Source organism: Leucopleurus acutus (assembly GCF_964270905.1).
Source record: "Leucopleurus acutus genome assembly, chromosome: 1".
In the NCBI taxonomy this organism is placed as follows: domain Eukaryota; kingdom Metazoa; phylum Chordata; class Mammalia; order Artiodactyla; family Delphinidae; genus Leucopleurus; species Leucopleurus acutus.
The window spans coordinates 104661842-104733930 of record NC_139142.1 but is presented as its reverse complement, the minus strand read 5'-3'; positions in this window follow the sequence as shown (position 1 = coordinate 104733930).

The following is a 72089-nucleotide window of genomic DNA, read 5'->3' as shown; positions in this document are numbered from 1 at the left end:
TGGTGTTTCTTTTTCTGTGTGACTTATTTCACTTAGAATCATCGTACCTGAATCCACTCATTATGCTGCTACGGGCCTGATGACATAGATCTCATTGCTGAGTGATATTGCATTGTACGTAAGTACCACAACTTCTTTATCCATTTTTCGCTTTCTCTGATATTGAACTTGTACCGTAAACGAGGTTCTTGTAAACAGAGCCGTCCCAAACTTTGGGGTGGCTGTGTCTTTTTGATTTTAATTTCCATAAGCTATAGGACCATAAGTGGAAGTGCCCTAGGCTCTGTTGCTTTGTTTTTTAGATGTTTCAGGAAACACCATACACTTCTCCAGAGTGGCTGCTGGCAATTTACATCCCGCCCATCAGCATAACAAGGCTCCCAGTTCTCCATGGCCTGTCCTGCCTTTCTGGATTTTACACTTTTTTCAGATGGCCCTTTGACCGGGGTGAAGTGAGACTTCATTGTAGTGCAGATTTCCTTTGAGAGCTTGCTTGGTTGGCCAGAAAGGGCGTATGCGTTTCTTCCTGAATATATTCAGGAAAAAACGCATACGCCCTTTTTGGCCAAGTGCATCATTGTCGACGTTCTGAGTGTTTTCATATGTTTTCAGTACAATTCCTGTCTACCTCCTGAAATCGGTTTCCTGCAGTTCTGCCTTGCTCTCAGTGCCTCTTCATAGCCTTACCTCAATATACTTTTGGAGAATAGTTGGCCTTTATAACTCTGCAGGTTTTTGAATTGCAGTGGCCCTTAGCTTCATTTTTCAGCTCTTATTTTTGTGATCTTGCCTCATATCCACAGGATTTCTTCAGGCCCTATTCTTCTTCTGGGGCGCCTTGCTCTGCCTTTGGTTAATTCTTCTTCCTGATGTGAAATTAGAGTGACATGTGCCCATTGAAACCGCTACAGCTATTTTCTCACTGGTTCCCCCTATTCCCATTCATCCTCCGCACTAACTGCAGACTGTGCGATACCGGAACTTAAAGGCATTGACTCTCCATGTGGAGATGTTGTTAGTAAAGTGGCTGGAATGTTGATCCGGAGCCCCAGGAGAGGAAAATGAGGTGCATTTTAGAAACCTTTCCCGATCATATGGTATACCATCCGCTGGATTTCCCATGCATGGTTTAGCTGTAGGAAGATTCCCTTCAACTTGGAGTGTTGGGACCCTTGGAATAAGTAGCATGAAGTATTGCATTAAACTTTCGGCAGTTGCTCACCAAAGCTCTCCAATCCTTTCAGCCCCAAGTGTCCAGCCTTATGTCTTATCCAGCTGTGGGTTTATATGTGGTCATTCCAGGTTGCATCACAGCCCCTGAGCGAATTTTGTAAGAATTTTTCTCTCTTTCATTGTTTCTGCGTTTTGGTTTTAAAATTTATTTCTATAATGGGGTTTAGCTCATTTTCACTGCTGTGTTTGTGCCGCTCTGCGCACACTTGATTCCCTTATGGAGATATATCAATACATGGGTTTTAAGATTCTTATTACTCAGATATATTTCTCTGCGGTGTATAGGGTGTGTTGAGGCCAGTTCATTGAGCGAGGTGTAGATCTTGTCTGATACCTATTTGGTTTATTGAACGGTATCTGTGCTAATTTCAAACTCTGGTTTTATGCATCACCCCACCTCTCCTTTCCCCTTAAGCTGACATAAGTGTGTTTTCTAAATGTGAGACACTGTTCTGTTTTGTAATTCATTTTTTGTGCAGCCATATTTATCCTCCCTCTATAAGTGATATCTTATGATATGTTTCTTTTTCTGTTTGACTTATTTCAAGTAGTATTATCGGACCTCAATCCACTCTTTATCCTTCTACTAGCCTTATTACATTGATTTCATGGTGAAGAGATATTCCATTGTACATAAGTACCACATTTTCTTTATCTATTGTTCTCTTTCCTGGGATATTTAAGGTGTACTGAAGTTGAGGTTCTTGTAAACAGAGTAGCCCTAAACTGTGGTGTGCTTGTGTCTTGTTGATTTTTAGACTTCCCTAGATATACTCCCGTGATTGGAAGTGCCCTATGCTCTGTCGCTCTGTTTTTTAGATGATTTAGGAACCACCATACACTTCTCCAGAGTGGCTCTCGGCAGTTCACACACTGTCCATCAGCGTATAAAGGCTCCCTGTTCTCCATGGCCTGTCCTGCATTTCTGGTGTTTACAATTTTTTCGGATGGCCCTTTTGACCGGTGGGAAATGAGACTTCTTTGTTGTGCACATTTGCATTGCTTGCTTGCTTGGTTGCCCATAAAGTGCATATGCGTTTTTTCCTGGATATATTCAGGAAATAACGCATACTCCCTTTTGGGCCAACTGCATCATTGTCGAAATTCTGCCGCTTTTCATGTGCTTTAAAGGCGAGTCCAATCTATCTCTTGAAATCTGTTTCTTGCAATTCTGTCTTGCATTCAGATCCTCTTCTTTGCCTTACCTCAACATATTTTTGGACGTTAGTTTTCATTTATAACTCTGCAGGTTTGTGAATTGCAGTGACCCTGAGCTCCATTTTTTAAGTTGCTCTTTTGTGAGCTGGCCTCAAAACCGCAGGATTGCTTCAGGCCCTATTTTGGCTCCGGCGAGGCGGGCTGAGCCTTTTTTTAATTCTTATTCTTAATGGGAAATTAGAGTGACATGTGCCCGTCCAAACCCCTACAACTATTCTCTCATTGTTTCCCCCTCTTCCCGTTCATCCTCCTCACAATTTGCAAAATGTGTGAAACAGAAGTTTAAATGTGCTGATTCTCTAAGTGGGGAGATTCTAAGTAACGTGGCTGGAATGATGAACAGGAGCACCAGGAGAGGATAAATGAGGTGCATTTTAGACACATCTCCCGATCACATGGTGTACAGTCCTCTGGGTTTTCCATGCATGTTTTAGCTGTAGGAAGATTCCTTGAACCTGCAGATTTGGGACCCATTGAATGGGTACCAGGTAGTATTACTTTAAAGGGTGTGCATTTCCTCACCCAACCTCACATTTCTCTTAGCGCGAACAGTTTCCAGCCTTATGTCTCATCCTGCTGTGGGTCTAGATGTGTTCAATCCATGTTGCATCACCGTCCCTGAGGAAAAGTTGTAAGAGGTTTTCTCTGTCTCTCTGTCGTTTATTTTTTTCAATTTATTACTATATTGGTTACAGCTGATTTTCAAAGCTCTGTTTCTTGCTGCTGTACATCCACTTGATTCACGTACAGAGAGACATCAATAAATTCTTTTTCAGATTCTTACCAGTCATAGATATTCTTTTCCGGTGACTTGAGTGTGCTGAGTGCAGTTCTTTTAGCTACCGTGTAGGCCTTGTTGATTATCAGTTTGGTATTTGGAATGGTATCTTTGCTAATTTCAACCTCCTGGATGATGCCTCACCCCTCCCCACCTTTCCCGTTTAGCAGCCTTACGCGTGTTTTCTACATATTTGACTATGTTTTTGTTTTGTAATTTATTTCATGTGTAGCCATTTTGGATTCCACCTTTAAGTGATATCTTATGATATGTGTCTTTTTCTTTTTGAATTATGTCACTTAGAATGATCATACGTAACTCCTCCGGAGTTGTTACAACTGGCCATATTTCATTGATTTCCAGGCTGAGTAATATTCCACTCTACATAAGTACCACATCTCTATCCATTTTTTCCCTCCAGAGACATTTAAGTTATATCCTAGTCGAGGATCTTTTAAACAGAGAGGCAGTAAACATTGGGGTGCCTGTGTCCTCTCGATTTTTGTTTTTCCCAAGATATACGCCCATGAGTGCAAGTGCCCTATGCTCTGTAGCTCATTTTTTAGATGCTTTAGTAAACACAATACACTTCTCCAGAATGGCCGTTGGCAATATACATTTCCACTATAAGCCTCACAGGGCTCCCTCTTCTCCTTGCCCTGTCCTGCATTTCTGGCGTTTACACTTTATGAGGATGGCTCTTCTGACTGATGCGAAGTGATATCTTTTGTAGTATTGATTTCCAGTGCCCACCTGTTTGGTTGGCTAAAAAAGTGTATGCCCTTTTCTTGAATATATACAGAAAAAAACGCATACAGCCTTTTTGGCCAACTGCAATGTCGGAAATGTTCAGCCCCTTTTCTTGTGCTTAATGGCGAATCCTTTCTACCTCCTCAAATCCCTTTCCTGCCATTCTCCCTTGCTTGCCAATCCTTTTCTTTGACTTTCCTCAAGACATTTTTCAGTGATAGATATTTTCAACTCTGCAGTTTCGTGAATTTTACTGCCCCTGAGTTCCATTGTTCAACTTGTGTTTATGGGAACTGGCCACAAAGCAGTGGGATTTCCTCAAGCCCTATACTGTTTCCATGGGCAACCCTAGCCTTTGGTCAATTCATCTTCCTGATTGGAAATTAGAGTGACATGTGCCTGTCTGAACACCTAGGACTTGTCTCTCATTGTTCCTCATCCTTCCGCTTCATCCTCTGGACAAATTCCAAACTGTACGCAACAGGATGTTGACAGTGTTGACATCTCCAAGTGGGGAGACTGTTAGTAAAGACGCTGGAGGGGTGAACCCGAGCACCAGGAGATGAGGAGATGAGATGCCTTTTCCAAACTCTTCCCGATCAGACGGTATACCATCCTCTGGGTGTGACAGACATGTTTTAGCAGTAGGAAGAGTCCCATTCATGTAAGGAGAACACCAGGGCTTTTTCAAAATCAGTGTCTCCCCGAAACCCAAACTGGGGAGTTTTTTAAGCTACGGCTACACATATGTTCATTAAGGGCCTTGGGAAGTAGGCAGAGTCCAAACTTTAGATGACTGAAGTCTTCAGGGTCAGAAGCACTCACCACCGGCTTCCCTTAGGTTACACTTTAACTGTCATTGATAGATGATGTCAATAAAAATATCTATTCTTTTTCCGATTATTTCCCCTTATAGGTTATTGCACAATATTGAGTGTAGTTCCCTGTGCTATACAGTAGTTCCTTGTTGATGATCTATTTTATACATAGCAGTGTGTATGTGTTAATTCCAAACTGTTAATTTATCCCTCCTCCCACCTTTCCCCTTTGGTAATAATAAATTATAAGATTTTATACTTCTCAGAAATGGGGGAGCTGAAAGAGAGGTATCATTTTCAATGGAAAAGCATTTAAAACAAGATTGAAGCTTTAACCAAGATTATTAGATGTACATCCTTGGAAAGAAATCACTTCATTTCTCTAATATTGACCTGACAAATAAGACAAACCTTTTCACTGAACTTGCTTATAATAAAGTGATGGAAATATCAAATGGAAGTGTTAGAAACATCTTATTTTACCCGAGCCTTATAAACTGTTCTATGTTAACTACAGTTTGGCTCACACATCTGTTCATTGAAGTTACAATAGTCTCAATTTCTGTTACTGATCCTCCAGAGTGGACCCCAACAAGGGTCCCCCTGCCCAGTGTCATTGGGGCCAACAGATCGAGACTGAGTTTGGTTCCCAAGCAAAGGAAACTTTATATTTTCATCAGAGAATGGAGAGGTGAGAGCATGCACTACCCCGTGGGCTGTGGGCTGGGCTGCTGTGTAGAGATCCTGTCAGAGTCAGTGAGAGGGAGGGGGCGGAGCTCTCAAGGGCCGGGTTGGCTGCAGCTCAGGCTCTATATCTCGGAGTCTGCACTGGGCCCCAGGAGCTGAGGTGTCGACCCAGCCATTCTGCACCAGGAAATCTGGTCTGAAGTGCCGGGTGTGGAACCTCTGCATGCGGGACCCTAGGAGCACGTGAAATTAGACAAAGCACAAAGGATAAAAAAGGTCAGACTTGACTTTATTGCCCACATTCTATTTTTATCTCCCAGGGATTTTTAATGGGCTTTGCTGGGGACAAACCCCTCCTCTGCCTTTTGTCCCGTTCCTCATTCTTGGAGTGCTGAGGGTGCAGACCCTTCTTCTGTAACTGCTGAGTGCTGAGTTGGGAGCCCTCATACCAGGGGACGAGGGTCAGAACTTCTCCCCAGCAGCCTCCAGGTGACGTTGATTGGCCCCAGGACCCCTGCCTCCCTGCTCGTCCGCCTGAGCACCAGCATTGGAAGTGTTATAGATTCTAATGACCTTTAAGGGTCCAGGAAAGAGATGTGCAGAGACGCTGTGGGGGCCGGTTTCACCCCACCCCACATTTGTTCGGCCACCTTAGGCTGACCGTTTCTGCCAGCCTAGATGCTCTGACCAGTAGTCTGCTCTTTCTTCAATTAGGCCCCTGAATTAACGTAAAAACAGCACCAGGTGTCAGAGCCCTGCCCGCTCAACTCCCAGACAGTCCAGGGTCAGTGGTGATCAAGGACCATGATGGCCACTGAGTCAACAGCCTTTTGAAGTAAACAGGAGTCCAGCCGGTCTTATTGGCCACCATCATCACGGTGTCTGTAGGCTTTTCTATGGTGACAGTGTGATATACGGTTCCCCCGCCAAGATTATTAGCTCCCCTCCGGGTGCAGGAAGTCCTGCAAGCAGTAGTCTACTCCTTCGGGACACACTATTGTTGTTTTATGAGAGAAACTCCAGGTCAAGTGATGTTCACACGAGTCGTCATGGTGCCCTGTTGCCCCCGGTTATCTCTCTGGATGTTGGAGTTGGAGGGCCTCCTCACTCGAGGTCGGTGTGCCCACGGAGCGAACCCTGCAACTTCAGGGCATGGTTGGTGATTAGGATCACCACGTGGGGTCCTTTTCCCTTAGGAGGGAGGTGGCCTTTTGGGCTGCTGATTTCCAGGTTTTTAGATACCGCCAGTATCTTGGCCAGATGTGGCAGTGGGCCAAGCCCCTTGGTGACTGTAGTTTATCCTACCTGGATGGCATTCTTGCGTTGTTCCATTTCAAGTGGTCCCAGTTTTTGCACTAATTCTCCAATGGCGATTCACCTTTCACCGGGAATGGAAAGGTCAAAGGGTTTAGCTCAATTAGGGAGTTCCAGGGCAAGGGTCTGAATTGACTGCTCTTTCCATTCTTGAAAGGCCACTTCTGGATTCTGTTCAAAAGGATCATCATCTTTTCCTTTCAGTGTTTCATATAGAGGCCCAGCTAGTAGACTGTAGTTAGGGATCCAGAAGCAGCAAACCCTGGCCTCCCCAGGAACCCCTAAGCTGTCTTCTAGTTTTATAAAGGGGTAAGGCTGCAAATGGTTTCTTCCCTTTCCTGGGATGGGCTTCTCTGACCTTGTGTGAGAATGAAGCCCAGGCAGGTCACTGCAGTCTGTGATATTTGAGCTTTTTCTTGGACAACTTCTATCCTTTATTGGCTTGGTAGTTCAGAGGCCTCCTTAGTAGGGCTGGCGATCAGAATGTCGTCTGCATATTGAAGGAGGGTTTCCTTTTCCAGAGGTAGAACTTTTCGGTCTTTAGCTAAGCTTTCCCCAAAGATGGTGTGGGAATTTTTGAACCCTTGGGGCAAGACGGCCCGGAAGTATTGTTTTAGTTGTATGTTGAGTCCTGCCACTCACAAGCCAAAATTTCTTGTGACTCTGGGACTAATGGAATACAAAAGAAGGCATCATTGAAGACTAATACAGAATACCATGTCCTGGTGGTTGGTAGAATGACCAGCAGGGTGTAGGAATCAGGAGCAACTGGAGGTATATCCTCGGTGGCTTCACTGACTGTCCTGACATCCTTTACCAGGTCCCCAGCAGCCCATGGGGCTCTCGTGGTCAGGCCAATCCCAGGATATGGAGCTCTCCTGGGCAGGTACCCCACCCCCAACCCAGCCCACGGGGCTCTCATGGTCAGGCCCCTCCCAGGATACAGAGCTACCCTTGCAGGTACCGTGGCAGGGCTGGGCACACAGGAACCGTGCACATAGCCCTCATTGAAGAGCACCCCCAGCTCACCTGTCGCTCAGAGCTGACACAGAGCACCTCAGAGCAGGACTTGAACTAACAAACAGCAGCTCCGACAGGTCTGTGACCCTGGGCATCACTCTGTGTGGCCTCCCTCCACCTGGTCTTCCAGAGACTTCCACTGCACCCAGGGCACCAGGCCTCTGTCTCCAACCACCACCCACCCCTCCTCTCCCTGACTCCTGGGTTCCTCTCATTAGGAGAGGGTTTTCTTGAAGTTGTCTCCCACTCATGGGCCAGATAAAATGATTAGAAAACAAGCCAAAGCTGCAGCCCCTTGTCTATCCTGACTCTCAGGAGCCCACACCTGTTCCTTGGACCTGGCCGGTTCAGCAAGTTCCATTTTCTGCAACTGTGAGCCCCTGAGGGGTGATGATTGGCTGACCTGGGCAACCTTACCATGCCGGCCAGCCCTCCCCAGGTGTGCCTGGGTTGAGATCAATATAAATACCACTCCAGGCAGCAAAAGCCCCTGCAGCTGTGCCTGACGCCATTTTCTCTGCCCTGTCAGCAGTCTCGGGGCTGGGCTGGTGGGAGGGAGTGAGAGGCCACGGCTTTGTGGGTGGCCCAGTGTGAGTGGGGCTCTGCTGGACTTTCTGCAGCAGTTGCCAGGCTGCCACCTGCTAAAGAAGAGGATGTGTCACCCATACCTGCTGCTGGAATTTCTCCCTGGGCAGAGGTGAGGAAGGAAAAAAGCAGTGGGGGCAGGGACAGGACGGGTATCTCAGGCAGGGAAATGGAAATCTTCCAGAAGAGCACCCAGGGCCAGGACCATCCTGGCTGGCCTGCAGGCACCAAGTCAGCTGGCATGCTGTCACTCGTGTGGCTCCATGGCCCTTCCTCTAGGCTTTCAAGTCCTTGTATATATTCAGGTGTTTTACCTGGGAAGGGCGGGAACAGTTCAGCAGCAACTGGCCTGGGGCTCAGCTCACGTTTACTCACAGATGCCTCGGCACGGTGCCCCAGCTTTGCAATGAGGACGCTTGTTGTGTGGGGGCTGCTGGCTGAATGGGAGACGATTCCCCACCACTGACCAACTTCAGAATTGTTTACAACTGGAGCAAGTGCCCTGATACGGTTTTCCTCTGAGTAACTGGTGGGTTCTGTTTTTTTTTTCTCTTTTTCGTTTTTGGTTCAAGGTAGATTTTATTCCTCTTTTTTGTATTTACAGATATAAGCATGGAAATAATTTATTCATATAAATACATGTATGTGAAGGGAATAATTGTTTTTTCTGTTTTATTTTTTAAATTTTATTTCTTTTTAATTTTGAATTTTATTTTATATTTTTATACAGCAGGTTCTCATTGGTTATCTATTTTATACATATAAATGTTTACATGCCAATCCCAATCTCTCAACTCCTCCCACCACCACCCCTCCAAGAGCTTTCCCCCCTTGTTGTCCATACGATTGTTGTCTACATCTGTTGCTCTATTTATGCCTTGCAAAACGGTTAATCTGTACAGTTTTTCTAGGTTCCACATATATGCATGAATATACAAGATTTGTTTTTCTCTTTCTGACTTACTTCACTCTGTATGACAGTCTCTAGATCCATCGACGTCTCTACAAATGACCCAATTTCATTCCTTTCATGGCTTAGTAATATTCCATTTTATATATGTACCACATCTTTATGCATTCGTCTGTCTGTGGGCATTTAGGTTGCTTCCATTACCTCGATATTGTAAATAGTGATGCAATGAACATTGCGGTGAATGTCTCTTTTTGATTTATGGTTTTGTCTGGGTATATGTCCAGTCCTGGGATCGCTGTATCATATGGTAATTCTATTATTAGTTTCTTAAGAAACTCCATATTGTTCTCCATAGTGACTGTATCAACTTATATTCCCAACAATAGTGGAAGAGGCTTCCTTTTCTCCACACCCTTTCCAGCATTTGTTGTTTGTAGATTTTCAGATGATGCCCATTCTAACAGGTGTGAGGTGATACCTCATTGTTGAGTCCATTTCGTTGAGCAGGGGGTAGGTCTTGTCTATTACATATTTGGCTTATGGAACGGTATCTGTGCTAATTTCAATCTCTGGTTTTATGCAGCACCCCCTTAACTCACCTTTCCCTTTAAGCAAGCATAAGTTGGTTTTCTAATCTTGAGACCCTGTTCTGTTTTGTAATTCAGTTCATGTGTAGCCAAGTTTACATTCCGTGCATTAGTGATACCTTATGATGTTTCTTTTTCTGTGTGACTTATTTCACTTAGAATCATCATGCCTCAATCCACTCATTATGCTGGTACAGGCCTGGTGACACAGATTTCATTGCTGAGTGGTATTCTGTTGTACATAAGTACTGCAACTTCTTTATCAATTATTTGTTCTCTGGGATATTTAACTCGTACTGTAGAAGAGGTTCCTGTAAACAGAGCCGTCCCAAATTTTGGGGTGGCTGTGTCTTTTTGATTTTAATTTCCCTAAGCTATAGGACCATAAGTGGAAATGCCCTAGACTCTGTTGCTTTGTTTTTCAGATGTATCAGGAAACACCATACACTTCTCCAGAGTGGCTGTTGGCAATTTACATCCCGCCCATCAGCATAACAAGGCTCCTTTTTCCCCATGGCCTGTCTTGCCTTTCTGGATTTTACACTTTTCTCAGATGGCCCTTTAGACCGGGGGGAAGTGACACTTCATAGTAGTTCGGATTTCCATTGCAAGCTTGCTTGGTTTGCCAAAAAGGGCATATGTGTTTTTTCCTGAATATATTCAGGAACAAACTCATACGCCCTTTGTTGCCAAGTGCATCATTGTCGATGTTCTGCCTCTTTTCCTATGCTTTAAATGCAATTCCAGTCTACCTCCTGAAATCGGTTTCCTGAAATTCTGCCCCGCTTTCAAGTCCTCTTCGCAGCCTTACTTCAATATATTTTTGGACGTTATCTGTTATTTATAACTCTCCAGGTTTGTGAATTACAGGGCCCCTGAGCTCCTTTCTTCAACTCGCTTTCTTGTGAGCTGGCCGCAAACCCGCAAGACTGCTTCAGGCCCTAATCTGCTTCTGGCAGGGCACGCTGAGCCTTTGGTTAATTTCTCTTCCTGGTGGGAAATGAGTGTTAAATATACCCGTCCAGACACCTACCTCACTCTCAACCCCTTGGTGATGTGGGTCCTCTGGTTTGTGGCCACCTTTGCTGGGTTCCTCACCTTTCGATGATGTGGCCCCACTAGTGTGAGGACACTCCTGCTTGGTTCTCATCCACGTGGTTATGTGGACCCCCTGGTGAGAGTCTGTTCCTGGCTTTGTTCCTCACCCACCTGTGAGGGAGACCCTCTGCTGATAGGTCACTCCTGCATGGCTGGCACACATTGCCTTGGTGAAGTCAGCCGTGTGGTGGCAGTTGGAGCGTGCTGGGAATCTCCTCCCCCCGGTGATGAGGACCCTCTTGCGTCAGGCCCTAACTGCTGGACTCACCAACTTTTCTTAGGGAGCCCGGTGATGCTTTGGCACTCCTCTTAGGATCCCATCTCCATGGGGTTGTGGGCCTTCTGCTCTGAGGTCCCAACGGCTGGGTTGTTCACATTTTCATGATGTGGGCTCTCTGGTGTTCACAGAAGCCTGGATCCCATAGCCTCTGTGCTCTTGGCCGCCTGCTGGGAGGTTCCAACTGCTGGATTCCTCACTTTTTTAATTTTTTGGGCCCTCTGTTGTGAGGATCCTCCTGCCTGCCTCACTCCCATCCCCTTCGTGATGTGTGTCGTCTGGTTTGAGGCCACATGTGCTGGGTTCCTCACCTTTCGATGATGTGGGACCAATGGTCTTAGGAGACTCCTGCCTGGTTCACATCCCCTTGGTGATGTGGGCCCTCTGTTGAGAGTCTGATCCTGGCTGGGTTCCTCACCCATCTGTGAGGTGGGCCGTCTGATGTGAGGTCACTCCTGCCTGGCTTGCTCACCTCGCCTTGTGGACATGAGCCCTCTGGTGGCACTTGGAGCCTGCTGGGAGCCTCCTCTCCTCGGTGATGAGGGCCCTCTGGCATCAGGCCTTAACTGCTGGGCTCCCCACATTTTGTGATGTGCGCCCAGTGGTGCGAGGACACTCCAGCCAGGTTCACATCCCCATTGGGATGTGGGCCTTCTGCTCTGAGGTCCCAAAGCCTGGGTTGCTCACAGTTTCATGATGTGGGCTCTCTGGTATTAGTTCACTCCTGCCTGCATCCCATAGCTTCTGTGCTCTGGGCCGCCTGCTGGGAGGTTCCAACTGCTGGATTCCTCACCTTTCTTATTCTTTGGGCCCTCTGATTTTAGGCTACTCCTGCCTGCCTCACTCCCATTCCCTTTGTGATATGTGTCCTCTGATTTGAGGCCACATGTGCTGGGTTCCGCACCTTTCGATGATGTGACCCCACTGGAGGGAAGACAGTCCTGACTGGTTCCCATCCCCTTGCTGATGTGGGCCCTCAGGTGAGAGTCTGATCCTGGCTGGGTTCCTCACCCTTCTGTGAGGTGGGCCCTCTGCTGTGAGGTCAATCATGCCTGTCTGGCACAGGTCACCTTGGCGACGTGGGCCCTCTGGTGGCAGTTGGAGTGTGCTGGGATCCTCCTTCCCTCAGTGATGAGGGCCCTCTTGCCTTAGGCCATAACTGCTGGGCTCCCCACATTTTCTGATGTGCACCAAGTGAGTGAGGAGACTCTTGCCAGGTTCCCATCCCCATGGCGATATGGGCCTTCTGCTCTGAGGTCAAAACGGCTGGCTTGCTCACAGTACCATGATGTGGGCCCTCTGCTGTGAGTTCACTCCGGCAAGGATCCCTTATCATCGGTGCTCTGAGCCGCCTGCTGGGAGGTTCCAACTGCTGGATTCCTCAACTTTTTTATTCTATGTGCCCTCTGTTGTGAGGCTCCTCCTGCCTGCCTCACTGCCAGCCCCTTGGTGATGACTGTCCTATGGCTTGAGGCCACATGTGCTGCGTTCCTCACCTTTCGATGATGTGACCCCACTCGTGTGAGGACACTCCTGCCTGGTTCCCATCCCCTTGGTGAGGTGGGCCCTCTGGCGAGAGTCTAATCCTGGCTGGGTTCCTCAACGTTCTGTGAGGTAGGCCCTCTTCTGTGAGGTCACTCCTGCCTGGCTGGCACACGTCACCTTGGAGACGTGAGCCCTCTGGTGGCAGTTGGAGCGTGCAGGGCACCTCCTCCTCTCGGTGATGACGGCCCTCTGGCGTCAGGCCCTAAATGGTGGGCTCCCCACATTTTCTGATGTGCGCCCAGTGGTGCGAGGACACTCCAGCCAGGTTCCCATTCCCATGGGGATGTGGGCCTTCTGCGCTGAGGTCTCAACTCCTGGGTTGCTCACAGTTTTGTGATGTGGGCCCTCTGCTGTGAGTTCACTGTGGCCTGGATCCCATAGCCTCGGTGTTCTGGGCCGCCTGCTGGAAGGTCTAAATGCTGGAATTCTCACGTTTTTTATATTATGTGCCCTGTGTTGTGAGGCTACTCCTGCCTGCCTCACTCCAAGGCCCTTGGTGATGTGGGTCCTCTGGTTTGAGGACACATGTGCTGGGTTCCTCACCTTAAGATGATGAGGCCCCACTGGTGTGAGGATAATCCTGACTGGGTCCCATCCCCTTTGTGATGTGGGCCCTCTGGTGAGAGTCTGATCCTGGCTGGGTTCCTCACCCATCTGTGAGGTGGGCCCTCTACTATCAGGTAACTCTTGCCTGGGTTGCTCACCTCGCCTTGTTGACATGGGCCCTCTGGTGGCAATTGGACCCTGCTGGGAGCCTCCTCAGCTCTGTGATGAGGGCCCTCTGACGTCAGGCCCTAACTGCTGGGCTCCCCAACTTTTCTTAGTGAGCCCAGTGTTGCTCAAGCACTCCTCTTAGGTTCCCATCCCCATGGGGATGTGGGCCTTCTGCTCTGAGGTTCCAACGGCTGGGTTGATCACAATTTCATGATGTGGGCTCTCTGGTGTTAGTTCACTGTGGCCTGGATCCCATAGCCTCTGTGGTCTTGGCTGCCTGCTGGGAGGTTCCAACTGCTCGATTCCTCAACTTTTGTATTCTATGGGTCCTGTGTTGTGATGCTCCTCCTGCCTGCCTCACTCGCAACCCCTTCGTGATGTGGGTCTTCTGGTTTGAGGCCACATGTGCTGGGTTAGGCAACTTTCAATGATGTGGCCCCACTGGTGTGAGGACACTCCTGCCTGGTTCCCATCCCCTTGGTGATGTGGGCCTTCTGGTGACAGTCTTATCCTGGCTGGGTTCCTCACTCTTCTGTGAGGTAGGCCCTCTGCTGTGAGGTCAATCCTGCCTGACTTGCACACATCACCTTGGCGACGTGGGCCCTCTGTTGGCACATGGAACCTGCTGGGAGCCTCCTGCCCTCGGTGATGATGGCCCTCTAGCATCAGGCTCTAACTGCTGGGCTCCCCACGTTTTCTGATGTGAGCCCAGTGATGCCAGGACACTCCTGTCAGGTTCCCATCCCCATGGGGATGTGGGCTTTCTGCTCTGAGGTCCCAATGCCTGGGTTGCTCACAGTTTCATGATGTGGGCTCTCTGGTGTTAGTTAACTCCTGCCTGCATCCCATAGCTTCTGTGCTCTCGGCCGCCTGCTGGGAGGTTCCAAATGCTGGATTCCTCACTTTTTTTATTCTTTGGGCCCTCTGTTTTTAGGCTACTCCTACCTGCCTCACTCCCATCCCCTTTGTGATGTATGTCCTCTGATATGAGGCCACATGTGCTGGGTTCCTCACCTTTCGATGATGTGGCCCCACTGGTGGGAGGACAGTCCTGACTGGTTCCCATCCCCTTGGTGTTGTGGGCCCTCTGGTGAGAGTCTCATCCTGCCTCGGTTCCTCACCCTTCTGTGAGATAGGCCCTCTGCTGTGAGGTCACTACTGCCTGGCTGGCGCATGCCACCTTGTAGATGTGGGCCCTCTGTTGGCAGTTGGAACCTGCTGGGAGTCTCCTCACCTCAGTTATGAGGGCCCCCTGGCGTCAGGCCCTAACTGCTGGGCTCCTAACTTTTTCTGATATGTGCTAAGTGGTGTAAAGCCACTCCTGCCAGGTTCCCATCCCAATGGGGATGTGGGCCTTCTGTTCTGAGGTCCCAACAGCTGGGCTGCTCACAGGTTCATGATGTGGGCCCTCTGCTGTGAGTTCACTGCGGCCTGGATCCCATAGCCTCGGTGCTCTGGGCCACTTGCTGGGAGGTTCCAACTGCTGGATTCCTCAACTTTTATATTCTATGGACCCTGTGTTGTGAGGCCAGTCCTGCCAGCCTCATTCCGAACCCCTTGGTGATGTGGTTCCTCTGGTTTGAGGACACATGTGCTGGGATCCTCACCTTTCGATGATGTTGTCCCACTGGTGTGGGGACACTCCTGCCTGGTTCCCATCCCCTTGGTGATGTGGGCCCTCTGGTGAGAGTCTGATCCTGGCTGTGTTCCTCACCCTTCTGTGAGGTGGGCCCTCTGCTGTGAGGTCACTCCTGCCAGACTGGCACACATCGCCTTGGCGACATTGGCCCTCTGGTGGCAGCTGGAGCCTGCTGGGAGCCTCCTCCTCTCGGTGATGAGTGCCCTCTAGCGTCAGGCCCTAACTTCTGAGCACCCCACGTTTTCTGATGTGAGCCCAGTGATGCCAGGACACTCCTGTCATGTTCCCATCACCATGGGGATGTGGGCCTTCTGCTCTGAGGTCCCAATGTCTGGGTTGCTCACAGTTTCATGATGTGGGCTGTCTGGTGTTAGTTCACTCTGGCCTGGTTCCTCTAGCCTCTGTGCTCTGGGCCGCCTGCTGGGAGGTTCCAACTGCTGGATTCCTCACCTTTCTTATTTTTGGGCCCTCTGTTATGAGGCTCCTCCTGCCTGCCTCACTCCCAGCCCCTTGGTGATGGGTGTCCTATGGTTTGAAGCCACATGTTCTGGGTTCCTCACCTTTAGATGATGTGGCCCTACTCATGTGAGGACACTCCTGCCTGGTTCCAATCCATTTGGTGATGTGGGCCCTCTGGTGCGAGTCTGATCCTGACTGGGTTCGTCACACTTCTCTGAGGTGGGCCCTCTGCTGTGAGGTCATTCGTGCCTGGTTGGCACACATCGCCTTGGCGACGTCAGCCCTCTGGTGGCAGTTGGAGCCTGCTGGGAGCCTCCTTCCCTTGGTGATGAGGGTCCTCTGGCGTCAGGCCCTAACTGCTGGTCGCCCAAAATTTTCTGATACGTTCTCAGTGGTGCGAGGACACTCCTACCAGAATTCCATCCCCATGGGGATGTGGGCCTCCTGCTCTGAGGTCCCAATGGCTGGTTTGCTCAGTTTCATGACATGGGCCCTCTTCTGTGAGTTCACTGTGGCCTGGATCCCATAGCCTCGGTGCTCTGGGCCGCCTGCTGGGAGGTTCCAACTGCTGGATTCCTCACTTTTTTATTCTATGTGCCCAGTGTTGTGAGGTTACTCCTGCCTGCCTCACTCCGAGGTCCTTGGTGATGTGGGTCCTCTGGTTTGAGGACACATGTGCTGAGTACCTCAGCTTTCGATGATGTGGCCCCACTGATGTGAAGACACTCCTGCCTGGTTCCCATCCCCTTGGTGATGTGGGCCCTCTGGTGAGAGTCTGATGTTGGCTGGGTTTCTCACCCTTCTGTGAGGTGGGACCTCTGCTGTGAGGTAACTCCTGCCTGGCATGCTCACGTTGCCTTGGCAATGTGAGCCCTCAGGTGGCAGTTGGAGCCTGCTGGGAATCTCCTCCCCTCAGTTATGAGAGCTCTGGATAAAACACATATGCCCTTTTTTGCCAAGTGCATTATTTTCCAAGTTCTGTCTCTTTTCCTATGCTTTAAGAACTACTCCCGTGTACGTTCTGAAATCAGTTTCCAGCAATTCTGCCCGGCATTCAAGTCCTCATCGCAGCCTTACTTCAGTATAATTTTGGATGATAGCTGTCATTTATAACTCCGCAGGTTTCTGAATTACAGTGCCCCTGAGCTCCTTTCTTCAACTCGCTTTCTTGTGAGCTGGCCGCAACACCGCAGGATCTCCTCAGGCCCTAATCTAGTTCCAGCATGGCACGCAGAGCCTTTGGTTCATTTATCTTCCTGGTGGGAAATGAGACTTAAATTTGCCCGTCCAGACACCTACAGATAGTCTCCCATTGCTTCTCCTTATTCCTGTTCATCTTCCGAAGAAATTGCAAACAGGGCCAAACAGGAGGTTAAAGGCACTGACTCTCCAAGTGGGGAGAGTGTTAGTAAAGCGTCTGGAATGTTGCACCCGAGTACCAGGGGACGAAAACTGAGACACATTTGAACACGTTTCCCGATCACACGGTGGATCATACTCTTGGTTCCACATGCATGTTTTAGCTGAAGGAAGAATCCCTTAAACATGGAGAGTTGAGACCCATGGAATGGGTACCATGCAATATGACTTCAAAGGGTCTGCATTTGCTCACCAAACCTCACCAATCCTATCACTGCTGCGTTTATGCCACTGTACACACGCTTCATTCTCTTCCGGAGACATATAAATCCATAGGTTTTAAGATTCTTACTAGTCAGGTATATTGTTAGGCGTTTAATATGGGGTGTTGAGTCCAATTCGTTGAGCAAGGAGTAGCTCTTGTCTATTACATATTTGGCTTATGGAACGGTATCTGTGCTAATTTCAATCTCTGGTTTTATGCAGCACCCCAACTCACCTTTCCCCTTAAGCAAGTATAAGTTGGTTTTCTACATTTGACACCCTGTTCTGTTTTGTAATTCAGTTCCTGTGTAGCCAAGTTTACATTCCATGTAGTAGTGATATCTTATGATGTTTCTTTTTCTGTGTGACTTATTTCACTTATAATCATCGTACCTGAATCCACTCATTATGCTGCTACGGGCCTGATGACATAGATTTCATTGCTGAGTGATATTGCATTGTACGTAATTACCACAACTTCTTTATCCATTTTTCGCTTTCTGTGATATTGAACTTGTACCGTAAACGAGGTTCTTGTAAACAGAGCCGGCCCAAACTTTGGGGTGGCTGTGTCTTTTTGATTTTAATTTCCCTAAGCTATAGGACCATAAGTGGAAGTGCCCTAGGCTCTGTTGCTTTGTTTTTTAGATGTTTCAGGAAACACCATACACTTCTCCAGAGTGGCTGCTGGCAATTTACATCCCGCCCATCAGCATAACAAGGCTCCCAGTTCTCCATGACCTATCCTGCCTTTCTGGATTTTACACTTTTTTCAGATGGCCCTTTTGACTGGGGGGCAGTGAGACTTCATTGTAGTGCAGATTTCCTTTGCAAATTTGCTTGGTTGGCCAAAAAGTGCGTATGCGTTTTTTCCTGAATATATTCAGGAAAAAACGCATACGCCCTTTTTGGCCAAGTGCATCATTGTGGACGTTCTGCCTCTTTTCCTATGCTTTACATGCAATTCCAGTCTACCTCCTGAAATCGGTTTCCTGCAATTCTGCCCCGCTTTCAAGTCCTCTTGTCAGCCTTCCTTCAATATATTTTTGGACGATAGCTGTCATTTATAACTCTGCAGGTTTGTGAATTACAGTGCCCCTGAGCTCCTTTCTTCAACTCGCTTTCTCGTGAGCTGGCCGCAACACCGCAGGATTGCTTCGGGCCCTAGTTTGGTTCCGGCATGGCATGCTGATCCTTTGGTTAATTCCTCTTCCTGGTGGGAAATGAGAGTTAAATTTGCCCGTCCAGACACCTCCAGCTAGTCTCTCATTGGTTCTCCCTATTCCTGTTCATTTTCCACAGAGATTGCAAACTCGGCCAAACAGGAGGTTAAAGGCACTGACTCTCCAAGTGGGCAGAGTGTTAGTAAAGCGTCTGGAATGTTGCACCCGAGTACCAGGGGACGAAAACTGAGACACATTTGAACACGTTTCCCGATCACATGGTGGATCATACTCTGGGTTCCACATGCATGTTTTAGCTGAAGGAAGAATCCCTTAAACCTGGAGAGTTGAGACCCATGGAATGGGTACCATGCAATATGACTTCAAAGGGTCTGCATTTGCTCACCAAACTTCACCAATCCTATCACTGCTGCGTTTATGCCGCTGTACACACGCTTGATTCTCTTTCGGAGACATATAAATCCTTAGGTATTAAGATTATTACTAGTCAGGTATATTCTTAGGCGTTTAATGTGGGGTGTTGAGTCCACTTCGTTGAGCAAGGAGTAGCTCTTGTCTATTACATATTTGGCTTATGGAACGGTATCTGTGCTAATTTCAATCTCTGGTTTTATGCAGCACCCCAACTCACCTTTCCCCTTAAGCAAGCATAAGTTGGTTTTCTACATTTGAGACCCTGTTCTGTTTTGTAATTCAGTTCCTGTGTAGCCAAGTTTACATTCCGTGTAGTAGTGATACCTTATGATGTTTCTTTTTCTGTGTGACTGATTTCACTTAGAATCATCGTACCTGAATCCACTCATTATGCTGCTACGGGCCTGATGACATAGATTTCATTGCTGAGTGATATTGCATTGTACGTAAGTACCACAACTTCTTTATCCATTTTTCGCTTTCTGTGATATTGAACTTGTACCGTAAACGAGGTTCTTGTAAACAGAGCCGGCCGAAACTTTGGGGTGGCTGAGTCTTTTTGATTTTAATTTCCCTAAGCTATAGGACCATAAGTGGAAGTGCCCTAGGCTCTGTTGCTTTGTCTTTTTGATGTTTCAGGAAACACCATACACTTCTTCAGAGTGGCTGTTGGCAATTTACATCCCGCCCATCAGCTTAACAAGGCTCCCAGTTCTCTATGGTCTGTCCTGCCTTTCTGGATTTTCACTTTTTTCAGATAGCCCTTTTGACCGGGGGCAGTGAGACTTCACTGTAGTGCAGATTTCCTTTGCAAGCTTGCTTGGTTGGCCAAAAAGGGCGTATGCGTTTTTTCCTGAATATATTCAGGGAAAAACGCATACGCCCTTTTTGGCCAAGTGCATCATTGTGGATGTTCTGCCTCTTTTCCTATGCTTTACATGCAATTCCAGTCTACCTCCTGAAATCGGTTTTCTGCAATTCTGCCCCGCTTTCAACTCCTCTTGGCAGCCTTCCTTCAATATATTTTTGGACGATAGCTGTCATTTATAACTCTGCAGGATTGTGAATTACAGTGCCCCTGAGCTCCTTTCTTCAACTCGCTTTCTTGTGAGCTGGCCGCAACACCGCAGGATTGCTTCAGGCCCTAGTTTGGTTCCGGCATCGCATGCTGAGCCTTTCGTTAATTCCTCTTCCTGGTGGGAAATGAGAGTTAAATTTGCCCGTCCTCACAGCTCCAGCTAGTCTCTCATTGGTTCTCCCTATTCCTGTTCATCTTACGCAGAAATTGCAAACTGGGCCAAACAGGAGGTTAAAGGCACTGACTCTCCAAGTGGGGAGAGTGTTAGTAAAGCGTCTGGAATGTTGCACCCGAGTACCAGGGAACGAAAACTGAGACACATTTGAAAACGTTTCCCGATCACACGGTGGATCATACTCTGGGTTCCACATGCATGTTTTAGCTGAAGGAAGAATCCCTTAAACCTGGAGAGTTGAGACCCATGGAATGGGTACCATGCAATATGACTTCAAAGAGTCTGCATTTGCTCACCGAACCTCACCAATCCTATCACTGCTGCGTTTATGCCACTGTACACACGCTAGATTCTCTTTCGGAGACATATAAATCCATAGGTTTTAAGATTCTTACTAGTCAGGTATATTGTTAGGCGTTTAATATGGGGTGTTGAGTCCACTTCGTTGAGCAAGGAGTAGCTCTTGTCTATTACATATTTGGCTTATGGAACGGTATCTGTGCTAATTTCAATCTCTGGTTTTATGCCGCACCCCAACTCACCTTTCCCCTTAAGCAAGCATAAGTTGGTTTTCTACATTTGAGACCCTGTTCTGTTTTGTAATTCAGTTCCTGTGTAGCCAAGTTTACATTCCGTGTAGTAGTGATACCTTATGATGTTTCTTTTTCTGTGTGACTGATTTCACTTAGAATCATCGTACCTGAATCCACTCATTATGCTGCTACGGGCCTGATGACATAGATTTCATTGCTGAGTGATATTGCATTGTACGTAATTCCCACAACTTCCTTATCCATTTTTCGCTTTCTGTGATATTGAACTTGTACCGTAAACGAGGTTCTTGTAAACAGAGCCGGCCCAAACTTTGGGGTGGCTGTGTCTTTTTGATTTTAATTTCCCTAAGCTATAGGACCATAAGTGGAAGTGCCCTAGGCTCTGTTGCTTTGTTTTTTAGATGTTTCAGGAAACACAATACACTTCTCCAGAGTGGCTGTTGGCAATTTACATCCCGCCCATCAGCATAACAAGGTTCCCAGTTCTCCATGGCCTGTCCTGCCTTTCTGGATTTTACACTTTTTTCAGATAGCCCTTTTGACCGGGGGGGCAGTGACACTTCATTGTAGTGCAGATTTCCTTTAAAAGCTTGCTTGGTTGGCCAAAAAGGGCGTATGCGTTTTTTCCTGAATATATTCAGGAAAAAACGCATACGCCCTTTTTGGCCAAGTGCATCATTGTGGACGTTCTGCCACTTTTCCTATGCTTTACATGCAATTCCTGTCTACCTCCTGAAATCGGTTTCCTGCAATTCTGCCCCGCTTTCAAGTCCTCTTGGCAGCCTTACTTCAATATATTTTTGGACGATAGCTGTCATTTATAACTCTGCAGGTTTGTGAATTACAGTGCCCCTGAGCTCCTTTCTTCAACTCGCTTTCTTGTGAGCTGGCCGCAACACCGCAGGATTGCTTCAGGCCCTAGTGTGGTTCCGGCACGGCATGCTGAGCCTTTGGTTAATTCCTCTTTCTGGTGGGAAATGAGAGTTAAATTTGCCCGTCCAGACACCTCCAGCTAGTTTCTCATTGGTTCTCCCTATTGCTGTACATTTTCCACAGAAATTACAAACTGGGCCATACAGGAGGTTAAAGTCACTGACTCTCCAAGTGGGGAGAGTGTTAGTAAAGCATCTGGAGTGTTGCACCCGAGTACCAGGGGACGAAAACTGAGACACATTTGAACACGTTTCCTGATCACACGGTGGATCATACTCTGTGTTCCACATGCATGTTTTAGCTGAAGGAAGAATCCCTTAAACTTGGAGAGTTGAGACCCATGGAATGGGTACCATGCAATATGACTTCAAAGGGTCTGCATTTGCTCACTGAACCTCACCAATCCTATCACTGCTGCGTTTATGCCGCTGTACACACGCTTGATTCTCTTTCGGAGACATATAAATCCGTAGTTTATAAGATTATTTCTAGTCCGGGGTATTTTTAAGCGTTTAATATGGGGTGTTGAGTCCACTTCGTTGAGCAAGGAATAGCTCTTGTCTATTACATATTTGGCTTATGGAACGGTATCTGTGCTAATTTCAATCTCTGGTTTTATGCAGCACCCCAACTCACCTTTCCCCTTAAGCAAGCATAAGTTGGTTTTCGACATTTGAGACCCTGTTCTGTTTTGTAATTCAGATCCTGTGTAGCCAAGTTTACATTCCGTGTAGTAGTGATATCTTATGATGTTTCTTTTTCTGTGTGACTTATTTCACTTAGAATCATCGTACCTGAATCCACTCATTATGCTGCTACGGGCCTGATGACATAGATTTCATTGCTGAGTGATATTGCATTGTACGTAAGTACCACAACTTCTTTATCCATTTTTCGCTTTTGTGATATTGAAGTTGTACCGTAAACAAGATTCTTGTAAACAGAGCCGTCCCAAACTGTGGGGTGGCTGTGTCTCTTTGATTTTAATTGCCCTAAGCTATAGGACCATAAGTGGAAGTGCCCTAGGCTCTGTTGCTTAGTTTTTTAGATGTTACAGGAAACACCATACACTTCTCCAGAGTGGCTGTTGGCAATTTACATCCCGCCCATCAGCATAAGAAGGCTCCCAGTTCTTCATGGCCTGTCCTGCCTTTCTGGATTTTACACTTTTTTCATATGGCCCTTTTGACCGGGGGGCAGCGAGACTTCATTGTAGTGCAGATTTCCTTTGCAAGCTTGCTTGGTTGGCCAAAAAGGGCGTATGCGTTTTTTCCTGAATATATTCAGGAAAAAACGCATACGCCCTTTTTGGCCAAGTGCATCATTGTGGACGTTCTGCCTCTTTTCCTATGCTTTACATGCAATTCCCGTCTACCTCCTGAAATCGGTTTCCTGCAATTCTGCCCCACTTTCAAGTCCTCTTGGCAGCCTTACTTCAATATATTTTTGGACGATAGCTGTCATTTATAACTCTGCAGGTTTGTGAATTACAGTGCCCCTGAGCTCCTTTCTTCAACTCGCTTTCTTGTGAGCTGGCCGCAACACCGCAGGATTGCTTCAGGCCCTAGTGTGGTTCCGGCACGGCATGCTGAGCCTTTGGTTAATTCCTCTTTCTGGTGGGAAATGAGAGTTAAATTTGCCCGTCCAGACACCTCCAGCTAGTTTATCATTGGTTCTCCCTATTCCTGTACATTTTCCGCAGAAATTGCAAACTGGGCCATACAGGAGTTTAAAGGCACTGACTCTCCAAGTGGGGAGAGTGTTAGTAAAGCGTCTGGAGTGTTGCACCCGAGTACCAGGGGACGAAAACTGAGACACATTTGAACACGTTTCCCAATCACACGGTGGATCATAATCTGTGTTCCACATGCATGTTTTAGCTGAAGGAAGAATCCCTTAAACCTGGAGAGTTGAGACCCATGGAATGGGTACCATGCACTATGACTTCAAAGGGTCTGCATTTGCTCACCGAACCTCACCAATCCTATCACTGCTGCGTTTATGCCGCTGTACACACGCTTGATTCTCTTTTGGAGACATATAAATCCATAGGTTTTAAGATTCTTACTAGTCAGTTATATTCTTAGGCGTTTAATATGGGGTGTTGAGTCCACTTCGTTGAGCAAGGAGTAGCTCTTGTCTATTACATATTTGGCTTATGGAACGGTATCTGTGCTAATTTCAATCTCTGGTTTCATGCAGCACCCCAACTCACCTTTCCTCTTAAGCAAGCATAAGTTGGTTTTCTACATTTGAGACCCTGTTCTGTTTTGTAATTCAGTTCCTGTGTAGCCAAGTTTACATTCCGTGTAGTAGTGATATCTTATGATGTTTCTTTTTCTGTGTGACTTATTTCACTTAGACTCATCATACCTGCATCCACTCATTATGCTGCTACGGGCCTGATGACATAGATTTCATTGCTGAGTGATATTGCATTGTACGTAAGTACCACAACTTCTTTATCCATTTTTTGCTTTCTGTGATATTGAACTTGTACTGTAAACGAGGTTCTGTAAACAGAGCCGTCCCAAACTTTGGGGTGACCGTGTCTTTTTGATTTTAATTTCCCTAAGCTATAGGACCATAAGTGGAAGTGCCCTAGGCTCTGTTGCTTTGTTTTTTAGATGTTTCAGGAAACACCATACACTTCTCCAGAGTGGCTGTTGGCAATTTACATCCCGCCTACCAGCATAACAAGGCTCCCAGTTCTCCATGGCCTGTCCTGCCTTTCTGGATTTTACACTTTTTTCAGATGGCCCTTTTGACCGGGGGGCAGTGAGACTTCATTGTAGTGCAGATATCCTTTGCAAGCTTGCTTGGTTGGCCAAAAAGGGCGTATGCGTTTTTTCCTGAATATATTCAGGAAAAAACGCATACGCCCTTTTTGGCCAAGTGCATCATTGTGGACGTTCTGCCTCTTTTCCTATGCTTTACATGCAATTCCCGTCTACCTCCTGAAATCGGTTTCCTGCAATTCTGCCCCGCTTTCAAGTCCTCTTGGCAGCCTTACTTCAATATATTTTTGGACGATAGCTGTCATTTATAACTCTGCAGGTTTGTGAATTACAGTGCCCCTGAGCTCCTTTCTTCAACTCGCTTTCTTGTGAGCTGGCCGCAACACCGCAGGATTGCTTCAGGCCCTAGTGTGGTTCCGGCACGGCACGCTGAGCCTTTGGTTAATTCCTCTTCCTGGTGGGAAATGAGAGTTAAATTTGCCCGTCCAGACACCTCCAGCTAGTCTCTCTTTCGTTCTCCCTATTCCTGTTCATTTTCCACAGAAACTGCAAACTGGGCCAAACAGGAGGTTAAAGGCACTGACTCTCCAAGTGGGGAGAGTGTTAGTAAAGCATCTGGAATGTTGCACTCGAGTACCAGGGGACGAAAACGAGACACATTTGAACACGTTTCCCGATCACACGCTGGATCATACTCTGGGTTCCACATGCATGTTTTAGCTGAAGGAAGAATCCCTTAAACCTGGAGAGTTGAGACCCATGGAATGGGTACCATGCAATATGACTTCATAGGGTCTGCATTTGCTCACCGAACCTCACCAATCCTATCACCGCTGCGTTTATGTCGCTGTACACACGCTTGATTCTCTTTCGGAGACATATAAATCGGTAGGTTTTTAGATTATTTCTAGTCAGGTATATAGTTAGGCGTTTAATATGGGGTGTTGAGTACACTTCGTTGAGCAAGGAGTAGCTCTTGTCTATTACATATTTGGCTTATGGAATGGTATCTGTGCTAATTTCAATCTGTGGTTTCATGCAGCACCCCAACTCACCTTTCCCCTTAAGCAAGCATAAGTTGGTTTTCTACATTTGAGACCCTGTTCTGTTTTGTAATTCAGATCCTGTGTAACCAAGTTTACATTCCGTGTAGTAGTGATATCTTATGATGTTTCTTTTTCTGTGTGACTTATTTCACTTAGAATCATCGTACCTGAATCCACTCATTATGCTGCTACGGGCCTGATGACATAGATTTCATTGCTGAGTGATATTGCATTGTACGTAAGTACCACAACTTCTTTATCCATTTTTCGCTTTTGTGATATTGAAGTTGTACCGTAAACAAGATTCTTGTAAACAGAGCCGTCCCAAACTGTGGGGTGGCTGTGTCTCTTTGATTTTAATTGCCCTAAGCTATAGGACCATAAGTGGAAGTGCCCTAGGCTCTGTTGCTTAGTTTTTTAGATGTTACAGGAAACACCATACACTTCTCCAGAGTGGCTGTTGGCAATTTACATCCCGCCCATCAGCATAAGAAGGCTCCCAGTTCTTCATGGCCTGTCCTGCCTTTCTGGATTTTACACTTTTTTCATATGGCCCTTTTGACCGGGGGGCAGCGAGACTTCATTGTAGTGCAGATTTCCTTTGCAAGCTTGCTTGGTTGGCCAAAAAGAGCGTATGCGTTTTTTCCTGAATATATTCAGGAAAAAACGCATACGCCCTTTTTGGCCAAGTGCATCATTGTGGACGTTCTGCCTCTTTTCCTATGCTTTACATGCAATTCCCGTCTACCTCCTGAAATCGGTTTCCTGCAATTCTGCCCCACTTTCAAGTCCTCTTGGCAGCCTTACTTCAATATATTTTTGGACGATAGCTGTCATTTATAACTCTGCAGGTTTGTGAATTACAGTGCCCCTGAGCTCCTTTCTTCAACTCGCTTTCTTGTGAGCTGGCCGCAACACCGCAGGATTGCTTCAGGCCCTAGTGTGGTTCCGGCACGGCATGCTGAGCCTTTGGTTAATTCCTCTTTCTGGTGGGAAATGAGAGTTAAATTTGCCCGTCCAGACACCTCCAGCTAGTTTATCATTGGTTCTCCCTATTCCTGTACATTTTCCGCAGAAATTGCAAACTGGGCCATACAGGAGTTTAAAGGCACTGACTCTCCAAGTGGGGAGAGTGTTAGTAAAGCGTCTGGAGTGTTGCACCCGAGTACCAGGGGACGAAAACTGAGACACATTTGAACACGTTTCCCAATCACACGGTGGATCATAATCTGTGTTCCACATGCATGTTTTAGCTGAAGGAAGAATCCCTTAAACCTGGAGAGTTGAGACCCATGGAATGGGTACCATGCAGTATGACTTCAAAGGGTCTGCATTTGCTCACCGAACCTCACCAATCCTATCACTGCTGCGTTTATGCCGCTGTACACACGCTTGATTCTCTTTCGGAGACATATAAATCCATAGGTTTTAAGATTCTTACTAGTCAGTTATATTCTTAAGCGTTTAAAATGGGGTGTTGAGTCCACTTCGTTGAGCAAGGAGTAGCTCTTGTCTATTACATATTTGGCTTATGGAACGGTATCTGTGCTAATTTCAATCTCTGGTTTCATGCAGCACCCCAACTCACCTTTCCTCTTAAGCAAGCATAAGTTGGTTTTCTACATTTGAGACCCTGTTCTGTTTTGTAATTCAGTTCCTGTGTAGCCAAGTTTACCTTCCGTGTAGTAGTGATATCTTATGGTGTTTCTTTTTCTGTGTGACTTATTTCACTTAGAATCATCGTACCTGAATCCACTCATTATGCTGCTACGGGCCTGATGACATAGATCTCATTGCTGAGTGATATTGCATTGTACGTAAGTACCACAACTTCTTTATCCATTTTTCGCTTTCTCTGATATTGAACTTGTACCGTAAACGAGGTTCTTGTAAACAGAGCCGTCCCAAACTTTGGGGTGGCTGTGTCTTTTTGATTTTAATTTCCATAAGCTATAGGACCATAAGTGGAAGTGCCCTAGGCTCTGTTGCTTTGTTTTTTAGATGTTTCAGGAAACACCATACACTTCTCCAGAGTGGCTGCTGGCAATTTACATCCCGCCCATCAGCATAACAAGGCTCCCAGTTCTCCATGGCCTGTCCTGCCTTTCTGGATTTTACACTTTTTTCAGATGGCCCTTTGACCGGGGTGAAGTGAGACTTCATTGTAGTGCAGATTTCCTTTGAGAGCTTGCTTGGTTGGCCAGAAAGGGCGTATGCGTTTCTTCCTGAATATATTCAGGAAAAAACGCATACGCCCTTTTTGGCCAAGTGCATCATTGTCGACGTTCTGAGTGTTTTCATATGTTTTCAGTACAATTCCTGTCTACCTCCTGAAATCGGTTTCCTGCAGTTCTGCCTTGCTCTCAGTGCCTCTTCATAGCCTTACCTCAATATACTTTTGGAGAATAGTTGGCCTTTATAACTCTGCAGGTTTTTGAATTGCAGTGGCCCTTAGCTTCATTTTTCAGCTCTTATTTTTGTGATCTTGCCTCATATCCACAGGATTTCTTCAGGCCCTATTCTTCTTCTGGGGCGCCTTGCTCTGCCTTTGGTTAATTCTTCTTCCTGATGTGAAATTAGAGTGACATGTGCCCATTGAAACCGCTACAGCTATTTTCTCACTGGTTCCCCCTATTCCCATTCATCCTCCGCACTAACTGCAGACTGTGCGATACCGGAACTTAAAGGCATTGACTCTCCATGTGGAGATGTTGTTAGTAAAGTGGCTGGAATGTTGATCCGGAGCCCCAGGAGAGGAAAATGAGGTGCATTTTAGAAACCTTTCCCGATCATATGGTATACCATCCGCTGGATTTCCCATGCATGGTTTAGCTGTAGGAAGATTCCCTTCAACTTGGAGTGTTGGGACCCTTGGAATAAGTAGCATGAAGTATTGCATTAAACTTTCGGCAGTTGCTCACCAAAGCTCTCCAATCCTTTCAGCCCCAAGTGTCCAGCCTTATGTCTTATCCAGCTGTGGGTTTATATGTGGTCATTCCAGGTTGCATCACAGCCCCTGAGCGAATTTTGTAAGAATTTTTCTCTCTTTCATTGTTTCTGCGTTTTGGTTTTAAAATTTATTTCTATAATGGGGTTTAGCTCATTTTCACTGCTGTGTTTGTGCCGCTCTGCGCACACTTGATTCCCTTATGGAGATATATCAATACATGGGTTTTAAGATTCTTATTACTCAGATATATTTCTCTGCGGTGTATAGGGTGTGTTGAGGCCAGTTCATTGAGCGAGGTGTAGATCTTGTCTGATACCTATTTGGTTTATTGAACGGTATCTGTGCTAATTTCAAACTCTGGTTTTATGCATCACCCCACCTCTCCTTTCCCCTTAAGCTGACATAAGTGTGTTTTCTAAATGTGAGACACTGTTCTGTTTTGTAATTCATTTTTTGTGCAGCCATATTTATCCTCCCTCTATAAGTGATATCTTATGATATGTTTCTTTTTCTGTTTGACTTATTTCAAGTAGTATTATCGGACCTCAATCCACTCTTTATCCTTCTACTAGCCTTATTACATTGATTTCATGGTGAAGAGATATTCCATTGTACATAAGTACCACATTTTCTTTATCTATTGTTCTCTTTCCTGGGATATTTAAGGTGTACTGAAGTTGAGGTTCTTGTAAACAGAGTAGCCCTAAACTGTGGTGTGCTTGTGTCTTGTTGATTTTTAGACTTCCCTAGATATACTCCCGTGATTGGAAGTGCCCTATGCTCTGTCGCTCTGTTTTTTAGATGATTTAGGAACCACCATACACTTCTCCAGAGTGGCTCTCGGCAGTTCACACACTGTCCATCAGCGTATAAAGGCTCCCTGTTCTCCATGGCCTGTCCTGCATTTCTGGTGTTTACAATTTTTTCGGATGGCCCTTTTGACCGGTGGGAAATGAGACTTCTTTGTTGTGCACATTTGCATTGCTTGCTTGCTTGGTTGCCCATAAAGTGCATATGCGTTTTTTCCTGGATATATTCAGGAACTAACGCATACTCCCTTTTGGGCCAACTGCATCATTGTCGAAATTCTGCCGCTTTTCATGTGCTTTAAAGGCGAGTCCAATCTATCTCTTGAAATCTGTTTCTTGCAATTCTGTCTTGCATTCAGATCCTCTTCTTTGCCTTACCTCAACATATTTTTGGACGTTAGTTTTCATTTATAACTCTGCAGGTTTGTGAATTGCAGTGACCCTGAGCTCCATTTTTTAAGTTGCTCTTTTGTGAGCTGGCCTCAAAACCGCAGGATTGCTTCAGGCCCTATTTTGGCTCCGGCGAGGCGGGCTGAGCCTTTTTTTAATTCTTATTCTTAATGGGAAATTAGAGTGACATGTGCCCGTCCAAACCCCTACAACTATTCTCTCATTGTTTCCCCCTCTTCCCGTTCATCCTCCTCACAATTTGCAAAATGTGTGAAACAGAAGTTTAAATGTGCTGATTCTCTAAGTGGGGAGATTCTAAGTAACGTGGCTGGAATGATGAACAGGAGCACCAGGAGAGGATAAATGAGGTGCATTTTAGACACATCTCCCGATCACATGGTGTACAGTCCTCTGGGTTTTCCATGCATGTTTTAGCTGTAGGAAGATTCCTTGAACCTGCAGATTTGGGACCCATTGAATGGGTACCAGGTAGTATTACTTTAAAGGGTGTGCATTTCCTCACCCAACCTCACATTTCTCTTAGCGCGAACAGTTTCCAGCCTTATGTCTCATCCTGCTGTGGGTCTAGATGTGTTCAATCCATGTTGCATCACCGTCCCTGAGGAAAAGTTGTAAGAGGTTTTCTCTGTCTCTCTGTCGTTTATTTTTTTCAATTTATTACTATATTGGTTACAGCTGATTTTCAAAGCTCTGTTTCTTGCTGCTGTACATCCACTTGATTCACGTACAGAGAGACATCAATAAATTCTTTTTCAGATTCTTACCAGTCATAGATATTCTTTTCCGGTGACTTGAGTGTGCTGAGTGCAGTTCTTTTAGCTACCGTGTAGGCCTTGTTGATTATCAGTTTGGTATTTGGAATGGTATCTTTGCTAATTTCAACCTCCTGGATGATGCCTCACCCCTCCCCACCTTTCCCGTTTAGCAGCCTTACGCGTGTTTTCTACATATTTGACTATGTTTTTGTTTTGTAATTTATTTCATGTGTAGCCATTTTGGATTCCACCTTTAAGTGATATCTTATGATATGTGTCTTTTTCTTTTTGAATTATGTCACTTAGAATGATCATACGTAACTCCTCCGGAGTTGTTACAACTGGCCATATTTCATTGATTTCCAGGCTGAGTAATATTCCACTCTACATAAGTACCACATCTCTATCCATTTTTTCCCTCCAGAGACATTTAAGTTATATCCTAGTCGAGGATCTTTTAAACAGAGAGGCAGTAAACATTGGGGTGCCTGTGTCCTCTCGATTTTTGTTTTTCCCAAGATATACGCCCATGAGTGCAAGTGCCCTATGCTCTGTAGCTCATTTTTTAGATGCTTTAGTAAACACAATACACTTCTCCAGAATGGCCGTTGGCAATATACATTTCCACTATAAGCCTCACAGGGCTCCCTCTTCTCCTTGCCCTGTCCTGCATTTCTGGCGTTTACACTTTATGAGGATGGCTCTTCTGACTGATGCGAAGTGATATCTTTTGTAGTATTGATTTCCAGTGCCCACCTGTTTGGTTGGCTAAAAAAGTGTATGCCCTTTTCTTGAATATATACAGAAAAAAACGCATACAGCCTTTTTGGCCAACTGCAATGTCGGAAATGTTCAGCCCCTTTTCTTGTGCTTAATGGCGAATCCTTTCTACCTCCTCAAATCCCTTTCCTGCCATTCTCCCTTGCTTGCCAATCCTTTTCTTTGACTTTCCTCAAGACATTTTTCAGTGATAGATATTTTCAACTCTGCAGTTTCGTGAATTTTACTGCCCCTGAGTTCCATTGTTCAACTTGTGTTTATGGGAACTGGCCACAAAGCAGTGGGATTTCCTCAAGCCCTATACTGTTTCCATGGGCAACCCTAGCCTTTGGTCAATTCATCTTCCTGATTGGAAATTAGAGTGACATGTGCCTGTCTGAACACCTAGGACTTGTCTCTCATTGTTCCTCATCCTTCCGCTTCATCCTCTGGACAAATTCCAAACTGTACGCAACAGGATGTTGACAGTGTTGACATCTCCAAGTGGGGAGACTGTTAGTAAAGACGCTGGAGGGGTGAACCCGAGCACCAGGAGATGAGGAGATGAGATGCCTTTTCCAAACTCTTCCCGATCAGACGGTATACCATCCTCTGGGTGTGACAGACATGTTTTAGCAGTAGGAAGAGTCCCATTCATGTAAGGAGAACACCAGGGCTTTTTCAAAATCAGTGTCTCCCCGAAACCCAAACTGGGGAGTTTTTTAAGCTACGGCTACACATATGTTCATTAAGGGCCTTGGGAAGTAGGCAGAGTCCAAACTTTAGATGACTGAAGTCTTCAGGGTCAGAAGCACTCACCACCGGCTTCCCTTAGGTTACACTTTAACTGTCATTGATAGATGATGTCAATAAAAATATCTATTCTTTTTCCGATTATTTCCCCTTATAGGTTATTGCACAATATTGAGTGTAGTTCCCTGTGCTATACAGTAGTTCCTTGTTGATGATCTATTTTATACATAGCAGTGTGTATGTGTTAATTCCAAACTGTTAATTTATCCCTCCTCCCACCTTTCCCCTTTGGTAATAATAAATTATAAGATTTTATACTTCTCAGAAATGGGGGAGCTGAAAGAGAGGTATCATTTTCAATGGAAAAGCATTTAAAACAAGATTGAAGCTTTAACCAAGATTATTAGATGTACATCCTTGGAAAGAAATCACTTCATTTCTCTAATATTGACCTGACAAATAAGACAAACCTTTTCACTGAACTTGCTTATAATAAAGTGATGGAAATATCAAATGGAAGTGTTAGAAACATCTTATTTTACCCGAGCCTTATAAACTGTTCTATGTTAACTACAGTTTGGCTCACACATCTGTTCATTGAAGTTACAATAGTCTCAATTTCTGTTACTGATCCTCCAGAGTGGACCCCAACAAGGGTCCCCCTGCCCAGTGTCATTGGGGCCAACAGATCGAGACTGAGTTTGGTTCCCAAGCAAAGGAAACTTTATATTTTCATCAGAGAATGGAGAGGTGAGAGCATGCACTACCCCGTGGGCTGTGGGCTGGGCTGCTGTGTAGAGATCCTGTCAGAGTCAGTGAGAGGGAGGGGGCGGAGCTCTCAAGGGCCGGGTTGGCTGCAGCTCAGGCTCTATATCTCGGAGTCTGCACTGGGCCCCAGGAGCTGAGGTGTCGACCCAGCCATTCTGCACCAGGAAATCTGGTCTGAAGTGCCGGGTGTGGAACCTCTGCATGCGGGACCCTAGGAGCACGTGAAATTAGACAAAGCACAAAGGATAAAAAAGGTCAGACTTGACTTTATTGCCCACATTCTATTTTTATCTCCCAGGGATTTTTAATGGGCTTTGCTGGGGACAAACCCCTCCTCTGCCTTTTGTCCCGTTCCTCATTCTTGGAGTGCTGAGGGTGCGGACCCTTCTTCTGTAACTGCTGAGTGCTGAGTTGGGAGCCCTCATACCAGGGGACGAGGGTCAGAACTTCTCCCCAGCAGCCTCCAGGTGATGTTGATTGGCCCCAGGACCCCTGCCTCCCTGCTCGTCCGCCTGAGCACCAGCATTGGAAGTGTTATAGATTCTAATGACCTTTAAGGGTCCAGGAAAGAGATGTGCAGAGACGCTGTGGGGGCCGGTTTCACCCCACCCCACATTTGTTCGGCCACCTTAGGCTGACCGTTTCTGCCAGCCTAGATGCTCTGACCAGTAGTCTGCTCTTTCTTCAATTAGGCCCCTGAATTAACGTAAAAACAGCACCAGGTGTCAGAGCCCTGCCCGCTCAACTCCCAGACAGTCCAGGGTCAGTGGTGATCAAGGACCATGATGGCCACTGAGTCAACAGCCTTTTGAAGTAAACAGGAGTCCAGCCGGTCTTATTGGCCACCATCATCATGGTGTCTGTAGGCTTTTCTATGGTGACAGTGTGATATACGGTTCCCCCGCCAAGGTTATTAGCTCCCCTCCGGGTGCAGGAAGTCCTGCAAGCAGTAGTCTACTCCTTCGGGACACACTATTGTTGTTTTATGAGAGAAACTCCAGGTCAAGTGATGTTCACACGAGTCGTCATGGTGCCCTGTTGCCCCCGGTTATCTCTCTGGATGTTGGAGTTGGAGGGCCTCCTCACTCGAGGTCGGTGTGCCCACGGAGCGAACCCTGCAACTTCAGGGCATGGTTGGTGATTAGGATCACCACGTGGGGTCCTTTTCCCTTAGGAGGGAGGTGGCCTTTTGGGCTGCTGATTTCCAGGTTTTTAGATACCGCCAGTATCTTGGCCAGATGTGGCAGTGGGCCAAGCCCCTTGGTGACTGTAGTTTATCCTACCTGGATGGCATTCTTGCGTTGTTCCATTTCAAGTGGTCCCAGTTTTTGCACTAATTCTCCAATGGCGATTCACCTTTCACCGGGAATGGAAAGGTCAAAGGGTTTAGCTCAATTAGGGAGTTCCAGGGCAAGGGTCTGAATTGACTGCTCTTTCCATTCTTGAAAGGCCACTTCTGGATTCTGTTCAAAAGGATCATCATCTTTTCCTTTCAGTGTTTCATATAGAGGCCCAGCTCGTAGACTGTAGTTAGGGATCCAGAAGCAGCAAACCCTGGCCTCCCCAGGAACCCCTAAGCTGTCTTCTAGTTTTAGAAAGGGGTAAGGCTGCAAATGGTTTCTTCCCTTTCCTGGGATGGGCTTCTCTGACCTTGTGTGAGAATGAAGCCCAGGCAGGTCACTGCAGTCTGTGATATTTGAGCTTTTTCTTGGACAACTTCTATCCTTTATTGGCTTGGTAGTTCAGAGGCCTCCTTAGTAGGGCTGGCGATCAGAATGTCGTCTGCATATTGAAGGAGGGTTTCCTTTTCCAGAGGTAGAACTTTTCGGTCTTTAGCTAAGCTTTCCCCAAAGATGGTGTGGGAATTTTTGAACCCTTGGGGCAAGACGGCCCGGAAGTATTGCTTTAGTTGTATGTTGAGTCCTGCCACTCACAAGCCAAAATTTCTTGTGACTCTGGGACTAATGGAATACAAAAGAAGGCATCATTGAAGACTAATACAGAATACCATGTCCTGGTGGTTGGTAGAATGACCAGCAGGGTGTAGGAATCAGGAGCAACTGGAGGTATATCCTCGGTGGCTTCACTGACTGTCCTGACATCCTTTACCAGGTCCCCAGCAGCCCATGGGGCTCTCGTGGTCAGGCCAATCCCAGGATATGGAGCTCTCCTGGGCAGGTACCCCACCCCCAACCCAGCCCACGGGGCTCTCATGGTCAGGCCCCTCCCAGGATACAGAGCTACCCTTGCAGGTACCGTGGCAGGGCTGGGCACACAGGAACCGTGCACATAGCCCTCATTGAAGAGCACCCCTAGCTCACCTGTCGCTCAGAGCTGACACAGAGCACCTCAGAGCAGGACTTGAACTAACAAACAGCAGCTCCGACAGGTCTGTGACCCTGGGCATCACTCTGTGTGGCCTCCCTCCACCTGGTCTTCCAGAGACTTCCACTGCACCCAGGGCACCAGGCCTCTGTCTCCAACCACCACCCACCCCTCCTCTCCCTGACTCCTGGGTTCCTCTCATTAGGAGAGGGTTTTCTTGAAGTTGTCTCCCACTCATGGGCCAGATAAAATGATTAGAAAACAAGCCAAAGCTGCAGCCCCTTGTCTATCCTGACTCTCAGGAGCCCACACCTGTTCCTTGGACCTGGCTGGTTCAGCAAGTTCCATTTTCTGCAACTGTGAGCCCCTGAGGGGTGATGATTGGCTACCTGGGCAGCCTTACCATGCCGGCCAGCCCTCCCCAGGTGTGCCTGGGTTGAGATCAATATAAATACCACTCCAGGCAGCAAAAGCCCCTGCAGCTGTGCCTGACGCCATTTTCTCTGCCCTGTCAGCAGTCTCGGGGCTGGGCTGGTGGGAGGGAGTGAGAGGCCATGGCTTTGTGGGTGGCCCAGTGTGAGTGGGGCTCTGCTGGACTTTCTGCAGCAGTTGCCAGGCTGCCACCTGCTAAAGAAGAGGATGTGTCACCCATACCTGCTGCTGGAATTTCTCCCTGGGCAGAGGTGAGGAAGGAAAAAAGCAGTGGGGGCAGGGACAGGACGGGTATCTCAGGCAGGGAAATGGAAATCTTCCAGAAGAGCACCCAGGGCCAGGACCATCCTGGCTGGCCTGCAGGCACCAAGTCAGCTGGCATGCTGTCACTCGTGTGGCTCCATGGCCCTTCCTCTAGGCTTTCAAGTCCTTGTATATATTCAGGTGTTTTACCTGGGAAGGGCGGGAACAGTTCAGCAGCAACTGGCCTGGGGCTCAGCTCACGTTTACTCACAGATGCCTCGGCACGGTGCCCCAGCTTTGCAATGAGGACGCTTGTTGTGTGGGGGCTGCTGGCTGAATGGGAGACGATTCCCCACCACTGACCAACTTCAGAATTGTTTACAACTGGAGCAAGTGCCCTGATACGGTTTTCCTCTGAGTAACTGGTGGGTTCTGTTTTTTTTTTTCTCTTTTTTGTTTTTGGTTCAAGGTAGATTTTATTCCTCTTTTTTGTATTTACAGATATAAGCATGGAAATAATTTATTCATATAAATGTATGTGAAGGGAATAATTGTTTTTTCTGTTTTATTTTTTAAATTTTATTTCTTTTTAATTTTGAATTTTATTTTATATTTTTATACAGCAGGTTCTCATTGGTTATCTATTTTATACATATAAATGTTTACATGCCAATCCCAATCTCTCAACTCCTCCCACCACCACCCCTCCAAGAGCTTTCCCCCCTTGTTGTCCATACGATTGTTGTCTACATCTGTTGCTCTATTTATGCCTTGCAAAACGGTTAATCTGTACAGTTTTTCTAGGTTCCACATATATGCATGAATATACAAGATTTGTTTTTCTCTTTCTGACTTACTTCACTCTGTATGACAGTCTCTAGATCCATCGACGTCTCTACAAATGACCCAATTTCATTCCTTTCATGGCTTAGTAATATTCCATTTTATATATGTACCACATCTTTATGCATTCGTCTGTCTGTGGGCATTTAGGTTGCTTCCATTACCTCGATATTGTAAATAGTGATGCAATGAACATTGCGGTGAATGTCTCTTTTTGATTTATGGTTTTGTCTGGATATATGTCCAGTCCTGGGATCGCTGTATCATATGGTAATTCTATTATTAGTTTCTTAAGAAACTCCATATTGTTCTCCATAGTGACTGTATCAACTTATATTCCCAACAATAGTGGAAGAGGGTTCCTTTTCTCCACACCCTTTCCAGCATTTGTTGTTTGTAGATTTTCAGATGATGCCCATTCTAACAGGTGTGAGGTGATACCTCATTGTTGAGTCCATTTCGTTGAGCAGGGGGTAGGTCTTGTCTATTACATATTTGGCTTATGGAACGGTATCTGTGCTAATTTCAATCTCTGGTTTTATGCAGCACCCCCTTAACTCACCTTTCCCTTTAAGCAAGCATAAGTTGGTTTTCTAATCTTGAGACCCTGTTCTGTTTTGTAATTCAGTTCATGTGTAGCCAAGTTTACATTCCGTGCATTAGTGATACCTTATGATGTTTCTTTTTCTGTGTGACTTATTTCACTTAGAATCATCATGCCTCAATCCACTCATTATGCTGGTACAGGCCTGGTGACACAGATTTCATTGCTGAGTGGTATTCTGTTGTACGTAAGTACCGCAACTTCTTTATCAATTATTTGTTCTCTGGGATATTTAACTCGTACTGTAGAAGAGGTTCCTGTAAACAGAGCCGTCCCAAATTTTGGGGTGGCTGTGTCTTTTTGATTTTAATTTCCCTAAGCTATAGGACCATAAGTGGAAATGCCCTAGACTCTGTTGCTTTGTTTTTCAGATGTATCAGGAAACACCATACACTTCTCCAGAGTGGCTGTTGGCAATTTACATCCCGCCCATCAGCATAACAAGGCTCCTTTTTCCCCATGGCCTGTCTTGCCTTTCTGGATTTTACACTTTTCTCAGATGGCCCTTTAGACCGGGGGGAAGTGACACTTCATAGTAGTTCGGATTTCCATTGCAAGCTTGCTTGGTTTGCCAAAAAGGGCATATGTGTTTTTTCCTGAATATATTCAGGAACAAACTCATACGCCCTTTGTTGCCAAGTGCATCATTGTCGATGTTCTGCCTCTTTTCCTATGCTTTAAATGCAATTCCAGTCTACCTCCTGAAATCGGTTTCCTGAAATTCTGCCCCGCTTTCAAGTCCTCTTCGCAGCCTTACTTCAATATATTTTTGGACGTTATCTGTTATTTATAACTCTCCAGGTTTGTGAATTACAGGGCCCCTGAGCTCCTTTCTTCAACTCGCTTTCTTGTGAGCTGGCCGCAAACCCGCAAGACTGCTTCAGGCCCTAATCTGCTTCTGGCAGGGCACGCTGAGCCTTTGGTTAATTTCTCTTCCTGGTGGGAAATGAGTGTTAAATATACCCGTCCAGACACCTACCTCACTCTCAACCCCTTGGTGATGTGGGTCCTCTGGTTTGTGGCCACCTTTGCTGGGTTCCTCACCTTTCGATGATGTGGCCCCACTAGTGTGAGGACACTCCTGCTTGGTTCTCATCCACGTGGTTATGTGGACCCCCTGGTGAGAGTCTGTTCCTGGCTTTGTTCCTCACCCACCTGTGAGGGAGACCCTCTGCTGATAGGTCACTCCTGCATGGCTGGCACACATTGCCTTGGTGAAGTCAGCCGTGTGGTGGCAGTTGGAGCGTGCTGGGAATCTCCTCCCCCCGGTGATGAGGACCCTCTTGCGTCAGGCCCTAACTGCTGGACTCACCAACTTTTCTTAGGGAGCCCGGTGATGCTTTGGCACTCCTCTTAGGATCCCATCTCCATGGGGTTGTGGGCCTTCTGCTCTGAGGTCCCAACGGCTGGGTTGTTCACATTTTCATTTTGTGGGCTCTCTGGTGTTCACAGAAGCCTGGATCCCATAGCTTCTGTGCTCTTGGCCGCCTGCTGGGAGGTTCCAACTGCTGGATTCCTCACCTTTCTTATTCTTTGGGCCCTCTGATTTTAGGCTACTCCTGCCTGCCTCACTCCCATTCCCTTTGTGATATGTGTCCTCTGATTTGAGGCCACATGTGCTGGGTTCCGCACCTTTCGATGATGTGACCCCACTGGAGGGAAGACAGTCCTGACTGGTTCCCATCCCCTTGCTGATGTGGGCCCTCAGGTGAGAGTCTGATCCTGGCTGGGTTCCTCACCCTTCTGTGAGGTGGGCCCTCTGCTGTGAGGTCAATCATGCCTGTCTGGCACACGTCACCTTGGCGACGTGGGCCCTCTGGTGGCAGTTGGAGTGTGCTGGGATCCTCCTCCCCTCGGTGATGAGGGCCCTCTTGCCTTAGGCCATAACTGCAGGGCTCCCCACATTTTCTGATGTGCGCCAAGTGAGTGAGGAGACTCTTGCCAGGTTCCCATCCCCATGGCGATATGGGCCTTCTGCTCTGAGGTCAAAACGGCTGGCTTGCTCACAGTACCATGATGTGGGCCCTCTGCTGTGAGTTCACTCCGGCAAGGATCCCTTATCATCGGTGCTCTGAGCCGCCTGCTGGGAGGTTCCAACTGCTGGATTCCTCAACTTTTTTATTCTATGTGCCCTCTGTTGTGAGGCTCCTCCTGCCTGCCTCACTGCCAGCCCCTTGGTGATGACTGTCCTATGGCTTGAGGCCACATGTGCTGCGTTCCTCACCTTTCGATGATGTGACCCCACTCGTGTGAGGACACTCCTGCCTGGTTCCCATCCCCTTGGTGAGGTGGGCCCTCTGGCGAGAGTCTAATCCTGGCTGGGTTCCTCAACGTTCTGTGAGGTAGGCCCTCTGCTGTGAGGTCACTCCTGCCTGGCTGGCACACGTCACCTTGGAGACGTGAGCCCTCTGGTGGCAGTTGGAGCGTGCAGGGCACCTCCTCCTCTCGGTGATGACGGCCCTCTGGCGTCAGGCCCTAAATGGTGGGCTCCCCACATTTTCTGATGTGCGCCCAGTGGTGCGAGGACACTCCAGCCAGGTTCCCATTCCCATGGGGATGTGGGCCTTCTGCGCTGAGGTCTCAACTCCTGGGTTGCTCACAGTTTTGTGATGTGGGCCCTCTGCTGTGAGTTCACTGTGGCCTGGATCCCATAGCCTCGGTGTTCTGGGCCGCCTGCTGGAAGGTCTAAATGCTGGAATTCTCACGTTTTTTATATTATGTGCCCTGTGTTGTGAGGCTACTCCTGCCTGCCTCACTCCAAGGCCCTTGGTGATGTGGGTCCTCTGGTTTGAGGACACATGTGCTGGGTTCCTCACCTTAAGATGATGAGGCCCCACTGGTGTGAGGATAATCCTGACTGGGTCCCATCCCCTTTGTGATGTGGGCCCTCTGGTGAGAGTCTGATCCTGGCTGGGTTCCTCACCCATCTGTGAGGTGGGCCCTCTACTATCAGGTAACTCTTGCCTGGGTTGCTCACCTCGCCTTGTTGACATGAGCCCTCTGGTGGCAATTGGACCCTGCTGGGAGCCTCCTCAGCTCTGTGATGAGGGCCCTCTGACGTCAGGCCCTAACTGCTGGGCTCCCCAACTTTTCTTAGTGAGCCCAGTGTTGCTCAAGCACTCCTCTTAGGTTCCCATCCCCATGGGGATGTGGGCCTTCTGCTCTGAGGTTCCAACGGCTGGGTTGATCACAATTTCATGATGTGGGCTCTCTGGTGTTAGTTCACTGTGGCCTGGATCCCATAGCCTCTGTGGTCTTGGCTGCCTGCTGGGAGGTTCCAACTGCTCGATTCCTCAACTTTTGTATTCTATGGGTCCTGTGTTGTGATGCTCCTCCTGCCTGCCTCACTCGCAACCCCTTCGTGATGTGGGTCTTCTGGTTTGAGGCCACATGTGCTGGGTTAGGCAACTTTCAATGATGTGGCCCCACTGGTGTGAGGACACTCCTGCCTGGTTCCCATCCCCTTGGTGATGTGGGCCTTCTGGTGACAGTCTTATCCTGGCTGGGTTCCTCACTCTTCTGTGAGGTAGGCCCTCTGCTGTGAGGTCAATCCTGCCTGACTTGCACACATCACCTTGGCGACGTGGGCCCTCTGTTGGCACATGGAACCTGCTGGGAGCCTCCTGCCCTCGGTGATGATGGCCCTCTAGCATCAGGCTCTAACTGCTGGGCTCCCCACGTTTTCTGATGTGAGCCCAGTGATGCCAGGACACTCCTGTCAGGTTCCCATCCCCATGGGGATGTGGGCTTTCTGCTCTGAGGTCCCAATGCCTGGGTTGCTCACAGTTTCATGATGTGGGCTCTCTGGTGTTAGTTAACTCCTGCCTGCATCCCATAGCTTCTGTGCTCTCGGCCGCCTGCTGGGAGGTTCCAAATGCTGGATTCCTCACTTTTTTTATTCTTTGGGCCCTCTGTTTTTAGGCTACTCCTACCTGCCTCACTCCCATCCCCTTTGTGATGTATGTCCTCTGATATGAGGCCACATGTGCTGGGTTCCTCACCTTTCGATGATGTGGCCCCACTGGTGGGAGGACAGTCCTGACTGGTTCCCATCCCCTTGGTGTTGTGGGCCCTCTGGTGAGAGTCTCATCCTGCCTCGGTTCCTCACCCTTCTGTGAGATAGGCCCTCTGCTGTGAGGTCACTACTGCCTGGCTGGCGCATGCCACCTTGTAGATGTGGGCCCTCTGTTGGCAGTTGGAACCTGCTGGGAGTCTCCTCCCCTCAGTTATGAGGGCCCCCTGGCATCAGGCCCTAACTGCTGGGCTCCTAACTTTTTCTGATATGTGCTAAGTGGTGCAAAGCCACTCCTGCCAGGTTCCCATCCCAATGGGGATGTGGGCCTTCTGTTCTGAGGTCCCAACAGCTGGGCTGCTCACAGGTTCATGATGTGGGCCCTCTGCTGTGAGTTCACTGCGGCCTGGATCCCATAGCCTCGGTGCTCTGGGCCACTTGCTGGGAGGTTCCAACTGCTGGATTCCTCAACTTTTATATTCTATGGACCCTGTGTTGTGAGGCCAGTCCTGCCAGCCTCATTCCGAACCCCTTGGTGATGTGGTTCCTCTGGTTTGAGGACACATGTGCTGGGATCCTCACCTTTCGATGATGTTGTCCCACTGGTGTGGGGACACTCCTGCCTGGTTCCCATCCCCTTGGTGATGTGGGCCCTCTGGTGAGAGTCTGATCCTGGCTGTGTTCCTCACCCTTCTGTGAGGTGGGCCCTCTGCTGTGAGGTCACTCCTGCCAGACTGGCACACATCGCCTTGGCGACGTTGGCCCTCTGGTGGCAGCTGGAGCCTGCTGGGAGCCTCCTCCTCTCGGTGATGAGTGCCCTCTAGCGTCAGGCCCTAACTTCTGAGCACCCCACGTTTTCTGATGTGAGCCCAGTGATGCCAGGACACTCCTGTCATGTTCCCATCACCATGGGGATGTGGGCCTTCTGCTCTGAGGTCCCAATGTCTGGGTTGCTCACAGTTTCATGATGTGGGCTGTCTGGTGTTAGTTCACTCTGGCCTGGTTCCTCTAGCCTCTGTGCTCTGGGCCGCCTGCTGGGAGGTTCCAACTGCTGGATTCCTCACCTTTCTTATTTTTGGGCCCTCTGTTATGAGGCTCCTCCTGCCTGCCTCACTCCCAGCCCCTTGGTGATGGGTGTCCTATGGTTTGAAGCCACATGTTCTGGGTTCCTCACCTTTAGATGATGTGGCCCTACTCATGTGAGGACACTCCTGCCTGGTTCCAATCCATTTGGTGATGTGGGCCCTCTGGTGCGAGTCTGATCCTGACTGGGTTCGTCACACTTCTCTGAGGTGGGCCCTCTGCTGTGAGGTCATTCGTGCCTGGTTGGCACACATCGCCTTGGCGACGTCAGCCCTCTGGTGGCAGTTGGAGCCTGCTGGGAGCCTCCTTCCCTTGGTGATGAGGGTCCTCTGGCGTCAGGCCCTAACTGCTGGTCGCCCAAAATTTTCTGATACGTTCTCAGTGGTGCGAGGACACTCCTACCAGAATTCCATCCCCATGGGGATGTGGGCCTCCTGCTCTGAGGTCCCAATGGCTGGTTTGCTCAGTTTCATGACATGGGCCCTCTTCTGTGAGTTCACTGTGGCCTGGATCCCATAGCCTCGGTGCTCTGGGCCGCCTGCTGGGAGGTTCCAACTGCTGGATTCCTCACTTTTTTATTCTATGTGCCCAGTGTTGTGAGGTTACTCCTGCCTGCCTCACTCCGAGGTCCTTGGTGATGTGGGTCCTCTGGTTTGAGGACACATGTGCTGAGTACCTCAGCTTTCGATGATGTGGCCCCACTGATGTGAAGACACTCCTGCCTGGTTCCCATCCCCTTGGTGATGTGGGCCCTCTGGTGAGAGTCTGATGTTGGCTGGGTTTCTCACCCTTCTGTGAGGTGGGACCTCTGCTGTGAGGTAACTCCTGCCTGGCATGCTCACGTTGCCTTGGCAATGTGAGCCCTCAGGTGGCAGTTGGAGCCTGCTGGGAATCTCCTCCCCTCAGTTATGAGAGCTCTGGATAAAACACATATGCCCTTTTTTGCCAAGTGCATTATTTTCCAAGTTCTGTCTCTTTTCCTATGCTTTAAGAACTACTCCCGTGTACGTTCTGAAATCAGTTTCCAGCAATTCTGCCCGGCATTCAAGTCCTCATCGCAGCCTTACTTCAGTATAATTTTGGATGATAGCTGTCATTTATAACTCCGCAGGTTTCTGAATTACAGTGCCCCTGAGCTCCTTTCTTCAACTCGCTTTCTTGTGAGCTGGCCGCAACACCGCAGGATCTCCTCAGGCCCTAATCTAGTTCCAGCATGGCACGCAGAGCCTTTGGTTCATTTATCTTCCTGGTGGGAAATGAGACTTAAATTTGCCCGTCCAGACACCTACAGATAGTCTCCCATTGCTTCTCCTTATTCCTGTTCATCTTCCGAAGAAATTGCAAACAGGGCCAAACAGGAGGTTAAAGGCACTGACTCTCCAAGTGGGGAGAGTGTTAGTAAAGCGTCTGGAATGTTGCACCCGAGTACCAGGGGACGAAAACTGAGACACATTTGAACACGTTTCCCGATCACACGGTGGATCATACTCTTGGTTCCACATGCATGTTTTAGCTGAAGGAAGAATCCCTTAAACATGGAGAGTTGAGACCCATGGAATGGGTACCATGCAATATGACTTCAAAGGGTCTGCATTTGCTCACCAAACCTCACCAATCCTATCACTGCTGCGTTTATGCCACTGTACACACGCTTCATTCTCTTCCGGAGACATATAAATCCATAGGTTTTAAGATTCTTACTAGTCAGGTATATTGTTAGGCGTTTAATATGGGGTGTTGAGTCCACTTCGTTGAGCAAGGAGTAGCTCTTGTCTATTACATATTTGGCTTATGGAATGGTATCTGTGCTAATTTCAATCTCTGGTTTTATGCAGCACCCCAACTCACCTTTCCCCTTAAGCAAGTATAAGTTGGTTTTCTACATTTGACACCCTGTTCTGTTTTGTAATTCAGTTCCTGTGTAGCCAAGTTTACATTCCATGTAGTAGTGATATCTTATGATGTTTCTTTTTCTGTGTGACTTATTTCACTTATAATCATCGTACCTGAATCCACTCATTATGCTGCTACGGGCCTGATGACATAGATTTCATTGCTGAGTGATATTGCATTGTACGTAATTACCACAACTTCTTTATCCATTTTTCGCTTTCTGTGATATTGAACTTGTACCGTAAACGAGGTTCTTGTAAACAGAGCCGGCCCAAACTTTGGGGTGGCTGTGTCTTTTTGATTTTAATTTCCCTAAGCTATAGGACCATAAGTGGAAGTGCCCTAGGCTCTGTTGCTTTGTTTTTTAGATGTTTCAGGAAACACCATACACTTCTCCAGAGTGGCTGCTGGCAATTTACATCCCGCCCATCAGCATAACAAGGCTCCCAGTTCTCCATGACCTATCCTGCCTTTCTGGATTTTACACTTTTTTCAGATGGCCCTTTTGACTGGGGGGCAGTGAGACTTCATTGTAGTGCAGATTTCCTTTGCAAACTTGCTTGGTTGGCCAAAAAGTGCGTATGCGTTTTTTCCTGAATATATTCAGGAAAAAACGCATACGCCCTTTTTGGCCAAGTGCATCATTGTGGACGTTCTGCCTCTTTTCCTATGCTTTACATGCAATTCCAGTCGACGTCCTGAAATCGGTTTCCTGCAATTCTGTCCCGCTTTCAAGTCCTCTTGTCAGCCTTCCTTCAATATATTTTTGGACGATAGCTGTCATTTATAACTCTGCAGGTTTGTGAATTACAGTGCCCCTGAGCTCCTTTCTTCAACTCGCTTTCTCGTGAGCTGGCCGCAACACCGCAGGATTGCTTCGGGCCCTAGTTTGGTTCCGGCATGGCATGCTGATCCTTTGGTTAATTCCTCTTCCTGGTGGGAAATGAGAGTTAAATTTGCCCGTCCAGACACCTCCACCTAGTCTCTCATTGGTTCTCCCTATTCCTGTTCATTTTCCACAGAGATTGCAAACTCGGCCAAACAGGAGGTTAAAGGCACTGACTCTCCAAGTGGGCAGAGTGTTAGTAAAGCGTCTGGAATGTTGCACCCGAGTACCAGGGGACGAAAACTGAGACACATTTGAACACGTTTCCCGATCACATGGTGGATCATACTCTGGGTTCCACATGCATGTTTTAGCTGAAGGAAGAATCCCTTAAACCTGGAGAGTTGAGACCCATGGAATGGGTACCATGCAATATGACTTCAAAGGGTCTGCATTTGCTCACCAAACTTCACCAATCCTATCACTGCTGCGTTTATGCCGCTGTACACACGCTTGATTCTCTTTCGGAGACATATAAATCCTTAGGTATTAAGATTATTACTAGTCAGGTATATTCTTAGGCGTTTAATGTGGGGTGTTGAGTCCACTTCGTTGAGCAAGGAGTAGCTCTTGTCTATTACATATTTGGCTTATGGAACGGTATCTGTGCTAATTTCAATCTCTGGTTTTATGCAGCACCCCAACTCACCTTTCCCCTTAAGCAAGCATAAGTTGGTTTTCTACATTTGAGACCCTGTTCTGTTTTGTAATTCAGTTCCTGTGTAGCCAAGTTTACATTCCGTGTAGTAGTGATACCTTATGATGTTTCTTTTTCTGTGTGACTGATTTCACTTAGAATCATCGTACCTGAATCCACTCATTATGCTGCTACGGGCCTGATGACATAGATTTCATTGCTGAGTGATATTGCATTGTACGTAAGTACCACAACTTCTTTATCCATTTTTCGCTTTCTGTGATATTGAACTTGTACCGTAAACGAGGTTCTTGTAAACAGAGCCGGCCGAAACTTTGGGGTGGCTGAGTCTTTTTGATTTTAATTTCCCTAAGCTATAGGACCATAAGTGGAAGTGCCCTAGGCTCTGTTGCTTTGTTTTTTTGATGTTTCAGGAAACACCATACACTTCTTCAGAGTGGCTGTTGGCAATTTACATCCCGCCCATCAGCTTAACAAGGCTCCCAGTTCTCTATGGTCTGTCCTGCCTTTCTGGATTTTACACTTTTTTCAGATAGCCCTTTTGACCGGGGGCAGTGAGACTTCACTGTAGTGCAGATTTCCTTTGCAAGCTTGCTTGGTTGGCCAAAAAGGGCGTATGCGTTTTTTCCTGAATATATTCAGGGAAAAACGCATACGCCCTTTTTGGCCAAGTGCATCATTGTGGACGTTCTGCCTCTTTTCCTATGCTTTACATGCAATTCCAGTCTACCTCCTGAAATCGGTTTTCTGCAATTCTGCCCCGCTTTCAACTCCTCTTGGCAGCCTTCCTTCAATATATTTTTAGACGATAGCTGTCATTTATAACTCTGCAGGATTGTGAATTACAGTGCCCCTGAGCTCCTTTCTTCAACTCGCTTTCTTGTGAGCTGGCCGCAACACCGCAGGATTGCTTCAGGCCCTAGTTTGGTTCCGGCATCGCATGCTGAGCCTTTCGTTAATTCCTCTTCCTGGTGGGAAATGAGAGTTAAATTTGCCCGTCCTCACAGCTCCAGCTAGTCTCTCATTGGTTCTCCCTATTCCTGTTCATCTTACGCAGAAATTGCAAACTGGGCCAAACAGGAGGTTAAAGGCACTGACTCTCCAAGTGGGGAGAGTGTTAGTAAAGCGTCTGGAATGTTGCACCCGAGTACCAGGGAACGAAAACTGAGACACATTTGAAAACGTTTCCCGATCACACGGTGGATCATACTCTGGGTTCCACATGCATGTTTTAGCTGAAGGAAGAATCCCTTAAACCTGGAGAGTTGAGACCCATGGAATGGGTACCATGCAATATGACTTCAAAGAGTCTGCATTTGCTCACCGAACCTCACCAATCCTATCACTGCTGCGTTTATGCCACTGTACACACGCTAGATTCTCTTTCGGAGACATATAAATCCATAGGTTTTAAGATTCTTACTAGTCAGGTATATTGTTAGGCGTTTAATATGGGGTGTTGAGTCCACTTCGTTGAGCAAGGAGTAGCTCTTGTCTATTACATATTTGGCTTATGGAACGGTATCTGTGCTAATTTCAATCTCTGGTTTTATGCCGCACCCCAACTCACCTTTCCCCTTAAGCAAGCATAAGTTGGTTTTCTACATTTGAGACCCTGTTCTGTTTTGTAATTCAGTTCCTGTGTAGCCAAGTTTACATTCCGTGTAGTAGTGATACCTTATGATGTTTCTTTTTCTGTGTGACTGATTTCACTTAGAATCATCGTACCTGAATCCACTCATTATGCTGCTACGGGCCTGATGACATAGATTTCATTGCTGAGTGATATTGCATTGTACGTAAGTACCACAACTTCTTTATCAATTTTTCGCTTTCTGTGATATTGAACTTGTACCGTAAACGAGGTTCTTGTAAACAGAGCCGGCCGAAACTTTGGGGTGGCTGAGTCTTTTTGATTTTAATTTCCCTAAGCTATAGGACCATAAGTGGAAGTGCCCTAGGCTCTGTTGCTTTGTTTTTTTGATGTTTCAGGAAACACCATACACTTCTTCAGAGTGGCTGTTGGCAATTTACATCCCGCCCATCAGCTTAACAAGGCTCCCAGTTCTCTATGGTCTGTCCTGCCTTTCTGGATTTTACACTTTTTTCAGATAGCCCTTTTGACCGGGGGCAGTGAGACTTCACTGTAGTGCAGATTTCCTTTGCAAGCTTGCTTGGTTGGCCAAAAAGGGCGTATGCGTTTTTTCCTGAATATATTCAGGGAAAAACGCATACGCCCTTTTTGGCCAAGTGCATCATTGTGGACGTTCTGCCTCTTTTCCTATGCTTTACATGCAATTCCAGTCTACCTCCTGAAATCGGTTTTCTGCAATTCTGCCCCGCTTTCAACTCCTCTTGGCAGCCTTCCTTCAATATATTTTTGGACGATAGCTGTCATTTATAACTCTGCAGGATTGTGAATTACAGTGCCCCTGAGCTCCTTTCTTCAACTCGCTTTCTTGTGAGCTGGCCGCAACACCGCAGGATTGCTTCAGGCCCTAGTTTGGTTCCGGCATCGCATGCTGAGCCTTTCGTTAATTCCTCTTCCTGGTGGGAAATGAGAGTTAAATTTGCCCGTCCTCACAGCTCCAGCTAGTCTCTCATTGGTTCTCCCTATTCCTGTTCATCTTACGCAGAAATTGCAAACTGGGCCAAACAGGAGGTTAAAGGCACTGACTCTCCAAGTGGGGAGAGTGTTAGTAAAGCGTCTGGAATGTTGCACCCGAGTACCAGGGAACGAAAACTGAGACACATTTGAAAACGTTTCCCGATCACACGGTGGATCATACTCTGGGTTCCACATGCATGTTTTAGCTGAAGGAAGAATCCCTTAAACCTGGAGAGTTGAGACCCATGGAATGGGTACCATGCAATATGACTTCAAAGAGTCTGCATTTGCTCACCGAACCTCACCAATCCTATCACTGCTGCGTTTATGCCACTGTACACACGCTAGATTCTCTTTCGGAGACATATAAATCCATAGGTTTTAAGATTCTTACTAGTCAGGTATATTGTTAGGCGTTTAATATGGGGTGTTGAGTCCACTTCGTTGAGCAAGGAGTAGCTCTTAACTATTACATATTTGGCTTATGGAACGGTATCTGTGCTAATTTCAATCTCTGGTTTTATGCCGCACCCCAACTCACCTTTCCCCTTAAGCAAGCATAAGTTGGTTTTCTACATTTGAGACCCTGTTCTGTTTTGTAATTCAGTTCCTGTGTAGCCAAGTTTACATTCCGTGTAGTAGTGATACCTTATGATGTTTCTTTTTCTGTGTGACTGATTTCACTTAGAATCATCGTACCTGAATCCACTCATTATGCTGCTACGGGCCTGATGACATAGATTTCATTGCTGAGTGATATTGCATTGTACGTAATTCCCACAACTTCCTTATCCATTTTTCGCTTTCTGTGATATTGAACTTGTACCGTAAACGAGGTTCTTGTAAACAGAGCCGGCCCAAACTTTGGGGTGGCTGTGTCTTTTTGATTTTAATTTCCCTAAGCTATAGGACCATAAGTGGAAGTGCCGTAGGCTCTGTTGCTTTGTTTTTTAGATGTTTCAGGAAACACAATACACTTCTCCAGAGTGGCTGTTGGCAATTTACATCCCGCCCATCAGCATAACAAGGTTCCCAGTTCTCCATGGCCTGTCCTGCCTTTCTGGATTTTACACTTTTTTCAGATAGCCCTTTTGACCGGGGGGCAGTGAGACTTCATTGTAGTGCAGATTTCCTTTGCAAACTTGCTTGGTTGGCCAAAACGGGCGTATGCGTTTTTTCCTGTATATATTCAGGAAAAAACGCATACGCCCTTTTTGGCCAAGTGCATCATTGTGGACGTTCTGCCTCTTTTCCTATGCTTTACATGCAATTCCCGTCTACCTCCTGAAATCGGTTTCCTGCAATTCTGCCCCGCTTTCAAGTCCTCTTGGCAGCCTTACTTCAATATATTTTTGGACGATAGCTGTCATTTATAACTCTGCAGGTTTGTGAATTACAGTGCCCCTGAGCTCCTTTCTTCAACTCGCTTTCTTGTGAGCTGACCGCAACACCGCAGGATTGCTTCAGGCCCTAGTGTGGTTCCGGCACGGCATGCTGAGCCTTTGGTTAATTCCTCTTTCTGGTGGGAAATGAGAGTTAAATTTGCCCGTCCAGACACCTCCAGCTAGTTTCTCATTGGTTCTCCCTATTGCTGTACATTTTCCACAGAAATTACAAACTGGGCCATACAGGAGGTTAAAGGCACTGACTCTCCAAGTGGGGAGAGTGTTAGTAAAGCGTCTGGAGTGTTGCACCCGAGTACCAGGGGACGAAAACTGAGACACATTTGAACACGTTTCCTGATCACACGGTGGATCATACTCTGTGTTCCACATGCATGTTTTAGCTGAAGGAAGAATCCCTTAAACTTGGAGAGTTGAGACCCATGGAATGGGTACCATGCAATATGACTTCAAAGGGTCTGCATTTGCTCACTGAACCTCACCAATCCTATCACTGCTGCGTTTATGCCGCTGTACACACGCCTGATTCTCTTTCGGAGACATATAAATCCGTAGTTTATAAGATTATTTCTAGTCCGGGGTATTTTTAAGCGTTTAATATGGGGTGTTGAGTCCACTTCGTTGAGCAAGGAGTAGCTCTTGTCTATTACATATTTGGCTTATGGAACGGTATCTGTGCTAATTTCAATCTCTGGTTTTATGCAGCACCCCAACTCACCTTTCCCCTTAAGCAAGCATAAGTTGGTTTTCTACATTTGAGACCCTGTTCTGTTTTGTAATTCAGATCCTGTGTAGCCAAGTTTACATTCCGTGTAGTAGTGATATCTTATGATGTTTCTTTTTCTGTGTGACTTATTTCACTTAGAATCATCGTACCTGAATCCACTCATTATGCTGCTACAGGCCTGATGACATAGATTTCATTGCTGAGTGATATTGCATTGTACGTAAGTACCACAACTTCTTTATCCATTTTCGCTTTTGTGATATTGAAGTTGTACCGTTAACAAGATTCTTGTAAACAGAGCCGTCCCAAACTGTGGGGTGGCTGTGTCTCTTTGATTTTAATTGCCCTAAGCTATAGGACCATAAGTGGAAGTGCCCTAGGCTCTGTTGCTTAGTTTTTTAGATGTTACAGGAAACACCATACACTTCTCCAGAGTGGCTGTTGGCAATTTACATCCCGCCCATCAGCATAAGATGGCTCCCAGTTCTTCATGGCCTGTCCTGCCTTTCTGGATTTTACACTTTTTTCATATGGCCCTTTTGACCGGGGGGCAGCGAGACTTCATTGTAGTGCAGATTTCCTTTGCAAGCTTGCTTGGTTGGCCAAAAAGGGCGTATGCGTTTTTTCCTGAATATATTCAGGAAAAAACGCATACGCCCTTTTTGGCCAAGTGCATCATTGTGGACGTTCTGCCTCTTTTCCTATGCTTTACATGCAATTCCCGTCTACCTCCTGAAATCGGTTTCCTGCAATTCTGCCCCACTTTCAAGTCCTCTTGGCAGCCTTACTTCAATATATTTTTGGACGATAGCTGTCATTTATAACTCTGCAGGTTTGTGAATTACAGTGCCCCTGAGCTCCTTTCTTCAACTCGCTTTCTTGTGAGCTGGCCGCAACACCGCAGGATTGCTTCAGGCCCTAGTGTGGTTCCGGCACGGCATGCTGAGCCTTTGGTTAATTCCTCTTTCTGGTGGGAAATGAGAGTTAAATTTGCCCGTCCAGACACCTCCAGCTAGTTTATCATTGGTTCTCCCTATTCCTGTACATTTTCCGCAGAAATTGCAAACTGGGCCATACAGGAGTTTAAAGGCACTGACTCTCCAAGTGGGGAGAGTGTTAGTAAAGCGTCTGGAGTGTTGCACCCGAGTACCAGGGGACGAAAACTGAGACACATTTGAACACGTTTCCCAATCACACGGTGGATCATAATCTGTGTTCCACATGCATGTTTTAGCTGAAGGAAGAATCCCTTAAACCTGGAGAGTTGAGACCCATGGAATGGGTACCATGCAGTATGACTTCAAAGGGTCTGCATTTGCTCACCGAACCTCACCAATCCTATCACTGCTGCGTTTATGCCGCTGTACACACGCTTGATTCTCTTTTGGAGACATATAAATCCATAGGTTTTAAGATTCTTACTAGTCAGTTATATTCTTAGGCGTTTAATATGGGGTGTTGAGTCCACTTCGTTGAGCAAGGAGTAGCTCTTGTCTATTACATATTTGGCTTATGGAACGGTATCTGTGCTAATTTCAATCTCTGGTTTCATGCAGCACCCCAACTCACCTTTCCTCTTAAGCAAGCATAAGTTGGTTTTCTACATTTGAGACCCTGTTCTGTTTTGTAATTCAGTTCCTGTGTAGCCAAGTTTACATTCCGTGTAGTAGTGATATCTTATGATGTTTCTTTTTCTGTGTGACTTATTTCACTTAGACTCATCATACCTGCATCCACTCATTATGCTGCTACGGGCCTGATGACATAGATTTCATTGCTGAGTGATATTGCATTGTACGTAAGTACCACAACTTCTTTATCCATTTTTTGCTTTCTGTGATATTGAACTTGTACTGTAAACGAGGTTCTGTAAACAGAGCCGTCCCAAACTTTGGGGTGACCGTGTCTTTTTGATTTTAATTTCCCTAAGCTATAGGACCATAAGTGGAAGTGCCCTAGGCTCTGTTGCTTTGTTTTTTAGATGTTTCAGGAAACACCATACACTTCTCCAGAGTGGCTGTTGGCAATTTACATCCCGCCTACCAGCATAACAAGGCTCCCAGTTCACCATGGCCTGTCCTGCCTTTCTGGATTTTACACTTTTTTCAGATGGCCCTTTTGACCGGGGGGCAGTGAGACTTCATTGTAGTGCAGATATCCTTTGCAAGCTTGCTTGGTTGGCCAAAAAGGGCGTATGCGTTTTTTCCTGAATATATTCAGGAAAAAACGCATACGCCCTTTTTGGCCAAGTGCATCATTGTGGACGTTCTGCCTCTTTTCCTATGCTTTACATGCAATTCCCGTCTACCTCCTGAAATCGGTTTCCTGCAATTCTGCCCCGCTTTCATGTCCTCTTGGCAGCCTTACTTCAATATATTTTTGGACGATAGCTGTCATTTATAACTCTGCAGGTTTGTGAATTACAGTGCCCCTGAGCTCCTTTCTTCAACTCGCTTTCTTGTGAGCTGGCCGCAACACCGCAGGATTGCTTCAGGCCCTAGTGTGGTTCCGGCACGGCACGCTGAGCCTTTGGTTAATTCCTCTTCCTGGTGGGAAATGAGAGTTAAATTTGCCCGTCCAGACACCTCCAGCTAGTCTCTCTTTCTTTCTCCCTATTCCTGTTCATTTTCCACAGAAACTGCAAACTGGGCCAAACAGGAGGTTAAAGGCACTGACTCTCCAAGTGGGGAGAGTGTTAGTAAAGCATCTGGAATGTTGCACTCGAGTACCAGGGGACGAAAACGAGACACATTTGAACACGTTTCCCGATCACACGCTGGATCATACTCTCGGTTCCACATGCATGTTTTAGCTGAAGGAAGAATCCCTTAAACCTGGAGAGTTGAGACCCATGGAATGGGTACCATGCAATATGACTTCATAGGGTCTGCATTTGCTCACCGAACCTCACCAATCCTATCACCGCTGCGTTTATGTCGCTGTACACACGCTTGATTCTCTTTCGGAGACATATAAATCGGTAGGTTTTTAGATTATTTCTAGTCAGGTATATTGTTAGGCGTTTAATATGGGGTGTTGAGTACACTTCGTTGAGCAAGGAGTAGCTCTTGTCTATTACATATTTGGCTTATGGAATGGTATCTGTGCTAATTTCAATCTGTGGTTTCATGCAGCACCCCAACTCACCTTTCCCCTTAAGCAAGCATAAGTTGGTTTTCTACATTTGAGACCCTGTTCTGTTTTGTAATTCAGATCCTGTGTAACCAAGTTTACATTCCGTGTAGTAGTGATATCTTATGATGTTTCTTTTTCTGTGTGACTTATTTCACTTAGAATCATCGTACCTGAATCCACTCATTATGCTGCTACGGGCCTGATGACATAGATTTCATTGCTGAGTGATATTGCATTGTACGTAAGTACCACAACTTCTTTATCCATTTTTTGCTTTCTGTGATATTGAACTTGTACTGTAAACAAGGTTCTGTAAACAGAGCCGTCCCAAACTTTGGGGTGACCGTGTCTTTTTGATTTTAATTTCCCTAAGCTATAGGACCATAAGTGGAAGTGCCCTAGGCTCTGTTGCTTTGTTTTTTAGATGTTTCAGGAAACACCATACACTTCTCCAGAGTGGCTGTTGGCAATTTACATCCCGCCTACCAGCATAACAAGGCTCCCAGTTCACCATGGCCTGTCCTGCCTTTCTGGATTTTACACTTTTTTCAGATGGCCCTTTTGACCGGGGGGCAGTGAGACTTCATTGTAGTGCAGATATCCTTTGCAAGCTTGCTTGGTTGGCCAAAAAGGGCGTATGCGTTTTTTCCTGAATATATTCAGGAAAAAACGCATACGCCCTTTTTGGCCAAGTGCATCATTGTGGACGTTCTGCCTCTTTTCCTATGCTTTACATGCAATTCCCGTCTACCTCCTGAAATCGGTTTCCTGCAATTCTGCCCCGCTTTCATGTCCTCTTGGCAGCCTTACTTCAATATATTTTTGGACGATAGCTGTCATTTATAACTCTGCAGGTTTGTGAATTACAGTGCCCCTGAGCTCCTTTCTTCAACTCGCTTTCTTGTGAGCTGGCCGCAACACCGCAGGATTGCTTCAGGCCCTAGTGTGGTTCCGGCACGGCACGCTGAGCCTTTGGTTAATTCCTCTTCCTGGTGGGAAATGAGAGTTAAATTTGCCCGTCCAGACACCTCCAGCTAGTCTCTCTTTCTTTCTCCCTATTCCTGTTCATTTTCCACAGAAACTGCAAACTGGGCCAAACAGGAGGTTAAAGGCACTGACTCTCCAAGTGGGGAGAGTGTTAGTAAAGCATCTGGAATGTTGCACTCGAGTACCAGGGGACGAAAACGAGACACATTTGAACACGTTTCCCGATCACACGCTGGATCATACTCTCGGTTCCACATGCATGTTTTAGCTGAAGGAAGAATCCCTTAAACCTGGAGAGTTGAGACCCATGGAATGGGTACCATGCAATATGACTTCATAGGGTCTGCATTTGCTCACCGAACCTCACCAATCCTATCACCGCTGCGTTTATGTCGCTGTACACACGCCTGATTCTCTTTCGGAGACATATAAATCCGTAGTTTATAAGATTATTTCTAGTCCGGGGTATTTTTAAGCGTTTAATATGGGGTGTTGAGTCCACTTCGTTGAGCAAGGAGTAGCTCTTGTCTATTACATATTTGGCTTATGGAACGGTATCTGTGCTAATTTCAATCTCTGGTTTTATGCAGCACCCCAACTCACCTTTCCCCTTAAGCAAGCATAAGTTGGTTTTCTACATTTGAGACCCTGTTCTGTTTTGTAATTCAGATCCTGTGTAGCCAAGTTTACATTCCGTGTAGTAGTGATATCTTATGATGTTTCTTTTTCTGTGTGACTTATTTCACTTAGAATCATCGTACCTGAATCCACTCATTATGCTGCTACAGGCCTGATGACATAGATTTCATTGCTGAGTGATATTGCATTGTACGTAAGTACCACAACTTCTTTATCCATTTTCGCTTTTGTGATATTGAAGTTGTACCGTTAACAAGATTCTTGTAAACAGAGCCGTCCCAAACTGTGGGGTGGCTGTGTCTCTTTGATTTTAATTGCCCTAAGCTATAGGACCATAAGTGGAAGTGCCCTAGGCTCTGTTGCTTAGTTTTTTAGATGTTACAGGAAACACCATACACTTCTCCAGAGTGGCTGTTGGCAATTTACATCCCGCCCATCAGCATAAGATGGCTCCCAGTTCTTCATGGCCTGTCCTGCCTTTCTGGATTTTACACTTTTTTCATATGGCCCTTTTGACCGGGGGGCAGCGAGACTTCATTGTAGTGCAGATTTCCTTTGCAAGCTTGCTTGGTTGGCCAAAAAGGGCGTATGCGTTTTTTCCTGAATATATTCAGGAAAAAACGCATACGCCCTTTTTGGCCAAGTGCATCATTGTGGACGTTCTGCCTCTTTTCCTATGCTTTACATGCAATTCCCGTCTACCTCCTGAAATCGGTTTCCTGCAATTCTGCCCCACTTTCAAGTCCTCTTGGCAGCCTTACTTCAATATATTTTTGGACGATAGCTGTCATTTATAACTCTGCAGGTTTGTGAATTACAGTGCCCCTGAGCTCCTTTCTTCAACTCGCTTTCTTGTGAGCTGGCCGCAACACCGCAGGATTGCTTCAGGCCCTAGTGTGGTTCCGGCACGGCATGCTGAGCCTTTGGTTAATTCCTCTTTCTGGTGGGAAATGAGAGTTAAATTTGCCCGTCCAGACACCTCCAGCTAGTTTATCATTGGTTCTCCCTATTCCTGTACATTTTCCGCAGAAATTGCAAACTGGGCCATACAGGAGTTTAAAGGCACTGACTCTCCAAGTGGGGAGAGTGTTAGTAAAGCGTCTGGAGTGTTGCACCCGAGTACCAGGGGACGAAAACTGAGACACATTTGAACACGTTTCCCAATCACACGGTGGATCATAATCTGTGTTCCACATGCATGTTTTAGCTGAAGGAAGAATCCCTTAAACCTGGAGAGTTGAGACCCATGGAATGGGTACCATGCAGTATGACTTCAAAGGGTCTGCATTTGCTCACCGAACCTCACCAATCCTATCACTGCTGCGTTTATGCCGCTGTACACACGCTTGATTCTCTTTTGGAGACATATAAATCCATAGGTTTTAAGATTCTTACTAGTCAGTTATATTCTTAGGCGTTTAATATGGGGTGTTGAGTCCACTTCGTTGAGCAAGGAGTAGCTCTTGTCTATTACATATTTGGCTTATGGAACGGTATCTGTGCTAATTTCAATCTCTGGTTTCATGCAGCACCCCAACTCACCTTTCCTCTTAAGCAAGCATAAGTTGGTTTTCTACATTTGAGACCCTGTTCTGTTTTGTAATTCAGTTCCTGTGTAGCCAAGTTTACATTCCGTGTAGTAGTGATATCTTATGATGTTTCTTTTTCTGTGTGACTTATTTCACTTAGACTCATCATACCTGCATCCACTCATTATGCTGCTACGGGCCTGATGACATAGATTTCATTGCTGAGTGATATTGCATTGTACGTAAGTACCACAACTTCTTTATCCATTTTTTGCTTTCTGTGATATTGAACTTGTACTGTAAACGAGGTTCTGTAAACAGAGCCGTCCCAAACTTTGGGGTGACCGTGTCTTTTTGATTTTAATTTCCCTAAGCTATAGGACCATAAGTGGAAGTGCCCTAGGCTCTGTTGCTTTGTTTTTTAGATGTTTCAGGAAACACCATACACTTCTCCAGAGTGGCTGTTGGCAATTTACATCCCGCCTACCAGCATAACAAGGCTCCCAGTTCACCATGGCCTGTCCTGCCTTTCTGGATTTTACACTTTTTTCAGATGGCCCTTTTGACCGGGGGGCAGTGAGACTTCATTGTAGTGCAGATATCCTTTGCAAGCTTGCTTGGTTGGCCAAAAAGGGCGTATGCGTTTTTTCCTGAATATATTCAGGAAAAAACGCATACGCCCTTTTTGGCCAAGTGCATCATTGTGGACGTTCTGCCTCTTTTCCTATGCTTTACATGCAATTCCCGTCTACCTCCTGAAATCGGTTTCCTGCAATTCTGCCCCGCTTTCATGTCCTCTTGGCAGCCTTACTTCAATATATTTTTGGACGATAGCTGTCATTTATAACTCTGCAGGTTTGTGAATTACAGTGCCCCTGAGCTCCTTTCTTCAACTCGCTTTCTTGTGAGCTGGCCGCAACACCGCAGGATTGCTTCAGGCCCTAGTGTGGTTCCGGCACGGCACGCTGAGCCTTTGGTTAATTCCTCTTCCTGGTGGGAAATGAGAGTTAAATTTGCCCGTCCAGACACCTCCAGCTAGTCTCTCTTTCTTTCTCCCTATTCCTGTTCATTTTCCACAGAAACTGCAAACTGGGCCAAACAGGAGGTTAAAGGCACTGACTCTCCAAGTGGGGAGAGTGTTAGTAAAGCATCTGGAATGTTGCACTCGAGTACCAGGGGACGAAAACGAGACACATTTGAACACGTTTCCCGATCACACGCTGGATCATACTCTCGGTTCCACATGCATGTTTTAGCTGAAGGAAGAATCCCTTAAACCTGGAGAGTTGAGACCCATGGAATGGGTACCATGCAATATGACTTCATAGGGTCTGCATTTGCTCACCGAACCTCACCAATCCTATCACCGCTGCGTTTATGTCGCTGTACACACGCTTGATTCTCTTTCGGAGACATATAAATCGGTAGGTTTTTAGATTATTTCTAGTCAGGTATATTGTTAGGCGTTTAATATGGGGTGTTGAGTACACTTCGTTGAGCAAGGAGTAGCTCTTGTCTATTACATATTTGGCTTATGGAATGGTATCTGTGCTAATTTCAATCTGTGGTTTCATGCAGCACCCCAACTCACCTTTCCCCTTAAGCAAGCATAAGTTGGTTTTCTACATTTGAGACCCTGTTCTGTTTTGTAATTCAGATCCTGTGTAACCAAGTTTACATTCCGTGTAGTAGTGATATCTTATGATGTTTCTTTTTCTGTGTGACTTATTTCACTTAGAATCATCGTACCTGAATCCACTCATTATGCTGCTACGGGCCTGATGACATAGATTTCATTGCTGAGTGATATTGCATTGTACGTAAGTACCACAACTTCTTTATCCATTTTTTGCTTTCTGTGATATTGAACTTGTACTGTAAACAAGGTTCTGTAAACAGAGCCGTCCCAAACTTTGGGGTGACCGTGTCTTTTTGATTTTAATTTCCCTAAGCTATAGGACCATAAGTGGAAGTGCCCTAGGCTCTGTTGCTTTGTTTTTTAGATGTTTCAGGAAACACCATACACTTCTCCAGAGTGGCTGTTGGCAATTTACATCCCGCCTACCAGCATAACAAGGCTCCCAGTTCACCATGGCCTGTCCTGCCTTTCTGGATTTTACACTTTTTTCAGATGGCCCTTTTGACCGGGGGGCAGTGAGACTTCATTGTAGTGCAGATATCCTTTGCAAGCTTGCTTGGTTGGCCAAAAAGGGCGTATGCGTTTTTTCCTGAATATATTCAGGAAAAAACGCATACGCCCTTTTTGGCCAAGTGCATCATTGTGGACGTTCTGCCTCTTTTCCTATGCTTTACATGCAATTCCCGTCTACCTCCTGAAATCGGTTTCCTGCAATTCTGCCCCGCTTTCATGTCCTCTTGGCAGCCTTACTTCAATATATTTTTGGACGATAGCTGTCATTTATAACTCTGCAGGTTTGTGAATTACAGTGCCCCTGAGCTCCTTTCTTCAACTCGCTTTCTTGTGAGCTGGCCGCAACACCGCAGGATTGCTTCAGGCCCTAGTGTGGTTCCGGCACGGCACGCTGAGCCTTTGGTTAATTCCTCTTCCTGGTGGGAAATGAGAGTTAAATTTGCCCGTCCAGACACCTCCAGCTAGTCTCTCTTTCTTTCTCCCTATTCCTGTTCATTTTCCACAGAAACTGCAAACTGGGCCAAACAGGAGGTTAAAGGCACTGACTCTCCAAGTGGGGAGAGTGTTAGTAAAGCATCTGGAATGTTGCACTCGAGTACCAGGGGACGAAAACGAGACACATTTGAACACGTTTCCCGATCACACGCTGGATCATACTCTCGGTTCCACATGCATGTTTTAGCTGAAGGAAGAATCCCTTAAACCTGGAGAGTTGAGACCCATGGAATGGGTACCATGCAATATGACTTCATAGGGTCTGCATTTGCTCACCGAACCTCACCAATCCTATCACCGCTGCGTTTATGTCGCTGTACACACGCTTGATTCTCTTTCGGAGACATATAAATCGGTAGGTTTTTAGATTATTTCTAGTCAGGTATATTGTTAGGCGTTTAATATGGGGTGTTGAGTACACTTCGTTGAGCAAGGAGTAGCTCTTGTCTATTACATATTTGGCTTATGGAATGGTATCTGTGCTAATTTCAATCTGTGGTTTCATGCAGCACCCCAACTCACCTTTCCCCTTAAGCAAGCATAAGTTGGTTTTCTACATTTGAGACCCTGTTCTGTTTTGTAATTCAGATCCTGTGTAACCAAGTTTACATTCCGTGTAGTAGTGATATCTTATGATGTTTCTTTTTCTGTGTGACTTATTTCACTTAGAATCATCGTACCTGAATCCACTCATTATGCTGCTACGGGCCTGATGACATAGATTTCATTGCTGAGTGATATTGCATTGTACGTAAGTACCACAACTTCTTTATCCATTTTTCGCTTTTGTGATATTGAAGTTGTACCGTAAACAAGATTCTTGTAAACAGAGCCGTCCCAAACTGTGGGGTGGCTGTGTCTCTTTGATTTTAATTGCCCTAAGCTATAGGACCATAAGTGGAAGTGCCCTAGGCTCTGTTGCTTAGTTTTTTAGATGTTACAGGAAACACCATACACTTCTCCAGAGTGGCTGTTGGCAATTTACATCCCGCCCATCAGCAGAAGAAGGCTCCCAGTTCTTCATGGCCTGTCCTGCCTTTCTGGATTTTACACTTTTTTCATATGGCCCTTTTGACCGGGGGGCAGCGAGACTTCATTGTAGTGCAGATTTCCTTTGCAAGCTTGCTTGGTTGGCCAAAAAGGGCGTATGCGTTTTTTCCTGAATATATTCAGGAAAAAACGCATACGCCCTTTTTGGCCAAGTGCATCATTGTGGACGTTCTGCCTCTTTTCCTATGCTTTACATGCAATTCCCGTCTACCTCCTGAAATCGGTTTCCTGCAATTCTGCCCCACTTTCAAGTCCTCTTGGCAGCCTTACTTCAATATATTTTTGGACGATAGCTGTCATTTATAACTCTGCAGGTTTGTGAATTACAGTGCCCCTGAGCTCCTTTCTTCAACTCGCTTTCTTGTGAGCTGGCCACAACACCGCAGGATTGCTTCAGGCCCTAGTGTGGTTCCGGCACGGCATGCTGAGCCTTTGGTTAATTCCTCTTTCTGGTGGGAAATGAGAGTTAAATTTGCCCGTCCAGACACCTCCAGCTAGTTTATCATTGGTTCTCCCTATTCCTGTACATTTTCCGCAGAAATTGCAAACTGGGCCATACAGGAGTTTAAAGGCACTGACTCTCCAAGTGGGGAGAGTGTTAGTAAAGCGTCTGGAGTGTTGCACCCGAGTACCAGGGGACGAAAACTGAGACACATTTGAACACGTTTCCCAATCACACGGTGGATCATAATCTGTGTTCCACATGCATGTTTTAGCTGAAGGAAGAATCCCTTAAACCTGGAGAGTTGAGACCCATGGAATGGGTACCATGCAGTATGACTTCAAAGGGTCTGCATTTGCTCACCGAACCTCACCAATCCTATCACTGCTGCGTTTATGCCGCTGTACACATGCTTGATTCTCTTTCGGAGACATATAAATCCATAGGTTTTAAGATTCTTACTAGTCAGTTATATTCTTAGGCGTTTAATATGGGGTGTTGAGTCCACTTCGTTGAGCAAGGAGTAGCTCTTGTCTATTACATATTTGGCTTATGGAACGGTATCTGTGCTAATTTCAATCTCTGGTTTCATGCAGCACCCCAACTCACCTTTCCTCTTAAGCAAGCATAAGTTGGTTTTCTACATTTGAGACCCTGTTCTGTTTTGTAATTCAGTTCCTGTGTAGCCAAGTTTACCTTCCGTGTAGTAGTGATATCTTATGGTGTTTCTTTTTCTGTGTGACTTATTTCACTTAGAATCATCGTACCTGAATCCACTCATTATGCTGCTACGGGCCTGATGACATAGATCTCATTGCTGAGTGATATTGCATTGTACGTAAGTACCACAACTTCTTTATCCATTTTTCGCTTTCTCTGATATTGAACTTGTACCGTAAACGAGGTTCTTGTAAACAGAGCCGTCCCAAACTTTGGGGTGGCTGTGTCTTTTTGATTTTAATTTCCATAAGCTATAGGACCATAAGTGGAAGTGCCCTAGGCTCTGTTGCTTTGTTTTTTAGATGTTTCAGGAAACACCATACACTTCTCCAGAGTGGCTGCTGGCAATTTACATCCCGCCCATCAGCATAACAAGGCTCCCAGTTCTCCATGGCCTGTCCTGCCTTTCTGGATTTTACACTTTTTTCAGATGGCCCTTTGACCGGGGTGAAGTGAGACTTCATTGTAGTGCAGATTTCCTTTGAGAGCTTGCTTGGTTGGCCAGAAAGGGCGTATGCGTTTCTTCCTGAATATATTCAGGAAAAAACGCATACGCCCTTTTTGGCCAAGTGCATCATTGTCGACGTTCTGAGTGTTTTCATATGTTTTCAGTACAATTCCTGTCTACCTCCTGAAATCGGTTTCCTGCAGTTCTGCCTTGCTCTCAGTGCCTCTTCATAGCCTTACCTCAATATACTTTTGGAGAATAGTTGGCCTTTATAACTCTGCAGGTTTTTGAATTGCAGTGGCCCTTAGCTTCATTTTTCAGCTCTTATTTTTGTGATCTTGCCTCATATCCACAGGATTTCTTCAGGCCCTATTCTTCTTCTGGGGCGCCTTGCTCTGCCTTTGGTTAATTCTTCTTCCTGATGTGAAATTAGAGTGACATGTGCCCATTGAAACCGCTACAGCTATTTTCTCACTGGTTCCCCCTATTCCCATTCATCCTCCGCACTAACTGCAGACTGTGCGATACCGGAACTTAAAGGCATTGACTCTCCATGTGGAGATGTTGTTAGTAAAGTGGCTGGAATGTTGATCCGGAGCCCCAGGAGAGGAAAATGAGGTGCATTTTAGAAACCTTTCCCGATCATATGGTATACCATCCGCTGGATTTCCCATGCATGGTTTAGCTGTAGGAAGATTCCCTTCAACTTGGAGTGTTGGGACCCTTGGAATAAGTAGCATGAAGTATTGCATTAAACTTTCGGCAGTTGCTCACCAAAGCTCTCCAATCCTTTCAGCCCCAAGTGTCCAGCCTTATGTCTTATCCAGCTGTGGGTTTATATGTGGTCATTCCAGGTTGCATCACAGCCCCTGAGCGAATTTTGTAAGAATTTTTCTCTCTTTCATTGTTTCTGCGTTTTGGTTTTAAAATTTATTTCTATAATGGGGTTTAGCTCATTTTCACTGCTGTGTTTGTGCCGCTCTGCGCACACTTGATTCCCTTATGGAGATATATCAATACATGGGTTTTAAGATTCTTATTACTCAGATATATTTCTCTGCGGTGTATAGGGTGTGTTGAGGCCAGTTCATTGAGCGAGGTGTAGATCTTGTCTGATACCTATTTGGTTTATTGAACGGTATCTGTGCTAATTTCAAACTCTGGTTTTATGCATCACCCCACCTCTCCTTTCCCCTTAAGCTGACATAAGTGTGTTTTCTAAATGTGAGACACTGTTCTGTTTTGTAATTCATTTTTTGTGCAGCCATATTTATCCTCCCTCTATAAGTGATATCTTATGATATGTTTCTTTTTCTGTTTGACTTATTTCAAGTAGTATTATCGGACCTCAATCCACTCTTTATCCTTCTACTAGCCTTATTACATTGATTTCATGGTGAAGAGATATTCCATTGTACATAAGTACCACATTTTCTTTATCTATTGTTCTCTTTCCTGGGATATTTAAGGTGTACTGAAGTTGAGGTTCTTGTAAACAGAGTAGCCCTAAACTGTGGTGTGCTTGTGTCTTGTTGATTTTTAGACTTCCCTAGATATACTCCCGTGATTGGAAGTGCCCTATGCTCTGTCGCTCTGTTTTTTAGATGATTTAGGAACCACCATACACTTCTCCAGAGTGGCTCTCGGCAGTTCACACACTGTCCATCAGCGTATAAAGGCTCCCTGTTCTCCATGGCCTGTCCTGCATTTCTGGTGTTTACAATTTTTTCGGATGGCCCTTTTGACCGGTGGGAAATGAGACTTCTTTGTTGTGCACATTTGCATTGCTTGCTTGCTTGGTTGCCCATAAAGTGCATATGCGTTTTTTCCTGGATATATTCAGGAAATAACGCATACTCCCTTTTGGGCCAACTGCATCATTGTCGAAATTCTGCCGCTTTTCATGTGCTTTAAAGGCGAGTCCAATCTATCTCTTGAAATCTGTTTCTTGCAATTCTGTCTTGCATTCAGATCCTCTTCTTTGCCTTACCTCAACATATTTTTGGACGTTAGTTTTCATTTATAACTCTGCAGGTTTGTGAATTGCAGTGACCCTGAGCTCCATTTTTTAAGTTGCTCTTTTGTGAGCTGGCCTCAAAACCGCAGGATTGCTTCAGGCCCTATTTTGGCTCCGGCGAGGCGGGCTGAGCCTTTTTTTAATTCTTATTCTTAATGGGAAATTAGAGTGACATGTGCCCGTCCAAACCCCTACAACTATTCTCTCATTGTTTCCCCCTCTTCCCGTTCATCCTCCTCACAATTTGCAAAATGTGTGAAACAGAAGTTTAAATGTGCTGATTCTCTAAGTGGGGAGATTCTAAGTAACGTGGCTGGAATGATGAACAGGAGCACCAGGAGAGGATAAATGAGGTGCATTTTAGACACATCTCCCGATCACATGGTGTACAGTCCTCTGGGTTTTCCATGCATGTTTTAGCTGTAGGAAGATTCCTTGAACCTGCAGATTTGGGACCCATTGAATGGGTACCAGGTAGTATTACTTTAAAGGGTGTGCATTTCCTCACCCAACCTCACATTTCTCTTAGCGCGAACAGTTTCCAGCCTTATGTCTCATCCTGCTGTGGGTCTAGATGTGTTCAATCCATGTTGCATCACCGTCCCTGAGGAAAAGTTGTAAGAGGTTTTCTCTGTCTCTCTGTCGTTTATTTTTTTCAATTTATTACTATATTGGTTACAGCTGATTTTCAAAGCTCTGTTTCTTGCTGCTGTACATCCACTTGATTCACGTACAGAGAGACATCAATAAATTCTTTTTCAGATTCTTACCAGTCATAGATATTCTTTTCCGGTGACTTGAGTGTGCTGAGTGCAGTTCTTTTAGCTACCGTGTAGGCCTTGTTGATTATCAGTTTGGTATTTGGAATGGTATCTTTGCTAATTTCAACCTCCTGGATGATGCCTCACCCCTCCCCACCTTTCCCGTTTAGCAGCCTTACGCGTGTTTTCTACATATTTGACTATGTTTTTGTTTTGTAATTTATTTCATGTGTAGCCATTTTGGATTCCACCTTTAAGTGATATCTTATGATATGTGTCTTTTTCTTTTTGAATTATGTCACTTAGAATGATCATACGTAACTCCTCCGGAGTTGTTACAACTGGCCATATTTCATTGATTTCCAGGCTGAGTAATATTCCACTCTACATAAGTACCACATCTCTATCCATTTTTTCCCTCCAGAGACATTTAAGTTATATCCTAGTCGAGGATCTTTTAAACAGAGAGGCAGTAAACATTGGGGTGCCTGTGTCCTCTCGATTTTTGTTTTTCCCAAGATATACGCCCATGAGTGCAAGTGCCCTATGCTCTGTAGCTCATTTTTTAGATGCTTTAGTAAACACAATACACTTCTCCAGAATGGCCGTTGGCAATATACATTTCCACTATAAGCCTCACAGGGCTCCCTCTTCTCCTTGCCCTGTCCTGCATTTCTGGCGTTTACACTTTATGAGGATGGCTCTTCTGACTGATGCGAAGTGATATCTTTTGTAGTATTGATTTCCAGTGCCCACCTGTTTGGTTGGCTAAAAAAGTGTATGCCCTTTTCTTGAATATATACAGAAAAAAACGCATACAGCCTTTTTGGCCAACTGCAATGTCGGAAATGTTCAGCCCCTTTTCTTGTGCTTAATGGCGAATCCTTTCTACCTCCTCAAATCCCTTTCCTGCCATTCTCCCTTGCTTGCCAATCCTTTTCTTTGACTTTCCTCAAGACATTTTTCAGTGATAGATATTTTCAACTCTGCAGTTTCGTGAATTTTACTGCCCCTGAGTTCCATTGTTCAACTTGTGTTTATGGGAACTGGCCACAAAGCAGTGGGATTTCCTCAAGCCCTATACTGTTTCCATGGGCAACCCTAGCCTTTGGTCAATTCATCTTCCTGATTGGAAATTAGAGTGACATGTGCCTGTCTGAACACCTAGGACTTGTCTCTCATTGTTCCTCATCCTTCCGCTTCATCCTCTGGACAAATTCCAAACTGTACGCAACAGGATGTTGACAGTGTTGACATCTCCAAGTGGGGAGACTGTTAGTAAAGACGCTGGAGGGGTGAACCCGAGCACCAGGAGATGAGGAGATGAGATGCCTTTTCCAAACTCTTCCCGATCAGACGGTATACCATCCTCTGGGTGTGACAGACATGTTTTAGCAGTAGGAAGAGTCCCATTCATGTAAGGAGAACACCAGGGCTTTTTCAAAATCAGTGTCTCCCCGAAACCCAAACTGGGGAGTTTTTTAAGCTACGGCTACACATATGTTCATTAAGGGCCTTGGGAAGTAGGCAGAGTCCAAACTTTAGATGACTGAAGTCTTCAGGGTCAGAAGCACTCACCACCGGCTTCCCTTAGGTTACACTTTAACTGTCATTGATAGATGATGTCAATAAAAATATCTATTCTTTTTCCGATTATTTCCCCTTATAGGTTATTGCACAATATTGAGTGTAGTTCCCTGTGCTATACAGTAGTTCCTTGTTGATGATCTATTTTATACATAGCAGTGTGTATGTGTTAATTCCAAACTGTTAATTTATCCCTCCTCCCACCTTTCCCCTTTGGTAATAATAAATTATAAGATTTTATACTTCTCAGAAATGGGGGAGCTGAAAGAGAGGTATCATTTTCAATGGAAAAGCATTTAAAACAAGATTGAAGCTTTAACCAAGATTATTAGATGTACATCCTTGGAAAGAAATCACTTCATTTCTCTAATATTGACCTGACAAATAAGACAAACCTTTTCACTGAACTTGCTTATAATAAAGTGATGGAAATATCAAATGGAAGTGTTAGAAACATCTTATTTTACCCGAGCCTTATAAACTGTTCTATGTTAACTACAGTTTGGCTCACACATCTGTTCATTGAAGTTACAATAGTCTCAATTTCTGTTACTGATCCTCCAGAGTGGACCCCAACAAGGGTCCCCCTGCCCAGTGTCATTGGGGCCAACAGATCGAGACTGAGTTTGGTTCCCAAGCAAAGGAAACTTTATATTTTCATCAGAGAATGGAGAGGTGAGAGCATGCACTACCCCGTGGGCTGTGGGCTGGGCTGCTGTGTAGAGATCCTGTCAGAGTCAGTGAGAGGGAGGGGGCGGAGCTCTCAAGGGCCGGGTTGGCTGCAGCTCAGGCTCTATATCTCGGAGTCTGCACTGGGCCCCAGGAGCTGAGGTGTCGACCCAGCCATTCTGCACCAGGAAATCTGGTCTGAAGTGCCGGGTGTGGAACCTCTGCATGCGGGACCCTAGGAGCACGTGAAATTAGACAAAGCACAAAGGATAAAAAAGGTCAGACTTGACTTTATTGCCCACATTCTATTTTTATCTCCCAGGGATTTTTAATGGGCTTTGCTGGGGACAAACCCCTCCTCTGCCTTTTGTCCCGTTCCTCATTCTTGGAGTGCTGAGGGTGCAGACCCTTCTTCTGTAACTGCTGAGTGCTGAGTTGGGAGCCCTCATACCAGGGGACGAGGGTCAGAACTTCTCCCCAGCAGCCTCCAGGTGACGTTGATTGGCCCCAGGACCCCTGCCTCCCTGCTCGTCCGCCTGAGCACCAGCATTGGAAGTGTTATAGATTCTAATGACCTTTAAGGGTCCAGGAAAGAGATGTGCAGAGACGCTGTGGGGGCCGGTTTCACCCCACCCCACATTTGTTCGGCCACCTTAGGCTGACCGTTTCTGCCAGCCTAGATGCTCTGACCAGTAGTCTGCTCTTTCTTCAATTAGGCCCCTGAATTAACGTAAAAACAGCACCAGGTGTCAGAGCCCTGCCCGCTCAACTCCCAGACAGTCCAGGGTCAGTGGTGATCAAGGACCATGATGGCCACTGAGTCAACAGCCTTTTGAAGTAAACAGGAGTCCAGCCGGTCTTATTGGCCACCATCATCACGGTGTCTGTAGGCTTTTCTATGGTGACAGTGTGATATACGGTTCCCCCGCCAAGATTATTAGCTCCCCTCCGGGTGCAGGAAGTCCTGCAAGCAGTAGTCTACTCCTTCGGGACACACTATTGTTGTTTTATGAGAGAAACTCCAGGTCAAGTGATGTTCACACGAGTCGTCATGGTGCCCTGTTGCCCCCGGTTATCTCTCTGGATGTTGGAGTTGGAGGGCCTCCTCACTCGAGGTCGGTGTGCCCACGGAGCGAACCCTGCAACTTCAGGGCATGGTTGGTGATTAGGATCACCACGTGGGGTCCTTTTCCCTTAGGAGGGAGGTGGCCTTTTGGGCTGCTGATTTCCAGGTTTTTAGATACCGCCAGTATCTTGGCCAGATGTGGCAGTGGGCCAAGCCCCTTGGTGACTGTAGTTTATCCTACCTGGATGGCATTCTTGCGTTGTTCCATTTCAAGTGGTCCCAGTTTTTGCACTAATTCTCCAATGGCGATTCACCTTTCACCGGGAATGGAAAGGTCAAAGGGTTTAGCTCAATTAGGGAGTTCCAGGGCAAGGGTCTGAATTGACTGCTCTTTCCATTCTTGAAAGGCCACTTCTGGATTCTGTTCAAAAGGATCATCATCTTTTCCTTTCAGTGTTTCATATAGAGGCCCAGCTAGTAGACTGTAGTTAGGGATCCAGAAGCAGCAAACCCTGGCCTCCCCAGGAACCCCTAAGCTGTCTTCTAGTTTTATAAAGGGGTAAGGCTGCAAATGGTTTCTTCCCTTTCCTGGGATGGGCTTCTCTGACCTTGTGTGAGAATGAAGCCCAGGCAGGTCACTGCAGTCTGTGATATTTGAGCTTTTTCTTGGACAACTTCTATCCTTTATTGGCTTGGTAGTTCAGAGGCCTCCTTAGTAGGGCTGGCGATCAGAATGTCGTCTGCATATTGAAGGAGGGTTTCCTTTTCCAGAGGTAGAACTTTTCGGTCTTTAGCTAAGCTTTCCCCAAAGATGGTGTGGGAATTTTTGAACCCTTGGGGCAAGACGGCCCGGAAGTATTGTTTTAGTTGTATGTTGAGTCCTGCCACTCACAAGCCAAAATTTCTTGTGACTCTGGGACTAATGGAATACAAAAGAAGGCATCATTGAAGACTAATACAGAATACCATGTCCTGGTGGTTGGTAGAATGACCAGCAGGGTGTAGGAATCAGGAGCAACTGGAGGTATATCCTCGGTGGCTTCACTGACTGTCCTGACATCCTTTACCAGGTCCCCAGCAGCCCATGGGGCTCTCGTGGTCAGGCCAATCCCAGGATATGGAGCTCTCCTGGGCAGGTACCCCACCCCCAACCCAGCCCACGGGGCTCTCATGGTCAGGCCCCTCCCAGGATACAGAGCTACCCTTGCAGGTACCGTGGCAGGGCTGGGCACACAGGAACCGTGCACATAGCCCTCATTGAAGAGCACCCCCAGCTCACCTGTCGCTCAGAGCTGACACAGAGCACCTCAGAGCAGGACTTGAACTAACAAACAGCAGCTCCGACAGGTCTGTGACCCTGGGCATCACTCTGTGTGGCCTCCCTCCACCTGGTCTTCCAGAGACTTCCACTGCACCCAGGGCACCAGGCCTCTGTCTCCAACCACCACCCACCCCTCCTCTCCCTGACTCCTGGGTTCCTCTCATTAGGAGAGGGTTTTCTTGAAGTTGTCTCCCACTCATGGGCCAGATAAAATGATTAGAAAACAAGCCAAAGCTGCAGCCCCTTGTCTATCCTGACTCTCAGGAGCCCACACCTGTTCCTTGGACCTGGCCGGTTCAGCAAGTTCCATTTTCTGCAACTGTGAGCCCCTGAGGGGTGATGATTGGCTGACCTGGGCAACCTTACCATGCCGGCCAGCCCTCCCCAGGTGTGCCTGGGTTGAGATCAATATAAATACCACTCCAGGCAGCAAAAGCCCCTGCAGCTGTGCCTGACGCCATTTTCTCTGCCCTGTCAGCAGTCTCGGGGCTGGGCTGGTGGGAGGGAGTGAGAGGCCACGGCTTTGTGGGTGGCCCAGTGTGAGTGGGGCTCTGCTGGACTTTCTGCAGCAGTTGCCAGGCTGCCACCTGCTAAAGAAGAGGATGTGTCACCCATACCTGCTGCTGGAATTTCTCCCTGGGCAGAGGTGAGGAAGGAAAAAAGCAGTGGGGGCAGGGACAGGACGGGTATCTCAGGCAGGGAAATGGAAATCTTCCAGAAGAGCACCCAGGGCCAGGACCATCCTGGCTGGCCTGCAGGCACCAAGTCAGCTGGCATGCTGTCACTCGTGTGGCTCCATGGCCCTTCCTCTAGGCTTTCAAGTCCTTGTATATATTCAGGTGTTTTACCTGGGAAGGGCGGGAACAGTTCAGCAGCAACTGGCCTGGGGCTCAGCTCACGTTTACTCACAGATGCCTCGGCACGGTGCCCCAGCTTTGCAATGAGGACGCTTGTTGTGTGGGGGCTGCTGGCTGAATGGGAGACGATTCCCCACCACTGACCAACTTCAGAATTGTTTACAACTGGAGCAAGTGCCCTGATACGGTTTTCCTCTGAGTAACTGGTGGGTTCTGTTTTTTTTTTCTCTTTTTCGTTTTTGGTTCAAGGTAGATTTTATTCCTCTTTTTTGTATTTACAGATATAAGCATGGAAATAATTTATTCATATAAATACATGTATGTGAAGGGAATAATTGTTTTTTCTGTTTTATTTTTTAAATTTTATTTCTTTTTAATTTTGAATTTTATTTTATATTTTTATACAGCAGGTTCTCATTGGTTATCTATTTTATACATATAAATGTTTACATGCCAATCCCAATCTCTCAACTCCTCCCACCACCACCCCTCCAAGAGCTTTCCCCCCTTGTTGTCCATACGATTGTTGTCTACATCTGTTGCTCTATTTATGCCTTGCAAAACGGTTAATCTGTACAGTTTTTCTAGGTTCCACATATATGCATGAATATACAAGATTTGTTTTTCTCTTTCTGACTTACTTCACTCTGTATGACAGTCTCTAGATCCATCGACGTCTCTACAAATGACCCAATTTCATTCCTTTCATGGCTTAGTAATATTCCATTTTATATATGTACCACATCTTTATGCATTCGTCTGTCTGTGGGCATTTAGGTTGCTTCCATTACCTCGATATTGTAAATAGTGATGCAATGAACATTGCGGTGAATGTCTCTTTTTGATTTATGGTTTTGTCTGGGTATATGTCCAGTCCTGGGATCGCTGTATCATATGGTAATTCTATTATTAGTTTCTTAAGAAACTCCATATTGTTCTCCATAGTGACTGTATCAACTTATATTCCCAACAATAGTGGAAGAGGCTTCCTTTTCTCCACACCCTTTCCAGCATTTGTTGTTTGTAGATTTTCAGATGATGCCCATTCTAACAGGTGTGAGGTGATACCTCATTGTTGAGTCCATTTCGTTGAGCAGGGGGTAGGTCTTGTCTATTACATATTTGGCTTATGGAACGGTATCTGTGCTAATTTCAATCTCTGGTTTTATGCAGCACCCCCTTAACTCACCTTTCCCTTTAAGCAAGCATAAGTTGGTTTTCTAATCTTGAGACCCTGTTCTGTTTTGTAATTCAGTTCATGTGTAGCCAAGTTTACATTCCGTGCATTAGTGATACCTTATGATGTTTCTTTTTCTGTGTGACTTATTTCACTTAGAATCATCATGCCTCAATCCACTCATTATGCTGGTACAGGCCTGGTGACACAGATTTCATTGCTGAGTGGTATTCTGTTGTACATAAGTACTGCAACTTCTTTATCAATTATTTGTTCTCTGGGATATTTAACTCGTACTGTAGAAGAGGTTCCTGTAAACAGAGCCGTCCCAAATTTTGGGGTGGCTGTGTCTTTTTGATTTTAATTTCCCTAAGCTATAGGACCATAAGTGGAAATGCCCTAGACTCTGTTGCTTTGTTTTTCAGATGTATCAGGAAACACCATACACTTCTCCAGAGTGGCTGTTGGCAATTTACATCCCGCCCATCAGCATAACAAGGCTCCTTTTTCCCCATGGCCTGTCTTGCCTTTCTGGATTTTACACTTTTCTCAGATGGCCCTTTAGACCGGGGGGAAGTGACACTTCATAGTAGTTCGGATTTCCATTGCAAGCTTGCTTGGTTTGCCAAAAAGGGCATATGTGTTTTTTCCTGAATATATTCAGGAACAAACTCATACGCCCTTTGTTGCCAAGTGCATCATTGTCGATGTTCTGCCTCTTTTCCTATGCTTTAA